The sequence below is a fragment of the Dryas octopetala genome, chromosome 6 (genome assembly GCF_963921425.1).
Source record: "Dryas octopetala chromosome 6, drDryOcto1.1, whole genome shotgun sequence".
Classification (NCBI taxonomy): Eukaryota; Viridiplantae; Streptophyta; class Magnoliopsida; order Rosales; family Rosaceae; genus Dryas; species Dryas octopetala.
The window spans coordinates 12,104,412-12,176,500 of NC_141371.1; the positions used below are offsets into that span (position 1 = coordinate 12,104,412).

Here is a 72,089-nt window from a genome sequence, read left to right on the forward strand (position 1 = left end):
TTTAAAGTTTAAACCATTCGCCGTGGCCCGTACTCGTGTGTTAGCTGGTCCCGCTCCTTTTTGGTCCATCCGGGATCTAACACACACACACACATCATCATCAATTTGCACACAAGTCAGCCAAATTTAATATTAAATATTTTCTCTATTTATGTGAGTCATGTGATAGTATTTCAATTATTTATATTTGAGTTTTTTGTTTTTTTATTTCTAATACTTTGGAAACTCTCCTATTATCTGCCACATAGTTGGTAACTAAAATTTGAAAAATAGTTTGTGGTTCTAATATTATTGTTTTTGTATAGAATCTAGTTGACAAAAATATGGATGCAACTATCATGTAAGTTTAGCTCTTTTTTTTTTTGTTATATTGGAAGTGATGTCTTTATTTTAAGCCTAACTTATTTTTTCACTTTTTTTCACCATTTGGACTAAGAATGGCAATTCTCTATCCCTGCGAGGACTTATGGGCCCCAGCTGCCCCGATAAAGCGAGTATGAGAATAACACTCCCGGTATATCCGATAGGGATCACATCACCTAACCCCGTTCCGCCCTATTGATCGACCATTGTCATCCCTAATTTGTTCTAATTCCAATGGCATCTTGGCCCAAATTTGGAGTAAAAGTTCATACCATTGTGTAAAGTATCAACCACTTCAAATTTTTGTAAATGTTAATCAATTATCCATGCATTCATGGACTTATGGATGGTATATGTATAATACCTAATTATAACTCGTGTTAAGAATCATTTTTTGTTTCACTCATTGTATTAAAAAAATGGTATGTATAAAGACAAAGTTTTCAGTGGAGCAGAGCGTATACTCCTTTCATAATGTGAGAAGGGCTTGTAGTGCTACCAACAAATGATTCATTCAAGATTTTTTGATGAGTAAATACGAGAGAATGAAAACGTATAGAACCATCTCACGTACCCTAGCATTTTCTCTATATAAAACCTCATGTAATTAAATCGATCTGTTTATCATCAATAAATATTAGATAATTTTCTCTCCTTTTAATTTCCTCCTTTTACTTGTTTGGGGTAAATGACACAAAGCAACCAATGTAGTCTATGACTATGAGTGCCCAAAGAAGAGAAAACATACATAAATAATGTAATGCATGGAGGAAATTAAAGACAGCTTCTATCCAAGGATTAAATCTTTCAAAGAACCACAGGAGTGCAGTTATAATTATAAATTATCCACCTTAAGGGAAAATGTGTTACATGGGAGTATTGAAAAAGCCAAAAAAGATAAGCTTTCGAAAATCTTCTAAGTCAATGTCATAAAAGAATGTACGTGGAGCCATTTGGCTTTTTGCAGTGTTCATACAAGATGCCATTTGATTAACATTTACAAAAATTTGGTATCAACCCCAATTCTTGTTCTCTCTATTCTCTAATATTGGTATTCAACACAGTCCACTCAAAGGCCTTGAGATCCCTATCTTCTAAGGCAATTTGTCATCCAAGCCTCTTTCAAGTTTCATATATGCACATAGCAAATGTAGGGTACGGTGGGCCTCTTTGATATATTCCAAATGAAATTGCCACAAATGGAAATCCTCATGGGTCCACCAGCAGCATCTCACCACAAAAATTAGAAAGGCTGGCTAATTGTCTCATGCATATTATTATGTGATGAGTGATATATGAGTGATGACACATTTTGCATATTTGTTGGTGTCGGTAGCTTCTTGGATTTTACCATGTATTGATGTATATATCAAGCCACTTAGTCGGTGAGCATCCAAAACGCAAAGGCAAAGGGAAAAAATTGGACAATGATATCACCCTCTTCACCAACAACATTACTTCCCCATATATACAAATCCATGGCCTACCAAAATTCCTCACAAATTTTTCTTTTTTTTTTCTTTATGATATGCATGCATACATCCCATCTCTAGATTGATACTTGTGCCATTTTTCGATTCTAAAGCAATTTAGGGAGCGTTTGGTATCATTTTATTAAATATATTTTGGAATGAGGTCAACTTTGTATGATTCTCAAGTTAATTTGCTTTAACTATACATATATAATCTGCTTAATTAATTGTTAATCTAATTAAACATATATCAGTAGTTGTCCCTCCATCATTATCCTGCTAATTAATTACTATATATGCGTCTTCTTAATTGGAGTCTTCTCATTGACGTGCATAATGGATGGTAATGATATTCAAAAATATATGATCAAGGTGTTTCCCTGCCTAGTAGCTTGTTTTATTCTCTGTTCTTTCTACAAAAAAAAAAAATAAATAATAATAATAATAATTGGACTCTAACATTATTGACTAATTTGTATGAGCTCCCACCATAAAATAAAATGTGTCGGGTGCACTATTGACACCCATTATATTACTGTTTATACTCTCTTCAATTGTAACTATCCATGTCATGTACCTTATTTAATCGATCTATTTTAAAAATTACAGAAAACATTATAAATGACTAATTACCATGCTCCACCATTCCGCCAATTGAATCAATTTAATTATATATCCTCAAAGAGAAACAAAAGCTCCTTAACCTAATGCTACTTTTGATCCCTAAACTCAAGGGCAAGACATATCTTAGAGCAATGTTAGATGCAGTTTTTCACTTATCCGGATGTTAATATTGAGATGAGGTTGTGGATGGATTAGCTAGTGATCGACCCATATATATTCATTATATTTTCTCTTACAAATCGATTAGCACGTACTCATTCATTGTTTATATTCTAAATTTTAATTCTCGATCCAAAACTCAAAACGACAATTCTACATTCTCAAGTAAGCAATATTGTCAAGAAATAAATTAAAAAAATGATAAAAACTGGTTGCATAAGAATAATAATAGGAATATTACACTGTCGATTGATCAACATACGTTTGCATCTAGATGTTCGATTAAGAGAATATTTCATACTAAATGGAATGTTTTTTTTTATTTTTTATATATTGGTATTATATCTCTAATAAAGGTGAGATTCGATTTGGAAAATGTTTACTTAAGACCAGATATATTCAGGCCAAAAAAAACAAAAGACCATGTTTTTCTCTATGGTGTATAATGTGTATTGATATGAAATGGTGAAAAGGTGAAAAGGTGAAAAGGTGAAACCTATTATATTAAAAATAGAATAACGCATGTCATTGATAATATTTATTCATGTAGTAATCGTAATGGACACCAGTCACACCACACTGATCATTTATGAGAAAGCTCTTCCTGACCAGTGACCAGTTAGGAAGTAAGAGTTAATGTTGCAGAATTTGCAATCTAAATCGAGAGAGAAGCTTCTCCGTAATGTAACAAAGATAAGACTAATTTGATATCACAATTCAATAATATGATGACACATATATTTTTATATTTAATTACATAATATTTTTTTTAATTTTAAGACATAATATATTTATTGAGATGTCAAATTAGCTCATATCTCTATTATAAGTAAATTTTTCTCCTAAATTAATAATTAATTGATAATTTGATATCTCTGATCCAGATGATAAGGTGATAACAAATTCACTTACTTTTAAAGATGGGTTTTTAATTTAAGTTCATAGATATGGTATTCCTAAATTAATTATGTTTAGAAATTAAGAAGGGTAGTACTTGGTAGAAGGTGTTAATGAAGGTTTGGACATGACCTACAGCACTAGATTTCAGCATCAATTACCAGCCAATCTCTTGTCTGGCATTTAGCAATGGGGTCTCTTTAAGTTGCCTTGAAAAATGTCACTCCCACCGGACTAGCATCAATGGAAAAAGAAAAAGTCAAACAAAGGAGTATTTAATATGTCAGCCTTTGAAATGTGTAAAAAAGATCAGCATGGGAGTAACATATATGATATATACGTATACCCAATTACCCATACACTTTTCTTACAATCTCATTAATTAATTCTTTAAAAAATTAAAAGGGTATATCTTTTTTTTTAATTACAAGGTAAATTAAATAGAACTTGAGATGTACCATTCACCTCACCCCACCTCACTCATGAGTCATGAGTCATGAGTCATGACGCTTGAGTTGAGGTTTAAAAAAGAAAAATCAACAATATAAGAGTCATCAAAATATTTTCTAACCAATGTGGCAACTGGCAAGTAACATGACATTTTGTTTTTTTTGAAATATGACTCTATTTTATTTGTAAAAATAAATGTAGGTCAAAATAGACCTAGATATAAAGAAATAAAATGTTATTATAACATTTGGAATAAAAGAAATTATGGGATTTGTTTTTTATATTTCTAACATTACTTATTTTTTATCAATCCTATATTATTTAAGTGGTATATCACTTCACAGTGTTGGCGAGGTTCCATTTTCAAATTCCTTCTCTAGTTCTCTCCAACATAAAAAATCTAAGACTTATTTTTATTAATTCCTTGCATGAGATGAGTCCTATTTTGGGTCTCTTTAAAACTGAAAAAAAAAAAAATTCAGAAAACCATGTAAATTCTACAAAATTTTACAATAAAAACACATGAAAATCCTAATTAAATTTCACCTAATACTGACATGAAATTACCAAACAAGAGAAAGAAAAAAAAAATTAACAAATTAAATAGTTGGATCTAAAACATTTTGTAAGAGTAAAAACATATGAGAAGCCTAAATGAATGTCAACTACTTTTGATACCTAACCCATACTGTGAACAAATGAACAATGTTGGCTATTAAGTTGATGGCGGAGAGGAAATAAATAAGGATCAATGGTCTGTTTGTTTAGGCTGGCAAAGTGAAAGTAACTCATTAAAGGCGCGCCGAGTACACGTTTTTTTTGGGGCTTTGGCGCAATGCATTGCTTCAAAAATCAAAAGCAGAGTAAAAGAAAATAAAAATAAAAAATAAAAAATTAAGAAAACGCGGAGAACAGAGATGACAAGCACATGGCCTCATGAATGCACTTCACAGCTCCCTATATACTCACGCGTAGTTACCTCACATTCCTCCCATGAACACAAAACACACACACACAAACCATTTCCATGCCTATTTTCTAGTACTCAATTTCCATGCACTCTCTCTCTCTCTCCCTAGACTTTCTCTCTCTAGAAATTCAAATCTTTTGGGTTTTGGCTTTTGCTTTCATTGCTTTCACCATTTTAGGGTCTCTCAGATCTGTTTGTTTGGGGTGATATAGTCATGTGCCCAGCTCGGCAAGGAATGAATTGTGGAGGCTTTGTTACACATTATAGTAATGGGGATCGTGGGCCCCACTTCTCCACTAATGTCCATTCTTAATTGGCCTTTCCTTACGTTAATCATTCCATCACTAAACAAAGGGTTGCTTATTGAGACGAGGAATTAGCTAGAGCTTAGCAGCGTAGGTAGGGGTGGGCATTTAAACCGTGAACCGGACACACCGAACCAAACCGGGGGTTAAAAAACCGTAAAAACCGTGTTGACCAAAACCGGTCAAAGATTGGACCGAATTGGACCGGACCGGTCCTATACGGTTCCGGTTCCGGTTCCGTTTTGCTTTCCTTGAAGCCGGGCGGGACCGGACCGGACCGTATGTGTATAAACATATATATATTTATACCATTTTATATTTTTATACACACATTTATATATATTTTAGATAATACAATTAATATTAACCTAGTTATATTTTAGACCCTAAAATATATTTTATATATATCCCTATATGGCCTATATAGTATATTATATATATATAGTACTATATAGTATATAGTTTATAATACTATAGTATATCCTAACTTATAATTTTTTTATATATATTATTGTTTACTATAAGACTATACCCTATACCCTAAATGGCCTATGGCCCCTATACTCTAAACCCCAATTGAAACCCTCAAACCCCAATTAGATTAGTTAATTACAAATTACCAATTTAAACCCCAATTGAAACCCTCAAACCCCAATTAGATTAGTCAATTACAAATTACCAATTTAAACCCCAATTGAAACCCTCAAACCCCAATTAGATTAGTCAATTACAAATTACCAATTTAAACCCCAATTGAAACCCTAAAACCCCAATTAGATTAGTCAATTACAAATTACCAATTTAAACCCCAATTGAAACCCTCAAACCCCAATTAGATTAGTCAATTTCAAATTACCAATTTAAACCCCAATTGAAACCCTCAAATCCTAATTAGATTAGTCAATTACAAATTACCAATTTAAACCCCATTTGAAACACTAATTATATATTTGATAGTATTATATAGTATATAATTTATAATACTATAGTATATCCTAATTATAATTTTTTTATGTATATGTTTACTACAAGACTATACCCTAAATACCCTATACTCTAAACCCCAATTGAAACCCTCAAACCCCAATTAGATTAGTCAATTACAAATTACCAATTTAAACCCTAATTGAAAATTTGAAACACTAATTATATATTTGATAGTACCCATATAATATATAGTTTATAATATTATAGTATATCCTAACTTATAATTTTTGTATGTATATGTTTATAAGTTTATTATAAGACTATATCATATACCCTAAATACCCTATACTCTAAACCCCAATTAAAACACTAAAATTAAATGAAACCCCAAAATCATATGAAACCCCAATTGAAAATTTGAAACCCTCAAAAAGTCAAACCCTAATTACTAATTAGATTAGTCAATTACCAATTTACCCATTTGGCCATTTTTGGCAATTACCCTACCCAATTACAAATTACCCCGATCCCCAACCCTAAAGCCCCAATTGATTTCTGTCTCACACTCTCACGCATCCAATCTCACTCACCCAGCCAAGTCTCTGCCTCTCTGACTCTCTCACGCAGCTAGCCAGCCAAGTCTCTGCTCTGTCTCTCACTCTCAGCTCTCACACTCATCTCAGGTAACCATCTCTCATCTCGCATCTCTCATGATCTCATCTAGTCATCTCTGTCTCTCATCTCTCACTCTCACTCGCGAATCACAGTCAGCTGACTCAACCACTCAAGTCTCTGATCTCGTCGGCGTCGGCGTCGTCGCAGCGAATCAAAAGCCGTTTCGGTACATCTCGTCGGCGTCGTCTCAGGTAACCATCTCTCTCACTCTCATCTCTCATCTCGCGTCTCTCTCTGTCAGTTTATCATCTCTGTCTCTCATCTCTCACTCTCTCATTTTGTCATCTTTTTGCAATTTGGGGTTTGATTTCGGGTTTGTGTTTCTATTAAGGTTATTCTGTAATTTTTGTGCAATTTTTGTGTTCTTCCTTGCAATTTCGATTTTAAATTAGGGTTTATAGTTAATGACTTAATGTGGGGTTTGATTTCAGGTTAGGGTTTACATTAGGGTTATTCTATAATTTTTGTGCAAATTTGTGGTTCTTCCTTGCAATTTTGATTTTAAATTAGGGTTTATAGTTAATTTGGGGTTTGATTTCGGGTTAGGGTTTACATTAGGGTTATTCTGTAATTTATGTGCAATTTTGTGGTTCTTCCTTGCAAGGGTCTTGTGGTGTATTTGATGGCTGCTGGCAGGGGTTTTATGAAGTATTTGATGGCTGCTAGCAAGGTTTATTTGAAGACAATGAGTGATTTATGGTGTTTGCTGGCTGGGGGATATGAAATTTTGTAATTATTGATTAATGGGTTGTTTTGATCCATATTGTGAATCCTCTTTACATATCTGTATACTGTATAAGCAAATTTGTGTTTTATTGTGTTGTGCTGTGTTTTATTGTGTCAAATTACAGGGTATGTTTGATTGTAGACCATAATATGTCTGGCAGGCCCTTAGCTGCTATTCATGGTCTAGTTTCTGGTTACCAATTTGATTTGCTAGCTTGTGGCTTTGTTTTCTCTTGGATTTTAATTTTCTGTCGTTTCTTGAACTGTGGTGCAGTGAAAAGCTTATGAGTGCATGTTAATTTGTTATGAAATGAGAAGTGAGAACATGACAGGATGGTATAGTAGTATGGTTGATTATTTTTTGGCCCAAATTTTTAATTGGGCTCAGACTAAAAAGCCCAAAACAGTAAGGCCCAAAACAGAAACAGTGCACTGGACCGGACCGGAACTGTTACAGTTTGGTTTGGTCCAGTTCTGCTGCAACAATTCTCCCACACCGGCACCGCACCGCACCGCACCGTATTGCCCTCTACAGTGCAGTGCCGGTGTAGGGGGAGAACTGGGCCGGACCGCACCGTGCCCACCCCTAAGCGTAGGTGCCAAAACCCCATGATTCTGACATTACACATTTACACAATTTAATAATACCGCACAATATTCTCCCTCTCAGTCTATTATTTAGCAATAGAATCTGCCTTTAATTAAGGATTGTTCTATCATATAAACATTTAATGAAATAAATTTAGAACACTGTTTAACAAAAAATTGAGTTTTACCATATAGAGCTTCTTTTTTTTTTTCTTTTTTTTTGACAAATTACCTTATAGAGCTTAATTGACTATGATAAACCCCAATTACTATTTCATTGTATTTGCTTGATTTGTCTAGTGTCTAGTACCTACCAAAATTGCTGCCACTACTCAGTCTGTGACCACAAACATCAAACCACATACAAAATATACACAAAAAAATAAAATTAATTTATTGCTGAAATTGATATTATAAACATGTAACAACAAAACTTGGGAGTCATGGAGGGAATAAACTAACAAAAGAAATAACAAAAATTTCTTTTTGACAATATCTATTAAACTTTTCTATTCTTTCCCTCATATTTTATTGCTTGCTAACAGCCTAACACAATCCCTATAAACAGAAGAATCTATTTCTAATGAACAAATTTGCATCATAATAATAGAATTAAAATCATGATTGCTATTACCACGTTGTATTACAGCGTGTTCTGATAACCCAGCTGCCGCGCCGAGTGAACTCGGGTCCGGGATTGACTCGGTGGACGTGGCCAAATTAATGTTCTTCGAAATGAACTGGTTGGCGACGAGTTGACTCAAAATCCCCGACTCGATTACCGAGTTCTTCTTCTTGCGCTGCATTGTGGCCCGAACGATTGCCGTTAACATGGCGTTCGATAGCCGCCGGATTCCCCGAGCCCCGCCTGTGATAACGGCGGAGTTAACTGGGGAATGGGACTGAGTTGAGTCCGAGTTTTTCTTGGCATGCTTACCAAGAGGGGTTGGGAACAAAAGGACTGACTCGGGACTCCGGTGTCTGACTTGGCCGAGTGGGTCACCGAGTACCACTGAGTTTTTTATGTCGACCAACATAATGTGCTTGAAGTTTCGTCGAACTCGTCCGAGAAGCATCGGGTACGAAGCCCACCTTCGTAGACTCATTGGAACCACGTGGTCTACGAACCCAGCGAGCGAGTTCTCCGGGTCAAGCTCGGCCACCTCGAACCCCACCACCGAGCCGTAACTCAGCTGAGTCAACTCGGACTCACCTTCTCCGCCATTAAAATTACTGGAATTGCTATTGCGAGGACTACTCCTCTTCCCCCACAATGGCTCCTCCATTTCCTTCTGGCTCACCTTCTTCACGAACTGAGTCGCATCGAAACCAAAACCGGGTCGAACTCGACTCGTCCGTTTCAATTCCCTGTAATTCTGAACGAGTTTCAAGAACGAGTCATTCTCTTCCCGAATTACCGACCCATATCTCGATGATGAAGAAGAGGCAAAGATGAAGACGATGTCAGCTCTGGCTGTGAGGCCAGACCTGTGCAAGAGCCTCAGAAATAAGCGAAGCTCGGATTCGGTGACATCCTCTTGGACATGACCCACTACGAGATCGGCCATGGCTTGTGTGCCTCGCCTGTACAGAGTGCCCATTTTTTGCAGAGCAAATGGGTGATGAGAATGAAGAAGATGATCACTAGTCTTTTGTGGGTTATGTTTCTGCTTCCACATTTTGGCGAACCAAGAAGAAGCAGAGAGAAGCAAGCTGTGGTTGTTGGGATTTGAGTTGGAATTGGAATTGGAAATGAGTGTGTAATTTGTGTTTGATTGTGGAGCTTTTTGGGTGAGGAATCTTCTAGAAGTGGTGGTGGTTGGGTGGGTTCTGGTGGTGGGTTCAAAGGTGGAGAGAGTGAAGAGGAGGAGGGTGATGAAGACCAAAAGGGCACAAATGGAGATGGTGGATTGGGCTTTGGACAGAAGGATATTATTGGAATTGCTTCTTCTAAAGCTGCTTCTGGTGGTGGAGAGAGTGCACGTTTTTGATGAAGATGGTGAAGAAGAAGAAGATGGGGATGATGATGGTGAAGAGAAGAGCTTGTTGCTTTTGTCAACAATGGCGGTGGTAGTGTTACTGTTATCATCTTCAGGGAAGAAGACTAGAAGAAACCCCATGCCCCAAGTCTCACTGCTGCTCTTGTTGGCCTTTGCTGTGAAGCCCCCCATATCATATCCCTTTTGGCTATGTGTTGTGTTCTGCCTCTCTCTCTCTCTCTCTCTCTCTCTCTCTCTCTCTCTCTCTCTCTCTCTCTCTCTATTTGTATCTCTCTGTGTTTTGCGCTTTCCTTTTCTTGCTTAGCAGGCTTAGGCTGTCTACGTGTGCTGAGAGTCCCTCTATGTGCTCAATTTGGTCACATTTACTGTCCTCACCACATGTGATCTAAACTTGGCCTCTCTAATTGCCATGGTGCATTGTACTTTCAAAGGAAAATTCATCTTCCTTGCGTACTGTAAAAATACCAGTATTATGGGTGTTTGTTTTTTCTTTACAAACATAGACTTAATTCATCTTAATTTAAGTGTTTTTTGCTAGGGCATCTTAATTCAAGTGTTGGGAACTTCTAGTTGTCTTTGTTATTTTTTAGTTGTAGTTTTTTTTGTTTGTTTTATCTGATTTATTTTTCTTTTAAAAATGGGGAAAGTTAGTTTTGTTTAAAACAAACCAAATGTTTTACTGCTAACGAAGGAGGTTATGCAACTATCTCTTTTTTTTTTTTTTTTGGCCACTGGTTATGCAACTATATCTCAAATCTGAAGGGATTACTAGCTTCTTAGCACGCTCTCCGTACATGTCAATTGAAATTTTTACTGTGTTTTTTTTTTTTGTTTTAATTTTATTCTCATTGTTTTATAACTTTTCATTAAGGTAGTGAGCTATCTTTTTTATTTTTTAATGTGAATATTTTGTTGAATAAATGATATTTTTGACAATTTTATATTTTATGAAGCTTGTAACATTAAACCCTTCTTTCTGACTTGATAATAGTAAAGATACAAAATTAACAACCTTGAGGTATTTAGACCTTTTTTTAATTACGTTTGCAAATCATAACTATTATAAAGTCTAAATATTTAGACTCCTCCTTTTTCCATGCTTAACTATTAAATATTTTGTTGGTAAATCATGTCCCTCAATATGTCATATTGGGGTTGGTCTAGTCATAAAAACTCCCCCCATACACACCCGGTTTCCTCCCCCTCTCCTGTAATTAATAATAAAAAAAAAAAAATCATGTACCTCAATTTCTTATCGTTTTCCCTTCAGGATTTTTCAATTATTTGGTAGAAAAAAGTTAGTAGCATTGCTACTTTTATTCATGTTCGTGTAAGAAAAAATGTTAGGGTTCTCTCCGAAGTCCGAACCATACTAATTATTAGTGAAAGGCTGCTACCGACATGGTAATTAGTTGGATTTCATACTCTACTGAATGGGCTAGAAATGCGTCCGGTGTTAAGAAGATGACACTTGTACGTGGGGTCCAATTTTGTTTTAAATTAAGAAATATTTTTTCTAGAGAAATAAAATAACAATACAATACATAGTACATATACACATCTTAAATTTAAATTAGAACGGACACTAAAATTTTAGGATTCACCAACTTTCATATACATTAACTTGATTTTTTTATTTTGTAATAAGAACTCACAAAACTCGTTATAAGGAAAAATTATTATGTATGATTGTAACATGACATAATAACGTAATATTACTAATTTACTTAAATTATAATACGTATATAATTATTAATTTATAAAACTTTAAACCCTTAAAATTGTACAGATATTATAATTTAAATATATTAGTAACACTATGTCATTATATCACGTAGTATTACAATTACATATAATAATTTTTCGATTGTAAGAACCCAAAAATCAAAATTGTAACATAACATATAGCAAACAAAATTTTATATCTACATCAAAGCCCGCATCACTTAAATATTAATCACCTCACAGTTTTAACTGCAAAAATTCTAACTAAACTTTTTACCATATTTTTTTGAATGAATATAGTTAAACCATTCAATTTTTCAGCGAATGTGTATTTGAGTTTTGAGCTTTTATTTTTTTTTATTTAGTTAAGTTAATTAGATATATGTGGATATAGATTATTCTTATTTTTAGATCGGAGTTTTGTAAAGATTTTCACATGCTCTAAGTCTAACATAATATATATAGGGCCATAAGGACCATAAAATTTGAGAATTCCGAACACTTTTGAGGCCTGAGGTGCTAGCCTCACTAGGCTATGCCCACGGTCGGCCTTGACTACAATGAGCAAAATTAGAAGCACAAAAAAGTCAACTCCATATTAAAGTTATGTATATCAAGTTTTTTTTTTTTATTGGACTTGTGTATATTACTTATTTGTAATTGAGTATTAACATTTCTACAAGTAACATGCAAACAAATCATGCAAATGATTATTTTTTATTTATGTAATTGTAAACATAATTGAGGATTGTAATATTTGACAAACGGACGATGATCTTCTACTCATTTATTTACTCATTTTCCTATCATATTTTAATCTTGGTCATCAAAAAAGGAATAGAGAAAGAAAGAAAAAAGAATAAGTGGGAGGGTTGATGGCCAAAATTAAAAACATAGTAAGAAAATGAGTAGGCAAATAGATAGAGGATCTTGGTCATTAACAAACAGTACAAGCTAAGTGTTCAAACCCTAGGGTCACGCTTTCGAACGCTTAAGAACAATGTTTGAATGCGTGACACAAAATGAACCGAATTTAATTATTTTTTTAGGGCTTTTGTTTATTTATTCACCTATTTTTTTATTTGTCCTTATTAATTAATAGATAAAAAAAAAGAAACAACAATATATAGTATTTTGGACAAAAAACTTCCCCGAATCAGTCCAATCAAAAAAGGGAGGGCCAGCTGTGTAGATTGCATTTCGGGAGTTTGAACACCATCCCCTTTCAACCACAAACTCAACTTCATATTATTGAAGTTATGTATTGATAAACCTTTTTTTTTTCTTTTGACTTGTGTATATAACTTTCTTGTAATCGTGTATTTTCAACTTTACAAGTAACATGCAAATCATGCAAATGCCTATTTTTATTTATGTAACAGTAGACATAATTGAGGATTGTAACTAATAAAGTACAAGCTAAGCATTCGAACTTTAACATCGAGGCTTTTTGAACACTTAAAGACAATGTTTGAATGCTTCACATATAGTAAACCGAACTTAGTTATTTATTAACATTTTTATTTATTTTTTTATTTTTTTATCCACGCTTATTAATTAATAGATTAAAAAAAGGAACCATATGTAAAAGAGATTCATATAATTGTAGTGAATCTCAAGAAAAGATTAATTCACTCTATTATTTATATGGTTGAAAAATAAAGAGTAGAAGAAGAGGCGTAGAAATAGAATAGAGAGATTTGCGCGGCAAGACATAAACATTAAACAAGAGCGTGCATGCATGATACATTGGTGTATGATTGAGGGACCAAAGAGGACAAGAAGATCGAACGGGTGGGATCGTAGGAGATCATGGTATTGAATGAAGGGTCCCACTGAGTGGTACTGTTTTGACGGTAGATCTATTAATAATCTCAAGTCTTAATTAATGGAAGTTTCCATGAAACCAAACACACGTGTTAATAATGAAGCCTTGGGAGTTGGGGCTTGGTCATGGTCACAGGCTCACAGCTGAGCTGCTACTTGTGTAACTCTGTTCCTCTTCGTACATCGAAACCTCAACCTGGAGGCTGGACTGTAGCTGCCTGCTCTGACCCTCTTTGTTATAAACCCTAGACCTACCCCAAAATTAAATTATGTGTACATATTTGTAGGTATATTAATAATTAATGTATTTACGTATAAGTTAATAATTTAGTAATGAATTTATTTATGCTCACCACCCTTAAAGGTGGTAAAGCATTACCTTTCAATAAAAACTTAACAAGTGATTTTTTTAAGGATAAAAGTGAAAGTTAATGACAAAGTTATTTTCTTTTTCTTCATTAAATTTTTAGAAAATGTCACTTATCAAATTTTTATTGAAAGGTAATACTTCACCACCTTTAAGGGTGGTGAGCAAAAATGGACTTATTGAGTAACCATGTACGTATATACGAATATTTAAAGCTAAAGGACCAAAATCACTATGCAATCTATATAAGGTCATATATATTGTGGAGCACTTGCACAATTAAGCCTTTGTTATAGCTCAAAACCTTCGGCGCATTATGGGCTGGTCTTTATGCTATAATGTTTGGACCTTTTTAGTCTAGGCTTTGCGGGCGTTCCATCGGTTTGGGCCTCTAATGGTCCAATACCAGAATTTTATAGTATTTGATGGCCCAAGAATTAACTTCTCAAACAACAATTGTGTCAATTGAGTAGAAACCAATAACTCAATAAAAATTCTTCTTCTGCCTAGATCTTACTAGGACTTGTACTGGCTAAAAACGAGTATAAATGCTATTATCGATCACATAAACCATGGCCATAAAAGCTTTTCATATTAATAAGCGTAAATCTTAACTTAGATAATCAATGAAGAATAGATCTCGAAACAACTTAAATAATAATTCATTTTCATAAACATTATGATTGAAACCAAACAAACTGAGATAAAAATCGATACCAAAAGTAAATTTTAACCTCTGGCAGAACTGAAAACAAGAAACAACACAAGGTATTTCACAAGGATAGGGTACAAAATTTGCAATGGCAGCTGCAAAAAGGATAGTGATTTGTGAATTCAGGGTATATTTTGTATGGGTGAAAAGTCTGGATCCCTTTCATGTACTATAAATTTGCTTTATATAGGCCAACAAATGAGATGCAACTTTACTATTTTGCCCCTGTTTGACGTTAGCCCTATTAGGTCATTCATGCCAATCCATTGCCGGCTGTTCTTTTTGATCTTATCGTGACAACTTGTATCATATTCCTTCGGCTAGTCATCAACCGAAGTCATCTGCTTTTGTTTCCTCATTTGCCTTTGTTTCTCAACCGAAGTCGTCTTTGGAGCGTGGGCTTACTTGGGCTTCTTTGACTCCTCTATGATCTCCTTTACCTGTGAACCCAAAAGATTCAGTCGTGGCCCAATTCAGGATTTTAGGCCCAAATAGCCTTTAGGGTAGTTGGGTTTGCAAATGTGCCTTTTCTTTTTCAGTTTTTCTTTCTTGAGTTCGTAGAAGTATGTGAGTGCTTAATTTGTTCACTATATGTTGTAAATCCTTGTGTCTAGGGTTTATGGAAAAGTACTAAAATTAATATTATTGGTCCAATTTGTTAGAGAACGTGTGCAGATCGAAATATGCAAATCATTTTTGGATTAGTGATTTTCCAGCATGCATCAGAAACCTTTTTTTTTTTTTCTGGTCAGTGCTCAGAAAGCCTTTAAGCGGTTGAAAGCAAGCGAGTGATTTTGTGGGATTTGTTGCAGAGGGAAAGTTGTGCATCATCATCATTGCATGTGAAATTGGCTTCAAATCTGAGCTACAGCTTATATATTATATATGGTCATTGACTTATGCCAAACATAACATAATGGTAGAGTGGACACCATTCATATATAATGGTTCTTGCTCTCTCTCTCTCTCTGGTCTTTTACTTGCTCTTTTTGATGATTTTGCGTTGAATTTTAGTTACTTTTAGGCATAGATCAAGGCAAACAGAATGGTGGACTCCATTAGGTCCATTTTTGAGGGCTTTTTATTGGTCATCTCCACTTGGTCTTTTTACTGTTTTAATTGCTCCATTAACTTTTCATTTGCATGTGGGAGAGATTGAGAGAAGGTTATCACTATTTCTTTTTAATTTTATGAAATCACCGTATATTTTGCTAGGTGAAGCTATCAAAGATCTATGCAGAGAGAGATGCCATATACTTTGTTAATTAGCAAAGCGATTATACAGTGTCAATTCTTATTCAACTTTTTATATAAACTAATAAAGTTAATTACACTTCTTACATCTGACCCAAAAAAAAAAAAAAATATACTTCTTATAACATACACTCTCCAAGTTCGGATCATTTTTCACATTAAATTGTAACATTAAATATTAATATTAGCTTCGTTTTTCAATTTTTGCCCTCCATTAATTTGATCGTGTTTGACAGCTTTTTTGAGGCATTATTTGTTTGTGTATAAATTATGAGACTTAAATTCTCTTATGTGGCTAGTGACGAGACATCCACCCTGGGAATGTTGGGACAACTGGACGCCTCGTGGATTATCTATCAAACACAAAAGGATTTTCTCTTCGCCCAGTGAAATATTTGGTATGTGGTGACTATTTTTGTTATGTTAGCTATTCAGTTTTGTTTTGTATGATGTAATTGCAATGGGCTAGATGGTATATATGGACATAGAATAGTATGCGAGGAAAACGAAAAGATATTACAAATAATAAGATACATTGCAAACAAATTGTTTTGTTATTGCATTAGTGGCTACTTGAATTGTTTAATTTGTTTCAACCATTTTCTGAGAATGTTTCTAATTTCATCTTCTTTCCCATCCCACGGGGATAGTAACATTATCTTCTATGTTACAACCTCCAATGTGCCATGTAATGAGACCTGGCTAGAAATACATTAATATTCCACCGTTTTAACTTCTTTTGAAGTTGAAGAATGTTGGATGTTATTCTGGAGTTCCTCTAAATCTTGTTCGTGGTGTATTTCTGGCAGTCAAAAAGACTTGGAGCGAGCCTTAAATACGTTCAGAGCTGGAGAGATTAATGTACTTATCTGCACTGATGTGGCAAGTAGAGGATTGGATTTTCCTCATGTAGATTTGGTTATTAATTATGACATCTCCACAAACTCTAAGTTAAAGATATGGATGAACTTAAAGATTTTTTCCCCCTTATTTTTGCAAGAGTGGAAAACGTTGTTGATTTAGATTTTTGTACAACAGTTTCAAAGTTTATTAAATTTTATAAATGCTTAATAACATTGTTGCAAGCTCCAATATATAAGAGCCATACTCATGTACCACGGCACATAATTTACTTCTTATAATTTACACTCTTTAAGTTTGAATCTTTTTCAAACCTTAATGTTAGGTTTGTTTTGCAATTTTTGTCCTCTGTTAGTTTGACCGTTCTTTTGAGGCATTATTTGTTTACGTAGAAATTATGAGACTCAAGTTATTTTATGTGGCTAGTGATGAGACATCCATCCTAGATTCTAGATTGTGTAAGATGGCATCCATGGGTATTTAAATGGGAAAATGGTATGTGATTTTACAAAAATACCCTTAACAAAAATCAGGATGCACACCTCATCACATGCCACATAAGAAAAAATGTGGGTCCTATAGTTTCCAAGTAAAAAACCAACCAAATTTGAAATGCAAAGTATTAACGTAAACCAATAAGCACATTATATGAAATGCAAAGCCCAAAATCCCCAACCCAATTAATTCATTTTCTCCATAAAATGACATGCAAAAGCCCGAACCATATATTTTGGTAAGCGGCGAACCTTATCAATAAGTCCAAAAGGCCAGTAGCCCGAACCCAATTTAATCCATTTTAAACCCAAACGGGTCGGGTTCAAGCCCACCTTCCCAACCCAAAACCCAACCCCTAAAACCCTCCTCCGTCATCTCCCAAACCCTCCCAAAACCCTACAAGCCAAACCACCATGGACGAAGACCACCACCACGACGTAGAGGTAGTAGAGCCATTCAACGATGGCGCAGACCTCTGCCAACAGCTCATGGACCGCTACGCCAAGTCCTCGGCGCCGCAGCACCGCCACCTCCTCGCCACCGCCGCCGCAATGCGCTCGATCCTCACCACCGAGTCCATGCCCCTCACTCCTCCCGCCTACTTCGCAGCCACCGTCTCCGCCATTGACGACATGTCGTCCTCTGCTTCCCAGACCTTGGACCCCACTGCCGTAGCCGCACTGATGTCGTTTTTGACCATGGTGCTCCCGCTGATGCCGCCACAGAGCATCTCGTCAGCCAAGGCAAGCGAGGCGGTTTCGATGCTGACGGGGCTTCTCGGGAGAGAGGACGGGCTTAGCATGTCCGGCGTGAGAGCTGTGGTTAAGTGCTTGGGGCTTTTGGTAGGGTTTTGTGATTTGGAGGATTGGGGTTCCATCAAATTGGGGTTCGAGACCTTGCTCAAGTTTTCCATTGATAAGCGACCCAAGGTGGGTTATAGCCTTTTTATTTAATATTGGAATTTTCATGAGAATTTGGACATAAAATGCAGTCAATTTGTCAAATTTTGTTATTGGGTTGTATTCGATATAGCTCATTTGCTCGTTGCAATGCTCAAATTTTGTTCTTGGGGTAAATTTGATATAGCTCATTTGCTCGTTGCAGGTTCGAAAATGTTCTCAAGATTGTCTGGTGAATGTTCTTAAGTCACTCCAGTCCCGCTCTGTTATCAAGGAGGTGAGCGAGTTGGTGCTGTCTATGCTCAAAGGTTACATGCCTTTGGCACTTGAATTAACTACTTTAGGGACGCCGAAGAATCTAGAGGTCCTTCACATGCTAAATGTAGTGAAGCTTGCCATTCCCTTTCTGTCAGCGAAAGTCAGTTCAAAACTTCTTTCGGAAATAAATAAGCTTATGCCTCCACGGTTCTCAGCACTCACAAGGCACGTTCTCCAAATCATTGAAGCATTTTTTGAGACCTCGAGAGTTGATGCCATTGTTTCTAAGGCAGAGGAGACTTTAGCTTCTCTTGCTTCATATGTGTCTTTGGGGGGTAAGAATCCCTTGGACACTGTCATGTCTGTGGCAACCTTGTTAAAATCTTCTCTGGGTATACTTCGTACTAATGGATCAGCATCATGGATTAATAATCTTCCTCTAGTTTGCAGCTCTCTGGCAGGTATGGTTCTTATTGTATTTCCTATATCTAGACACTTAGGTACTAGATTGTTAATGCCAATATCTGTGGCTCTGCCCAATCTTATTTTCATTTGTCATTGGCAAAATCATGTTACAGAAATATAACACTATGTTCTTCCTAAAAACTCAGAAATTGACACTACTCTACTTTTTAATATCATATTTCTTAAGACATCTGACATGGTTGCTGGTCATATCTGTCCATAAGATTTTGCCACAAATTTGCTGGCATTTTCAATGCTACGATATGAAGCTATTGCATTTTTCTAAAGCTTGTTGACATTCACCTGTTTGCTAGTTCTCAAGCATTCTTAATTGTTTAGTTGGTTGATGTCATTTTAGTGAAAAGTATTTTGATTATTTTTTGTGCTTCCCTATCCTGAAGGGTATAAGAAAGGCATACCTTAAACAGCAATTGACCACATATATATTATAATAGCGCTTGTTAGTTAAGGTATTGGATATATAACATATCTCCTATTTATTCTTCAGGTTTACTTCAATAGTTTCTATTGTTAAATTTTATTAGTGATGAGGTTATAGAAATGTCGATCTGCTTGGTTCTCTGATACATGTTGCCACCTTTACTAATCTAGGTCTTCTTACTTCCGACCCTAGCACTGAATCACATGCTGCAAGTATTTTGAAAGAGCTAATAAGCCAATTTGTGGATCAAAGAAGTTTGTTGGTTGATGAAAACCAACCTCTTGAAGATGAAGGACGAGAGACTATGAAAGCAAGTGCATTAAAATCAATATGTTCTATCTTTGAGGATGCCATTAGCACTTGTGGAGGAGTTCCAAATGAGCATATTTTGGACGTTATATCTGCTTTGTTCCTTAAACTCGGTATGAATATATTAATGAGTCGCATGATCTTAGTTTTGATAAGAGATTCACACAATTATAGCCAAATTATTATTATTACTTTTCCTTTTAAGTTGAATGCCAGTTTCATAGAATTTGCTCATATTACAGTTAGTTATAATAGTTCATTGTTAGAAACAGGTTGCATTTGTTGATTATTTTTTGTTTGTTTGCAATTTTGCTGCTTTGTCAGCTAAGTTCATGACCTTGCACACTATCTGGGTGTATAATATCAATTCTTTTTATCATCTATTGTGGTTTGTGTCATTTTCATTTCCAAAATTGATCAAATCCTAAAATTTTTCCCTCTCCAAGTGGTTAGAATTGTCTTCCACTATTTGTATCTTACATTGTTTCTTTCATTGGTATGCCAATTTTAATCATTACTTTGTATTTTTGGTTATAGGAGGAAACTCTTATATCTATATGGGAAGTATTCTTCTCAAACTTGCTGACTTAATGACACTTGCTAGTGGGGAAAAATCTAACACTGACCATGTAAGTGCGAATTATTTAGTTATTATTTTTTAAATATTAGCAAGATTGATAGGGGGCATGGGTGCAAAATGACAACTCATATATATAACTTATTATCTCATTGCTTGTTCATGTTTTCCTTATTTGTGCATCTTATTAAATAGTTTCTCTCTCTCTCTCTCTCTCTCTCTCTATATATATATATGTATATGCATATATCTCTATTTATAATGGTGACTTATTAAAAATGGTTGATGTCCACATGCAGCTTCAGAATTGTATTGGAACTGCAGTAATTGCTATGGGACCTGAGAGGCTACTTAAACTTGTGCCGATATCTCTTAATGCTGGTGACTTCACCTGTTTAAACATTTGGTTGGTACCTATTTTGAAAAATTATGTTGTTGGAGCATCACTGGAATACTATATGGAGCATATTATGCCTCTTGCGAAATCCTTTCGTCGGGCCAGTACTAAAGGTATTTTCTTCAAACTTTTTTTCTCTTTTCATATAGAAATTGGGGAAAAGTAAAAAAAAAAAAATGAAAAATGAAGAAGAAATTAACAGAATACAAATGTATAAATTAACATTTGGGTTATCTGTCTGAATATGTTGCTGTGATGCTGCAACAGAGTTTAGCAACTCTAGAAAGGTTTTTGTATTTTGTATTTTGTATTTTTATATTTCCATTTTTTATCAGAAAGGCCTAAAAAGACTCTTGAAAGACTTTTTACATAAGGTTTGTAGCAACTCTAGAATCTGAACTATACATTACATAATGTTTCTATTTAAATCTTAGTCATTCTAATAAGAAAAAATCTTAGCCATTTGAGCTCATTAGGTGACATGCTAGTCACAAGAAAATAAAGAGAGACATAGCATAATAAAATAAGGACTAGGGCAATAATAACTAGTAGGTTGATCTCATTGGTTTGCTTTGCTGTGTGTATTTTTTTGTCTGTGTTTTTTTGGGTGTTAGGAAACAGAACAATTTAATACATAGAAAAGTTTAACGTATAAACACAGTGAGAACCAGAAGTCTAGAGAGTTCACTCAAACAGTGCAAGAATGGCTAGCATTGTACGTCTCACTATCAGTCTTAAACTTTCTTAAAAATATATTTAATATTTGTTACTACCTCTCTATGAGATGAGCACTTTTCTTTTTCCTATTTGGGTATGATTTTTCATGTAAAGAACAAAGTTCCCTGTCTCAATTCTTCTTCTTGCCTCTGATTTTCTTGTCATTTTCTGGATTTTATATTTTCCTCTGCTCCTCCTTCTCCAGTTAAAAAGTCCATAACCAGTCAAGATCTACAGGCTCATGCACATGATCTGTTGGGACTGCTACCTTCTTTTTGTCGCCATCCAACTGATATGTACCAAAAATTCGGACGTTTGGCTGAAGTTTTAGTAACATTTCTTAAGGACTCTTCAATGCATAAAAATGTTGCAGTTGCCTTGCAGGTGGTGTCTCCATAATATTAGAACCCAGTTGATTCACTTGAATTGCTATTATTGCGCATTTCCCATTGTTTTTCTTTTGATATATTTCATTGTGTAGGTTCTTGTGAATCAGAACAAAAGTGTACTTGACCAAAAAGATGGTGCTGGTGAGACAGATTCTTATGCAGTAAACAAATCTGTACTAGAGTTTGGAAACGTACCCACTTATTCAAAGAAAACTGCAATGAAAAACATTAAAGCTTTGGCATCATGTTCTGCTGAGTTGCTTCAATCCCTGACAGACTTATTTATTGATTCACCCCCGGGGAAGCGTCCATATTTAAAGGTTTTCCTTTCATCCCTTGTTTAACTTTATCCGACAGTTATCGGCATGACCTGAAACCAACTAGTTTTAAGCTGGTTTGATTTGCATTATGAGGGATACTAATGCCCTCGACTCTAGGTGAAGCGACTATGCCTGTTATTCCCCAGGTTTGGGTTCACTTTCCTGATTTTTGTGGTATGTATGTTGAATCAGATCCAACTCTGGTACAGTTTTGGACAACTTGACAAACCTGGATTAAATTAGTTTTGTTACTATATTATTTTCCTTGAAGGAGGAGTTGAGTTCTTATTACTGTTAAGGGTATGGGTTGTGTAGCATGTCAATTTTGCGAACGGCTTTAGGTTATTGAACTGCTATTGGTTGCAGAGTTAAAGCTATAAGGATGTTGATGCAAGCTGTGGTTTTGTTTTAAATGCATCCATATACTGATAGCAGAAAAGAAAGCTTCCAATGTTATGACTTTCACTTTTTTTTTTTTAAAGAAAAACTTATATTTTGAAAATAAGATACAAGAAAAAATCAAGATAAGTTTCAGTTGTTCCTTTTTTTTTATATTTTATTTTTATTGTAATTTGTTTAAAGAATTTAAACCCTTGTTACAGTCAAAAGAAATTTTAATTCTCATTTGGCAGGCTACTTATTAGGAGAAACCCTGCCCATCTCCAAACATCTCCCTTTAAATGTCGAAAGACCTAGCCTTTTTAAAAGGGATGGGTGTCACTTTGCTAGTTTGCTATATATACCAGTAAATAGTGGTGTTCAAAAAACTGACTCAAGAGATTAAACAGACCAAGCCATTATTTTATTAAATGCGGTTAAAGTCAGTTTTAAAATATAAAGGCCTGATTATTTTGGCTTCGTTAATGGTTCCAAGGAAGAGTCGTGCAAATTGAATCAATCCTCCTATAATTAAGTAGAATTTTGTTTCTCCTGTTTTCATTCAAAGGTGAGTTCTATTTGCTTGCTCTGAAGGTTGAGGATGAGAAGGTAGAATTTTTTTTGTTTGACATAGGAAGATTGAATTTTGATTGGTTTCTTAAAGCCCATGGTTAAAGCTCATTGTGCTCTTGAAGCACTGACCCATGGTAGCTCATTGTGCTTTTGAAGCACTGACCCCTGGGCATTTGTTTGTTGATAGGTTTTTTTGGAATACTTTTTTTGTGTTAGTGTTGTGTAGCTGGACGGATAGGATGAAGTTGTATGTATTATAAAGAATGTAAGTTTCATTTACTTAGTTGGTTGACTTCTCGTCCACCACTGGATATTTACTTTGCATACCATTGACTTTTCTTAATAAAGTCTTTGTTTTTTTATATAAAAAAAGATGAATGGATTTGTTGTACTCGATTTTGAGGATTATAGGTTTGGAATGGTTGCTTTGCATTTAAAAACCAATTAAGGTTGGTTTGGTTGTAATTGTACTAAAAAACACTTGTTTTCAACTGATGCACACCTTTACAGGTGATGATAATGTCTTTCTTTAATGTTCTAATCAACTGTACGATTTTATTGGCAGTGTGATATGTGAGTTGGATTCAGATGTCAATATAAGAAAATCGGAATTATGTTCACTCAAATAATCTATTTCATTTTTCCAGGATGCCATAGGATGTTTGGCTTCAGTAACTGATTCTTCCATTGCCAAAAAAATTTTTATATCATTGCTTGAGAAGTTTCAGCTCAAAGATGATAAGGATGAATTTGAAAAGGTGGAGAGTCATACTGATGTTTTGGCTGATGAAGGACAACACAATCAAAGTACAAGAGAGAAAGATGCTCAGGGGTAAGCTAGATACTTCTTTTCCACATATAAAAGGGGAGAAAATCTATATAAGTGAGTTTAATCTGTTGAATCATGATTCTATAATTAGACATTGAGTGTTCATTGTTTCATTTTCAGGACATATGTATGAACCCTTGTACCTAAAATTTAAAATTGAACTTTACATTTGTAAAACAGCTCGATACCCTTGTTTTGCTTTCATTTTGTTTTTTGATTGGTCCCTTGTGTTTTGATAATTATTTATAATAATCTTTTCTTGTAAGATGTTTAAACTTGTAACATAATTGTTTTAGATAAAGGCCATGGTCTGAAATATCAAGCTATCTTTCTTCTGAAAGTCTGTACAAATGGCCCCCTCCAGTTCCAAATAGTAGTTCTCCTTAGAAAATCACTTCCACTAGATGCCACGTAATTGCCAAAGCAACTTCCAAGATGCTAGAGTTAGGAGTGTTATGACAGTGCTTATAGATAACTTGAATATATGAAAATGATAAGATGTCTAAATGAGCTACAATGACTGTTTCTTTCCTGGTAATTTATTTCTTTTATTTGTTAATATGTGGTCTAAATTCGTTTTAGTATTCATACAGATGTGTGATAATGGAACTAGCATCTTCTCTTGTTGAAGGAGCCGAGGAGGATCTTATTGACCTAATCTATACCTTTATTAAAGACACTTTTAAGGTATAAAGTTAACATCTAATGCTTCATGGAATGCTTTCTATTTATACATTTTTACGGTTGCTATTATTGTTGTATTTCTAAAATGATACATTAACTTTTGTGCTTAGACCAATGATGAGGTTTCAAATCGTGAAGCATACTTTGTTTTGAGCAGAATTCTGGAGGTTTGTATTGTCATCTGGACAGTTTTAATCATTTCATCAGTAATGCTTCTTTCTATGTTTATGGATTAAGTTCCTCTCCCTTCTATGTTATGAAATACTGCAGGAACATAATGAACATTCTTGGTTCTGTTCTGCCCAATCTGCCGAATTGATTGATCTGTTACTTGGTATGAAATCTCCTGTCGATATCTTCTCTCTACGGAGTCGCTTTGCAAGTTTCCAGACTTTAATGATTCATAATTTGAAGGTCAGAATCATCTTAAGAATTTGGTTCATATTTATCTTTTAGAAACATTCTAATTATGCAATTGTTCCTGATATGGTAGTAGACGGCCCTTTTCTCTGTTTTAGAGAAGTTCTTTATGTTATACACTAGCATATGTGGCTTCTGTGTGTATTTCACTTTCTTCACTCATTTTTCTCTCTAGTCCTTGTTATGGTTGTTAAATATATATATATATATATATGTATTTTGCATGTATAAATAGTCAATTCAATTTTTTCCTTTTCTCCAAAGTTTAAAAATGTCTATTCCTTGTCCCGATTATTATTCTGATAAGTCAATATGACTTTTTTTTTTTTTTTTTTTTACCACCAAGTCAATATGACATGTTAATCGTACTGTTTTGGCATTTTATAATTATTCTCTGTAAACATCTTTTCTTTTCTGCCATATACATTTGATTTTTTAGTTTGATCTTTGTAAATATTCTTTTGCAGCTAAACTCAGAGGTGGCGAATGCAAAGGCGTTTCTCATTCTCAATGAGATCATAATCACATTAAAAGATGTAAGAACTATTTGAGCATTGTGACTGTTTGCTCTTGTTTTAACATACCCCTGTGTTGTCATTCTTGTTATGTTGTTGAGCGTCTTTGGGTAGGCCTAGCTTGCTCTTTCATCAACTTTTTGAGTCTGGCTTTATATATGAGCCTTTTAATAATTATGTTTGCATAATTCATTACTATTGGCTTTGACATGTCCAAGTTGTCATCCTTGATTTGTATCAGAGACTAATCATCAGGTGTCAGTTTCATGATACAAGACATGGATATGTTACTAACTTGTATGTTTCTTGATGGGTAGGCCAAGGAAGAAAAAGCTAGGAAAGCAGCTTATGATATGCTCCTCAAGATAAGTTCTAGCCTGAGAGACTCAACATGCACCAGTTCAGATGGACCTTACCAGAAACTAATTAACATGGTAAGTGCTGCACTCCACTTGAAGATTTTGATGAGTAATCTAGCTTACGTTGCCTCATTTGTGAAGGCAACCTGTAGCTCCACATTACTCATGTGAGTGATGATGCTGGTTTTGTACTCTAGCAATCTGTTGGTTATGCATAAATGTGGGATGGTGGAATGCTAAATGTTGGAAAGAAAAATTGGGAAGATTATGAACAACTTTGAAGTCTTAACATTTTGTCTTTGTTTTGTTTTGTTTTTTTCTGATAATAAACTAGAACATTTACTTAAAAATGAAAGAAAGAAAGGATGGAGAAAAGTTTAAGCAAAATAGGCTACTGGAGAGATGCAAGAAAAAATACAATCATCTCAAAATTCCTACCAATCAAGATGAATAATACTAAAGAGAATATCCTTAAAATGCTTAGACAATGAAGGACACAAAAAAAAAAAAGCTGAAAATCAGAATCTGTCCCAAATAAAGTCCATCACAACTTGGTATTGAAAACTCTTCTATCCTTTCCAACCAACCAGTCTAGATAGAAGACTTTAGTAAGGAAAGGATCATAATTTGAGGAACTTTCAAATGACATTAGAAGCTTTTGGGGCTGTGTAGAGCTTGAAGATTAATAGAGCTAAGTGTTTGATTGCCGGGATAAACACCCAAGAAGGAAGTGGAGGAATTGGCCTCAGTTTTTGGATGCAAGGTGGGAATAGCCTAGAAAGTATTTGGGTTTGCCACTCTGGAGTAATATGAAGGCAATTACCTTTTGGGATCCGGTGGTGGGAAAGGTGGAGGGGAGGTGATGGAGAATCAATTAAGACTTATGAGAGGAAGCATCGGAATAAATGAGAGTCTTCTAGATGAGTCTAATTATTATTGGTTGTTCTGGAGTCTTCTACTTTTCTAGAGTCTTTTAAAGAAGGTTCTTTGTTTTGGTCATGTCTTTTGATTTTCTAAGACTTTATTCTCTGTTTTTAATAATGAGACTTTTAGGATTCCTAAAGGTCATTAATAAGAGTCATTTAATATAGATTGTTCTAGGTCTTTTGTACCACCAGCCCTATAAAAGGGCCTCTTTGTACTACTGCAAGTCAGCAGAAAAAGAAAGTGAATTTGAGTTTGTTTTAATCAATATCTCTCGAGTGATTCGTGAGAACTTCTTGGTGTGATTCCAAGAACTTGTACTGGAGTGATTCCAGATTCTTCTACCTTCTTATTCTCTACCCCAACATTATTCACCCAAGCCTTCAACTACAAATTACAAACCCACTGCTGCGTTCTTTTAAAGCTTAACCAAATTTCCAGCAAGAATTATAGTCTCTGTTCTAAAGGCTACTTAAGAACCTTATTCAAGGTCTGCAGACTTCCCTAAGGAACTAAGGAGTCTTACGGGTGAATTTTAATTTTGGCCTTGGACTTTTTTTTTTTTTTTTTCTGGTGCTGCATGTTATATCTGTTATTTCTTTAATTTCCATTGCTGATTTGTTATTTACTTTTAACCTCAGCTCTCATACTTGCGTCCTACATCATTCATTATATGTTTCATTCAATTTTCCTTCATGATTTGCTAATCTGGTTTTGTGAGTGTTTATGCATATAGAAATCCCTAGGTTGTCCTGCATTAGGAGGTTAGAAGGCTGGAAGAAAGAATTTTGTCAGGGGGTGGTTGGCTGACATTAATCCATTCAGTATTATGTAGTTTACCCACATGTTATTTGTTGCGGTTCAAGAGTTCCAACAATGTGGCTGGCTAGAGAGACTGATGAGAAACTTTGTGGCTTAGGCAGAGGGGTAGAAGGATCATTTGGTTAGATGGGAAATAGTGGCTTAGGCAAAGGACAAAGGTGGCTTAGTGGTGGAGAAGTTGGTAAATAAAAATGAGGCTTTGCTTGGGAAATGGTTGTGGAGGTTTCCATTACAGAGGGATTTGCTTTGGTATGCTGTCATTAAGTGCAAACACGGGTCCCATGAAAATGGTTGGGATTTCAATTTTGTGATTAGAACCTTGAGTTGATGCCCATGGAAAGATATTTCTCAAAGCCTCCTTTCTTTTGTTCTTATTGTCAGTATGAAGGAAAATATGAAGTTTTGGGAAGAGCGTTGGGTTGGGGTAATTGGTACTTGTTAGGGTAGAACTTTCTGTACTCTTTTCCTCAGCTCTACAAGTTGTCTCAAACCCTCAATTTTTCTATTGTGAGAATGTGTGTAAATTCCTCCTCTCTTCCTTTGATTTGGATTTTGGGTTGCAAAGAAATCTAAATGACAAGGAGATTGGGGAGTTAGATTCCAACTTATACTTCCATGAAAAGACCCTTGAGCCATAAATAGTCCAACATTTTTTTTTTCCGGATTAGATTGGATTCAAAAAGATATTATTACATGGAGTCAAAAAATCTGAAATTTTATGTGAGTTCCCATCAGTTCCCATTATTTAGATTCCTTCTAAAAGTTAAGTTCAAAAATTAGGTTGAGAATGTGATAAGGAAACTAGGGAGGAAGAACCCCTCACTATTCAAAAATAACGTATATAGACAGAGAAACAATGATAAAGATGAGTTATCGTTCCAAATGTGTTCCCAAAATCAGATTTAGGTCTTGTTCCCAACTACAAATTTACACGGTCAAGAGAATGAAGGCTAACACTGAAGTTGATGAGAGGCTTTCTCTGGATGGGAGTGATGAAGGGGGAAGAAATCATTTGATTGGCTGGTGTCTAGTGGAAAAAAAAATAATAAACAAATGGGGGATGGTAATTTGGAACTTACTGATTACAAATAGCCTCTCCGGTAAATGGCTATTAATTTTTCCCCATGAGCCAGAATCATTGTGGTGGTTTGTTATTTGAAGTTTGGAGTGTTGTCTACTTGGTGGTACTCTAGGATTTTTGAGTTCTGTTATGATTAATCATTCTCTTTCTATTTTCTCAACAGACAAGCATGAACTGTTCTATCAATACTATTGACTAACTGTACTTCAGCCTGGAAAAATATATAATATAAGTAATATGTGCATGGAAATTGGTCTGGTACATGTTGTCTTTCTTATGAGCATATACTTTGATGACATTAGGCTCTGGTTGCATGACTTGGGTCTGTTCTGCTTTATGTTTATCAACTGACTACTTTACAATATTCAGATAATGGGCTATCTTTCCGGCGCATCACCTCACATAAAGAGTGGAGCAGTGTCTGTGCTATCAGTGCTGGTGTATGAGGATACAGATATTTGTCTTTCAATGCCTGATCTTGTTCCCTCTCTTTTAACTTTGCTGCAAGGCAAAGCTCTGGAAGTTATAAAAGTGAGTGTTATTACTTCTCATAGCGATGATTGTTTCTATTTCTGTTTATGCTAAATGAGTTTTTTTTTTTCGGCCTGAAATTCTAATGAGCTAGTTGTTACACAATTAACAGGCTGTTTTGGGCTTTGTGAAAGTACTAGTATCTCGCATACACGCTACATGTCTGCGAAATCTTCTTCCGGATATTGTCAATGCAGTTCTTCCATGGTCACCTGTCTCAAGACATCATTTCAGAGAAAAGGCACGTACAGATTTAGCATACTGCTTTTAGTGGCTATACAAATGCATGTTCATATTTATGTTTGTAACATGTTTAATATACAAGTCCATTTCCTTATTTTTATTTGCAAGTCTTTTTAGTTCATGGCTTGATCATGTTCGTGTTATCTACAGGTCACGGTCATAATGGAGATTATGTTAAGAAAGTGTGGGACTGCTGCAGTTCAGTTAGTTACGCCAGATAAATACAAGGGTTTTGTCAAGGGTATTGTGGAGGTAATCTTATCTGTTTGACCTATTAAGTTTCCTTATGTTGAATCTTTCGGAAAGGTGAATTGATGGTTGAATTTGGTGTACCCTTGCTGGAACATGTCCTGGCTTTATATTACATAATCCATATTTGTCTTTATTGTTGCCTGTCCTATTCTTCCCTTAAATTTCACATGGTAATGTTAAAATGTAAACAAAAAATTATCATTTAGTTGAGTCATATATGGTTGACTCATATATCAGATTGATTTCAGTTAAGGTGATGAATCAAATTTCCATGTGTGACATAAGAAATTGATTTTACCATGGAATCTTACTGCAGAGCCGCCAAAGCAACAAGAGAAGTTCCAAGGAAGTCACCACCACCGATATAAATACGACGAATGCAGATTCTTCAACCAACAGGTCTGTTCTCATTGCACAACTGACCAGTTTTATTTGCCAATTTATTGCCTCTCTTTAGCTTACATCTGCTCATTACTGTTGGACCCTTTTTAAAGGATGGAGGATAGAAAGCGCAAGGAATTGGGTATTGAACCTGAAAAAAGTGGATCAATGGAGCATAGAAAGAGAAAAAGAGTGAAGATCCACAATTCCAATGAGCTCCGTATGTCTTCTGGTAGTGGAGATGGACCAAAGAGGGCAATGAGAGGCAGACAATCTGATGGTGTAAGATCAGTTAAAGACCGGCCAGAAAGAAGTGGAAAGACGAGCAAAGATAATTACAATAAAGGGCCTACAAGTGGTCACAAGAGAAAGATGGAGAAGACAAATATGAGCAAGAAGGATGTAGCGGCGGGCCAGCAGAGACCTGGAAGTACATCTAGATTGCACAAACACAAGAAGGTTGGGAGGAAACAGTAGATAATGAGTTGAGTTTTCTTGGACATGGGATAGCAACTGCATGTGTGGAGGGACAATAATTGCACCATTCTGTCCCTGCATGCGTGCCGATGAGCTTCTTTCTCATGCAGGGGCGGAACATAGAACTGACTATATGCATCAATGTGTTGTCGAGCATATATGTCATTTGTACAAATATTTTGTCATCTCTTCTATTCCTCTCATAAACATTATAGAGATTCTCCACATTTGAAATTCTCACTACCTCAAACTTAAAACAGTTAAGCCTCACTATATCGTTGAATAGGTTTTTTTTTTTTTTTTTTTTTAAATTCTTTGTATTTAATTTAAGGTTGCTTGTGTTTTTTATTAGGTGTGGGCTTTTGGATCCATTTATTTTGTATCTTGATTCTTCACCCAAGTTTTTTATTTTATAATATCTTTATTTTATATAATTTATTTCATTTACCCTTACAAAAAACTGTAACCGGACAATCCTTTCTCTATCTATTCATCTGGATATGGATCATTGTGTTAATGTTACGGATAAAGAGATGAAGGTTTTGTTTAGTTGCAGTCTTGCAGATTGAATAAGGGCAATTGTGGGGAAAATAAATTGCATAAAAGAAGTTGAGCTAAGAATCATGATAAATTTAGGAGGTAAAGTGAGATAAATTTAACAGTTATTGGGTAGTTCAGATGAAAGAGCTGTAGAATTATCTATAAGGGAAAATTTTTCATTCAGGACACGTACTTTGGGGTCAATCTTAGTTTAGGACACCAGTTTGGGTTTGTGCTAGTTTAGGACACATATTTAGGATTTGTATTAATGTGGGATAATCCGTCACCTCCGTCAAGAATTCCGTTAAAAATAGACATGTGCCATGCACATGACCTATTTTCAAGGGACAAAATGGACAATTCACCATAATATATTAAAATAATTAAAAATAAAACTAAAACAAAAAAGAAAGAAGAACAAGATGGCAGCGCACCCCTTCTCCACCCAGCCCCAACTCACCTCCGGTGGCCATACTTGCCGGCAGTGACCCCACCATCCCCCCTCTCTATCTCACTCTCTCTCTCCCTCCATTTCTCTATTCCTCTCTTTGTCTCTTTTTCTCTGCAGATCGCACCCTCCTTTTTCTCTCTCTATTTCTCTGCACATCGCCCCAACCACCTCTAGCGGTGGCCTTACCCACCGGCGACGACCCACCCTCCCCCCTCTCTCTCTTTCTCTCTTCATCTCCGCACCTCTCTTCATTATGTTCTTCTCAAACCTCTCCACCTTCCTATCAGCCAAACGCCTCGATGTTGTCTGCAAAAACCCAATACACATATACATCCCAATTTCAGATCTACCAAAACCCTTTCCATCAATTTAAACTAAATAGTTCACCATCTTCATATTATTACAGATCTGAATCAAAGCATACGCCTTTAGACAAAACCCAAATTACTTGATCTAAAATTACAGATCTGATTAATGAGATTGAGAAACAATCAAACACGAGTTGGGGCTGGGTGGAGAAGGGGTGCGCAGATGGAACAGAGGGAGAGGAGAGAGAGAGAGAGAGAGAGAGAGAGAGAGAGAGAGAGAGAGAGAGAGAGAGAGAGAGAGAGAAGTGAGGAGACGGCCGGGAAGGTGGTCGGCGTCAGGTGGCTGGGCCATGTGCGCTTGCAGGGGGCGCGAAGGAGAGAGAGAACAGAGGAGAGAGAGAGCGGCGGGCTGGCAAAGGGGGACTGGTCTGGGGGGGTTGGCGCCGGCGAGAACAGCTCGCCGATGATCTTGGGTTGTCGGGGAAAGTGGCCGGAGGGGCTGGACTTGGGTGGAGCTGGGTGTGTGCAGGGAGTGCTGCCCGAGAGAGAGAGAAGTGAGAATAAGAGAGAGAGAGAGAGAGAGAGAGAGAGAGAGAAGAGAGAGAGAGAGAGAGAGAGAGAGAGAGAGAGAGAGAGAGAGAGAAGAGAGGGTGGGTCGTCGCCGGCAGTAAAGCCACCGCCGGAGGTGGTTGGGGCTGAGTGAAAACGGGGGGGGGGGGGTGAGATCTGCATCTCCCTCTTTAATCCTTTTTTTTTTTTTCTGTATTTTTTGTGTTTATAGTTTTAAACTTTTTTAATATATTTTTAGTTTTAATCTTGTTTATTTTTAATTATTTTAATATATTATGGTGAATTGTCCATTTTGTCCCTTGAAAATAGGTCATGTGCATGGCACATGTCTATTTTTAACGGAATTCTTGACGGAAGTGACGGATTGTCCTACATTAATACAAATCCTAAATATGTGTCCTAAACTAGCACAAACCCAAACTGGTATCCTAAACTAAGATTGACCCCAAACTAGGTGTCCTGTTTGAAAATTTTTCCCTATCTATAATGATCTAAGTTCGATTCTCTCCCTAGCTGAAAAAAAAAATAAAAAAAGGCGGGAAATTTGAATGTAAAGGGTTAAAGTGAGACACAAGTGATGGTTTAAGAGCATCTACACCCGAACAATTACAAGGAAATATTTGCCAGGATGAATTTTTGGTAGGTGCAAGCCTGATGGTGAGTCCTCAGGTGCTCTTATCAATGCACATGGTCAAGCAGGTCAATGGCGCTGGGCCTTGAATATTATGGACGACATTTGGGTGTACTGCAGAACTTCATATGGATGACGTTTCAATTGGATGTGCATCCCCTTCTCAACTATTTCTCTGCTAAAGTTCCTAAATCGAACAGCTGGTGGTTCTTTAATTTTCTTTTCATCTCCACACAACCTCTATTTATACCGCAGGTTCATAACAAATGCTGGCATTACCAAAAACCCAGTATCTAATATCAGTGTTTCAAATCCTTAAGAGGTTGCCTCTCTCACAGTTACAATTAGTGCATGATTCTTAAGATATCTGCAACTACAATTCATGGATACAGAGAATGTGCCTACTGCCTACAACTCTAATCGTTGTCACATTTTGCACCTAATATATATGTTTATAATTCATCATGGTTGACTCATTTACAAACCAAAACTTTTAGAAAGAAATCCAACTAACATTGCTAAGTAAAATATCCTAAACTAACCGGTGATTCTTCAGAAACTTCTCCAGCAATTTTTTCAGCAAATCCAACAACTTGTTCAGAAACTTCTACTTCTTCTAATGGAAGGATAACATTAATCGATATTGAAGTTGGAGGACCACGTTATAATCGGGCTAAGACTATTTTGTGATAAAAAGCATAAAGACCTTAGTTATAGGGTTGATTATAATAATGCCCTCAAATTATCAGGCATCTCACTTTATACTTGAAATTTTATAATCTCTACATTTTAATTTGCGTGTTGTCACTTTGCTTCAATCTGTCAATTTTATTAACTTTTTCATCTCCCTTGCTAATTTGACTTATGAACACCAAATTTTGGAAAGGTATTTTACTTAAAAAAAAGTTAGATATACAAATTTATCCCACTAAACTTTTTCATTTATAAGTCACGTTAGCATGAGAGATGAAAAAGTTATATGGAATAGAGTGACATACAAATTAAGTTTAGGTAGAAAAACGAGACAAATTTAAATTGAGAGGATTAAAGTGAGACACAAGTGATAGTTTAGGAGCATTGCTGTAAATCACGCTTAAATGTAACATCCGCTCCCTCCAAAAAATATCCTTTATCCAAACCACGCGCCCTCTCTCTCTCTCTCCCTCCAATGGCCACCGTATCCCAGGCACCTCTCCAGTACCTGACCCGACCCAAGACCCAAATTCTCTGCAAAAACCCGAACAACGAGTTCTCCTCCTCAGCCTTCCAAGAGAAGAAGAAGCAGGTCTCCGTCGACTACGACCAGGGCACTCACCACGTCTCCACCCGAGTCCGCGGCCTCGGCAAGCAAGACATCCCCAAACGCCACCGTTTAAGGGTCCAAACCGAGCGTTTCCAGAAGGACTGGGCCGTCTCCGACGTTGTGAGCCGGGTCTACGACCTCCGCCACTGGGACGACATCGAGGGCTTGCTCAACCGATGGGTCGGACGCTTCGCCAGGAACAACTTCCCCATTCTCATCAAAGTAGGGTTTCATTTTCGTTTTTGTCAACTGTTAATGTTAATTTGGGTTTGGGTTTGGGTTTGTGTTTGTAAAATGGTTTTTTTTTTGGTAGGAAATGACAGAGAGAGGTTCGGTGGAGCACTGTGTGCAAGTGTTCCGGTGGATGAAGAACCAGAAGAACTACTGCGCTCGCACTGATATCTATAACATGATGATCAGATTGCACGCCAGGCATTGTCTTGTCGATCAAGCTCGCGGCTTGTTTTTCGAAATGCAAGAGTGGAGGTACTTTCTTTTTTCTAATTTGTAATTTGTGTTTCAATTTTTTACCCTTGAACTTGAACTTGTTAATTTTATTGTCTTTGTTGTTTCTATTAACAATTACAAGTAAATATTTGCCACAATGAATTTTTGGTAGGTGCAAGCCTGATGCTGAGTCCTACAATGCTCTTATCAATGCACATGGTCGAGCAGGTCAATGGCGCTGGGCCTTGAATATTATGGACGACATGCTACGTGCAGCTGTGTGTATTTTTTGTATTCTTCTTCCCTAAACAGTCTTAGTGGGTCTGATTTGATGTGAGCAACTTTCTTTTGTCTTTGATTTCTCAAATGATCCATGGAGAGAAAATGTTTGCAATATCACACTTTCTGTTTCTTTTGTTTTTTTTTTGGGAGGGGGGTGTTATTTCTGTAACTTACGGTTTGCATGATACCCATTGTAGGCAGTGCGGATTGTATTGTATTCAATTTAAAATCTTAATGTTGTTTGGGGTTACATATGCTTTCAACTGCCTTATAGTTTTGATGGAATTTTGAGTGTTGATTGAGTTATGTCTCCACTTGTTGACATTTATAAGCTTCCTGAATGGCACTTTTTTAACTGTTTTGTCCTTCAACCTTCATTCTATCTTTTTAGGTAACAACCATGTTTCTTTTGGAACACCTTAACTTTACATGTCAAACCATAGTCATTGACATTCATAATCAGTATTATTCCTCTGATCCAATGCATAGTACTTTAGCTCTTTGTTAATTGACATCACATCTTCATGATATCTGCATGACGTTATCTTATGGGTGCAGATACCTCCTAGTCGGTCTACATATAACAACTTGATCAATGCTTGTGGATCTTGTGGAAATTGGAGGGAAGCTTTGAAAGTTTGCAAGAAAATGACAGATAATGGAGTTGGGCCTGATCTTGTGACTCACAATATTGTTTTATCTGCATACAAAACTGGGGCTCAATATTCAAAAGCTTTATCTTATTTTGAACTTATGAAGGGAACAAATATCCGTCCAGACACAACCACCCTTAATATTGTGGTATACTGCCTAGTAAAGCTTGGACAATATGGAAAGGCCATTGATATTTTCAATTCCATGAGAGAAAAGAAAGCAGAATGTCGCCCTGACATTGTAACATTCACCAGCATCATTCATTTGTATTCTATGTGCGGGCAGATAGAAAGTTGTCAGGCTGTATTTAATACAATTCTTGCAGAAGGCCTAAAACCTAACATTGTTTCATATAATGCACTATTAGGTGCATACGCTTCTCATGGGATGAGCGAAGAGGCGCTGTCAGTTTTTAATGAGATAAAGAAAAGTAGTTTCCGGCCAGATGTTGTGTCTTATACATCCCTACTAAATGCTTATGGAAGATCACAGAATCCTGAAAAAGCCAGAGCAGTGTTTGACATGCTGAAGAGAAGCAAGTTGAAGCCAAATCTTGTGAGCTATAATGTGCTGATTAATGCCTATGGATCTAATGGTTTATTAGCTGAAGCTGTTGAAGTCTTGCGTGAGATGGAGCAAGATGGAATTCATCCAAACATTGTCTCAATATGCACCCTTTTGAGTGCTTGTGGACAATGTGGCCAGAAGGTGAAAGTTGATGCTGTACTTTCAGCAGCCAAGCTGCGAGGCATTGAATTGAACACCATTGCATATAATTCAGCTATTGGAAGCTATATGAATTTGGGAGAACATGAGAAAGCTATAAACTTGTATCAATCTATGAGAAAGAAGAAAGTTAGACCAGATTCTGTTACTTACACTGTGTTGATAAGTGGTTGTTGTAAGATGTCAAAATATAGTGAAGCACTAACTTTTTATGATGAGGTGGTGGATTTGAAAATTCCTTTGTCCAAAGAAGTATACTCATCTGTGATCAGCGCCTACAGCAAGAAGGCAAGTTTTTTTGGCAAGAGTTGCCCCTTATTAGATTATTGTTTACTTGTGCAAAGCACCATTTATTAATTTGTATGTCTTTCTTCATTACAGTAACTAAAGGCCAACTTACGTTTTGCAGGAGTTGCCCCTTAAAAGATTATTGGCTACTTATGCAAAACATCATTTATTGTTTTAATCTTTTCTTCATTGCAATAACTCAGGGCCAACCTACGGAAGCAGAATCTATATTCACCTTGATGAAGATGGCTGGTTGTCCTCCTGATGTTATTACATATACTGCAATGTTACATGCATATAGTGCTGCAGGTAAGATTGTATGTTAAATTACTGATAATCTTAGACACTGGTATGATGAAGTACCTTTGGAACTAAGTCATTTCTGGATCTTTCCATATCAGAGAATTGGGAAAAGGCTTGTGCGCTCTTTCAAGAAATGGAAACAAATGGCATCCAACCAGATTTTATTGCATGTTCGGCTGTGATGAGAGCTTTTAACAAAGGAGGCCACCCATCCAGGGTTCTTATTCTGGCAGAATTTATGAGAGAAAAAGAAATTCCTTTCAATGATGCCATTTTCTTTGAAATGGTATCGGCCTGTAGCTTGTAAGTTGCACTCCTTTTTCATTTCTTTTGTTTTGTTTCAACAAGGAGTCATCTACACGTTTCATTGTTCTTTCCCTTTTCTTTCTTCTTATTGATGGATTTATCTGTTCTTAACTTGAAGACTTTGTCTATATTTTTCTGCTGGACTGATTTGTTTGTTGTAGGCAGACTCCTGCATTACAATGATTACTTGCTCTTATCTGATATAGATATCACTTTTCCGTTTTTTCTAAAGCAAGTTTAATTGTATATTGTGTAACTGGAAGGATAATCCTATTAATATCCTAAGGCATGTGTGTTTCCCCAAGCCCGCCAAATTATGAAAACATAACAAATTCAGAAGAAATCTCGTTCTGGTGCCTGATACAACATTACCTTACATAGCATGGAATTGTACATTACAAAAGGTTCCCCATCATAACATCTGAAGTTTTATAGGCTTATGTATCTATTAATTCATTTCTATGATACTTCTTGGGGAAAAAAAATGACTTTTTTATATAATAGGCAGCCCTATTATCTGTTAAGATGGCTATTTTAGTTGATGTTTATCAAAACATTTGGTGGAGACTATATTTTACGACTTTCCCTGAGCACATTTTCTATATTGCTGAAATGCTCTTTTGCCAAGGTTGCACCATTCAGTGCATATCTGATAGGATTTAAAGGTGATAATAACAAAGTCATGTTTTATTTTTGTGGATTTATGACTTTGTGAGTGAGTTAGCATCAGATGTTCATGGATTTCAAGATGGTTTTGTTAGAGTAGGTTGTCAGTAGTGGCATATGTTTTATAGTGTCTGTATAATGGAAATGTAGACATTAACCTCTTATCCGTATTGTGCTTCTTCTTTTACAATCAATTTACATATATTATGATATTTTGTATAAAATTTTCTTTTGTTTCTTTCTTTATTTCTTATATATGGCTTGGTTGCTTCTATTACTACAGTGCATTGAATGAGCTGGGGTTTGATTGATAATTTTGAATCACTATTGCTCAACAAACATTATGGTCTTTCTGGGCTCTGATGATCTGCTATTTACTGCTTCAGTTTTATGCTCTGTAGTTCCTTGTTATCCTTGCAAGATTTTTGCTTAGTTTCTGTTTCCAATTAGTTAACTTTGCTTCGATGATGCATTATACTTTCTATGCTTTTGTCATAAGTTTTTTTTTTTTTTTTTTTTTGTGTGTGTGTTAATTAAGTAACTGATTATTGAACTTTGAATGAAGATTACAAGATTGGAGAACAACAATTGAATTGGTTAAGTTGATCGAGCCCTCATTCCCTAGAGTTTCAATCGGACTTATTAATCAGCTTCTGCATATTCTCGGAAGAAGTGGAAAGATTGAGACTATGATGAAGGTACCTAGAAATTTCTCCAATATTTGATGGTTAAATGTTAAAAAGCACACTACATTGCAAACCTATGTAAGCAGTGGTTTGCTTTCATTTTTTCATTTTTTAACAGAAGTCATGGCAACCTAAATAATATGCAACTCCTAATATGAAATTTTTGATTATAATGGGTTGATTTTCTTTTATTGCAGTCATTTTTAACTCTCTCTCTCTCTCTCTCTCTCTCTCTCTCTCTCTCTCTCCCACATACACCATACAGTTGTTCTACAAGATAGTGGCATCCAGTGGTGATATCAATTTCGATACTTATTCAATTTTGTTGAAGAATCTTTTGTCTGTTGGAAATTGGAGAAAATACGTTGAGGTAATCTATAAGTCAAACATCCATTTCTGCATTTGTTTTTGTTAAGTAAATGCAGTATAACTTTGCATCCTGCTATTTCTTGGTTGCACATATGGCATGGTGGTAAAAAATCCAAGTATATTTGAATCATGCTGAGGCAGTACCATGTTCTTAATTGATGGTTCTGTCACATAATTTGTGCTTGTTGTACTTTGAGGCTCGTTTTCAATATGAGCTCATGTTGGCATCAGCCAAGTATTGAAAATTTTGCTTATGGAGACCAATACGCAAGTAATGAATACAGGAGTTTACCAATTGAATCTATACATGTTGAACAGTTGACCAAAGGTTTGAGCTTCTTACCAAAATCACCAATGCATTTTGATTGCATGCATGATTTAATCTTTGTTTGCTTCTATTGGGAGTCAAGACATTTATGGCTATTCAACATTGTGTTGCAAGTTTTCATGTTACAATATCTCATGCTATGTGTATAGATTCCCTAATCTCAGAATTGAAAAAATAATTTCTGTGCAGGTATTGCAATGGATGGTGGATGCTGGAGTACGACCATCAAGCCAAATGTATCTTGATATATCATCATTTGCACAAAAAAGTGGTGGAACTGAATATGCTACTCTAATAAGAGAAAGAATCGGTATGCAGATGGACATTTCCTTTAATTGAATTCTATTGTTTTAAAACCTATGTTTTGTTTGTACCAATCAAAATATTTGGAGAAATTGGTGTCTCGTTTGGGTTGTGGTGGGTAGTTAGCCTATGAAATGTTTTGGTCTTCCACTAGGTTAATTTCTATTATTTTAAAACCTATGCTTTGTTTACAAACCAATCAAAATATTTGGAGGAATTGGTGTCTCATTTGGGTTGTGGTGGGTAGTTAGCCTATGAAATGTTTTGGTCTTCCACTTGGTTAATTTCTAGGATCTAGTTGCACAGAAAGAGAACAAAATTTCTATCTAGAGGAGGCAGGCTTACTTTTATTCAATCAGTCCAAAGTAATAAATAAGTCATACTTTTCTCAGTGTTACAGTAGGAAACTTGTTTTCTAGACCCAATAAAGTTGGAAATGCACGTACTAAATCAATCCAAAGTTTTCTCATGTGTTTGCTGAAATGTGCACACAAAATTAGGGCGACCTGAAATAAACTCAATTATGGATGGATGGTTGGGCCCAAGAAGTAACCCTATAGCCGTGGGAACTGTGGGCCAACCCCTTTCAGTATTGCTACAAGAACTTTTCTCTACATCTGTTTTTCATAGTAGTAATTTTTTTTTTCATTTTGTGCTATGTAACAAAAAATTATATGGAGTGGCTGTTCAGTAACTTCAGTTCGGTGAGCATTCTCTTGATAAATAAGTAGATCTATTCTCAGAATACCTACGTCATAGCTGCTCCTTTTTTGAGAGTCACTAATTTTTATATTCAGCTGCAAAATATATTCATGTGCTCTTGAAACTACAGTCTTAAGTGGCCTGCAATTTTTGTTTTACTTAATATCTTCATGTCACTTATTAGACAATTGAAATCCTCTGATCATGAAATTCTACAGAAAATTTGAAAAGATCTGGGAACCAAGATTCTACAAGCAAGCTGTGTGATAATCATTCCACCTCTTCATTGATAAGTAGAACAAAAGTAGAACACCACAGGCTGCTGGAGTCAACAATGGCTGCTGCATATCCAGTTCCTGACTGCTAACGATTATCATCTGTGATATATTTGAGAGACCCAAATGCATGTAGGAGATGATATGCAATTTTTGTACAGCTCGAGCGAGATGCGAATGGTAGTGATGATAAGTTTGTTCGTTAAAAGTGCTGATAGGATAGGATCTATACTAACTGGCTGAAGTAGCCTGTAAATGAAATCTTTGCTGGTGTTTGTGATCTGTACATTCTTGTGTTTCTGTTTAGATAGTGGAATCAAATATAAACTACAAATGTTCCTGGAGAATCAGTTTCAAAAGCTTTTGTTTAGACTGGGTTTAGCTTTTATGGAGCTATAATGAAATTTAGCAGGCAAACATTATTCTTTTTTCTTCTTCTAGAAATTAAAGGAAACAAGCCCCTTTTGTGCGAACAAAGATCATTGTACTGTTTCTTTTGCATGGACAAAGATCATTGTACTGTTTCTTTTGCATGGGTGGAGATGAGGATAATGGTTTCTTAATACAAAAGGGTTCGACTTCTCTAATTTTGTAGAGAGAAAAGACAAAGCCCTTTTTTCGATAATGGTTTTATTTTGGGTTATTTGACCCATGAACCTTTTAGAGGAATTTCCTTAATGAGAAAATCAGATAATAATTGATGAACTATTGTCATAAATTCATAATTAAACCAAAATATAAAAAACAAGCAACATGGTCCAGTGTTTGTTATGACAAATAATCTTGAGATCAGCTAATTTACAGTCACCATAAACATGTATAACTGAAAAAAGGTGCGCAATAAACTTTGACATCCATCGTTTTAGTTAATTAGTAACACAATCTCTAGATAATTTAAGCACTGCTCTTTACACAAATTCTATTGTTAAATCTACAAGCTGCTGCGTAGCATGATGTCTTGCTTTTTCTTTTTTCCTCACCATTTCTCCAAATACCAACACAAGTTCTAGATAATTTCATCCCCGCATTTGCTAAACAAGCAAGTACTTGTTTTAGAATCTTGGCTCAACAATTCTTAAAGATAAAATCTTGGCTAAACAAGCAGGAGTTTACGCCGTATGGTGTGCACCACCACATCGCCTAAGGGATCAAAACAACTAAAGATAAAATAAGCACCCATTATAAGGTACAATCGAAATATAATGTCAAATTATGATTTTGGTAAATATAGTTTTCGTCAAGTTTCACTAAAATACTTGTAATTTTAATTATTTTAATTTTACATGATTATAGGATAAATTAAAAACCTTTTAAGTCCAATAACTTGACGAATTAAGTAATTAAAACGAGTCGTAAAGTACGGTAAGAAACTAATACCAAAATCATAATCTAGCCGAAAGTTAAAAGTAAAACTTATATGAATGATTAAAGTAAAAGTTAAAATGTTTTCCTTAACACGGTAGCACTCCTTTGAGGCTTGGCTTTGGCAAGAAGAGCAGCAGACACGTGGCTCTCGCATCCTACTACACCGCACACATTTCAAAGCATCCTAATTACGAAAATACCCTGCTTCCCATCCTAGCCGTTATAACCTTTTAAACCTTAAAAACTCAATTATAACGCCGCCATAATAAAACCAAAGCAAGGACAAGTCCGTAATTACACAAGCCTCTCCATCCTCCGTCACTGTAGTTTTTCCCCTCCACAGTGATTCAGTGAACAAACATAAACAAAACCCAAAAACTCCAAAACAACTCCGTCACTGATCACTCTCTGATCTCTCTCTCCTAGGGTTTGGGTTTGGGTTCAATTCAAGTATTCAGCCATGGCTTCGACGTCCTCGGATCCTGGTCCGAAGACCGAAAGCGGCAGCGGGAGCGGCGGTGCAGGAGCAGAGGCCTCGGTGGTGGTGCCGGCGAGCGATCAGCTATTGCTTTACAGAGGGCTGAAGAAAGCTAAGAAAGAGAGAGGTTGTACGGCCAAAGAGCGCATCAGCAAAATGCCTCCCTGTGCTGCTGGAAAACGCAGCTCCATTTACCGCGGAGTCACTCGGTAAGTTCCTGTTTGGTTGCTGAGAAAATGTCGAATCCGATTACTTCGTTTTTGAGCTGAGAATAGAATAGCCCTGCTTTAGTTGCTTACTAGTGGAAAAATGTTTTAAATAATTACTACATTTAAAAATAAAAAAGGAACCAATTTGATTATTGATTTATTGTTATGGAAATTTAGGCATAGGTGGACGGGTCGTTATGAAGCTCATCTCTGGGATAAAAGTACCTGGAACCAGAACCAGAATAAGAAGGGAAAGCAAGGTCTCTTTTTCTTTCCAAATTGTGCTTATATGCATGCTCTTTTTGTGGGGTGATTCTCGCATACACACCTGGTCCTGACAGGATCCTATACAGTAATCCTTTATGCCAATCCTATACAATTGTATAGCTTTTCATGCTTAAAGATTCATGTATAGGATTCTGGATTCTCGTATAGGATCCCATCTGGACAAGCTTCCAGTATAGGATTGGCATTAAGGATTCTCGGATAGGATCCTGTCCGGACCAGGTGTGGATTCAAGAATCCCTGCTTTTTGTGTCTGTCTGTGTGTGTATAGTGTATACATATGTGCAATTGCTGACAATATTTGAATTCTTGGACTGTGCATGAAACTGTTGACGCACGATTCAATATGCCAGTTTACTTGGGTAAGTCGGTGGCTTTCAATTTTCTAAAATTCCTTAACAAACTTGCTATTGTTGTTGTGTGGTATATTGAGTTAGTTGTTAATCCTTGAGTAGCATATGTAATTTTCAGGGGCGTATGACGATGAAGAGGCTGCTGCTAGAGCTTATGATCTTGCTGCGTTGAAATATTGGGGCCCTGGCACTCTCATTAACTTTCCTGTGAGATTATAATTATCATTGATTCGCTTATTTTAATTTCACTCAGAACTGTTTCTGTGACATCAATTTGAATTTGCTTTCCTTTTCACTAATTGAGTATCATTTGTTTTACTATTTAATTTACCATCCGTAAGAAAATTACGCACTTATGTTTCTTAAATCCACGTCTCAGCTTTCTTCATGCCAGGGATTGGAAATGCATGACATGTGTAAATATTTATGAGATGTAACATGTAAACAATGGTATTTACCAATATATTTTTGTTGTTAAATGAAGTATTCCCTTTATTCAATATAACTTCTCCAATTACTGTAGGTTACTGATTACACAAGAGATCTCGAAGAGATGCAGAATGTATCAAGGGAGGAATACCTTGCATCTCTTCGAAGGTGGGTATATAGTTTTAGGTACATATTTGAATCTGCAAACTGTCACGTTGCTTAGAGTAACTCTTTCCTTTTCCTGCAGGAAGAGCAGTGGTTTCTCAAGAGGAATGTCTAAATATCGTGGGCTGTCCAGGTATGCTGCACAATATATGCAGTTTGTTTCCTATAGGATTTCTTTGCACATTATTTTTTCCCAAAGGGGTGCTCGTTTATATGTTTTTCAGCTTGAAATTTTGTTGATCAACTCCTTTTTATCTAGTTAGAGTTCTTTCTTTTTCTTTTTAGGAGTTAACAATCCCAAACAGGTTTTTGCACAAGTAAAAAGCCTTTTGTAGATAATAACCTATCTCCAGTAGTGACAAATTATTTATCATTCATCAATCAAACTCATGGAGTAATACTTGGCCAATCTCAACTCCACCAGATTTTTATATAATATTCATTGGAATATCTTATTTATGCTTATGTGGTGATGTTTTTAGTTGTTAATGTAATATAAACCCCTTTCCAGCCAAAACAAACAGGTAAAGATTTAGCCATGCTGTGCAGTGCATAACTACAATACCATTTTTTTGTGTTTCTCATTGTAGTATAGTTGTCTTTCAGCTCGTAGATGCATGAAATATTTGCAAATTCCATGCACTGCCAGTTATTCACGCTCTGTTCTTATTTGGTGCCATCACATTACAGTCGGTGGGAGCCTTCATTCAGTCGTATGGGTGGATCTGAGTACTTCAATAGCATTCATTATGGTAAGTTCTAACAGATGCTAAACCCAAGCAAATTTTTGAATATGAGAGCTCTGCAAAATCAGTCTCGTGGCCAATGCAGACGTTTGAATTTTTGAATTTTTGAATTCACTTGGATTTCTACCTGAATGAGTGCCAACTTTCCATCTGTTTTCTGTCACTTAAAGGTACAGGTGATGATCCAGCAACAGAAAGTGAATTTTTAGGAACTTTTTGCATTGAAAGAAAGTTTGATTTAACAAGTTACATCAAGTGGTGGGGGCCCAACAAATCTCGTCAAGCTGACACTAGCATAAAATCATCAGAAGAAGCAAAACATGGTTGTGCTGGAGATATCGGAGGTGAGCTTAAAACATTGGAATGGGAAATCCAGCCTACTGAACCATACCAGATGCCCCGTTTGGGTATCTCCCAGGAAGGTAAAAAACATAAAGGTGCCAGAGTCTCTGCCATGAGCATCTTGTCACGGTCAGCTGCCTATAAGAACTTGCAAGAGAAAGCATCAATAAAGCAAGAAAACAATGCAGATAATGATGAGAATGAAAACAAGAATACCATTCACAAGATGGACTATGGAAAGGCAGTCGAGAAATCCACAAGTCATGATGGTGGGAATGAGAGACTTAGTTCTGTACATGGAATGAGTGGTGGATTGCCCCTCCAGAGAAATGCATTCCCATTGACTCCCTTCTTGTCTGCGCCACTTCTGACCAACTACAATGCCATCGATCAATTAGTAGACCCCATTCTTTGGACATCTCTTGCTCCTGTTCTTCCTACTGGAATTTCTCATACAGATGAGGTTCGTATATTCACTTAGAGAATCTCTCTCTTGTTTTGTTTTCTTTTTTCCTCCCTCGAGAGAAATGAAAACTGTTTCTTAGAAAATGGCACAAATAAAATTATAAATAACATGCATATGATCAGTGGTTTGCTAATAAGTAATACCAATAAAACGAGTTTTCATTATAATTTAAAACCAATAAAACAAGAACATTATAATTTAAAACCAGTTTCTTTATGCCCTTTGTTGAAAATGACAACATTGTTTTGGATATCTGATGAAATGGGTGCAGATATTGTTCCAAATATACTATAAAATACTGTTTTTTAGCATTAGGGAGTATAAGGGTTGACAAAAACAACACATTCACCTTATACAAGTCTTACATATTGCAATGCAGGTTACAAAGACTGAGACCAGTTCAACTTTCACTTTATTTCGGCCCGAGGAATGATGTTACATTTCCTGCTGCTCTACAAGTTGGTGAAGTGCTAAGAGCTGCTTCACAACAAATGCAGGAAAAGTGCATCAACAGTTAATGTAGTCTTGACAACAAAGCTTTCACTTATTTTTGCAAGTTTGTATGTTACATGGGATGTAGAGAAAATAGAAAGAGAGGATAAAAATCATAAAATTGTATCTTTTATAATGTAAATTTTTAATGTATGCGATGTTTTAGCTAATTTCATAAACCATGTACGTAAGTTGGAGTGGTGGACCTTTTTGCTGAACAATGTGTTACTGTGTTGAATATTTTGTACAGAAAATGGGGGATGATCTCTCTGCTGAATATGGATATTTATAAAACATGCACAAATTGTTATCATTGTGGTTGCTAATGGCTTCTTTTTTGCTAATATTTCAAATGCTTCTCTTCTATTTTGTTACTAAATCACTGTTGTTTCGCTTAAATATTACTATATTCACCAGAGAAAAATTTAGCAATGGCCCATGAACTTTTGACCTTTGTTCCCTTAATCGATCCTTAACTTTACTTGGTGTCAAAGTAGCCCTTGCTGAGAGCTCAAGAATTTCACCAAAGAATGGTTATGTGGCATGCACGTGATCACTTTTATAGGGTTAATTAACTTAATTTTGTCCTATTCACACCCTACTCAAGGAACCAATTTAAAATTCCTAATTGTTCGCAACTTGAAAGTTCCAAACTACTCTTGGACCTTGGGCTATCTCACTCTAATTGATAACAACTTAAAAGGATTAAACAAGCGCATACAAAATTTAAATGTGAGGATTTCAATTTAAGAATTTCTTTTTTATAATTTTAAAATTTACACATATGATTAAGAATAAAAAATATGAAATATGATTTTAGTTTTCATATATATATATATATGTATATTTAGCAATATAAGATATAACAATAGAATTTCAAATGCATAGATTTGAAATCCAAACAATCCTAAGATATAGCCGAAGAGACATGACAATTGTGGTGTCTCAAGTCTAGGGACTAATTGTATTACTAAGACTTAATGAATTCTTTTCGACAGGTGTGTAATACTTCATATACATGTATTCATTCTACAGTCATGTTCAGTGAACCATGTTATGGCACCTATGATCTTCTCGTAGTATCTCTACACTGATAATCTGAGATTGATTATCGTAGACGTTAAGCAGAGATAAATTATGTTGGTCTTACCGAATTTGCTATTGTTTGGATATCAATTCTACGACCAGGAACGTTTTCGGGTTTAAGTATGAACTAAGGGATATAAGTCTCAAGTTCCTAACTACTTTAGAACATTATTCTCTTAACTTAAAACCATAAATCTCTTTTACGCATACATACACATAGATATATATATATAGAGGGCTGCTATTTGCACACCCTCTTTTTTCTTTTTGCACACCCTTTCTGAAAAAAAAAAAAAAACTAAACTAAAAAAAAAAGACCACTTTGGCCATCCCCTCACCCACACACCCCATTCCCATCTCCCCCCCCCCCCCCGGTACACACCCCATTCCCATCCTTTTTTTTTTTTTTTTCTTCTTCACTGTCAACCTTGCCCGCCGCCAACCTTGGCCACGCCTGCCATCGCTGGCCACCTCCCCGCAAGCAGAGACCACAAGCGGCTCTCTCTCTCTCTCTCTCTCTCTCTCTCTCTCCTTCCATCTCTCCTCTCTCCCTTTCTCTGTCTGCCTTCAAGATCGGCGACCACCTCTTCGCAACTGCCTGCGCGCAGCACCCAGCCCGCTGTCCTCCCACACGCTGCTACACCTCCGCCCGCAGCACCTCGTCTTCCACCTCGAAGCCCAGAACTAGCCACCATTAAAAAAAAATGCAGTTCGGTAGGTTCGGTGGACCAGTGCCGAACCGGGCTGTTTCGTTCGGCAGTCATCCGCCGAATATAACAGGATTGTTCGGCGGATGAGTGCCGAACGAAACAGCCCAGTTCGGCACTGGTCCGCCGAACCTGCCGAATTGAATTTTTTTTTTAATGGTATTCGGAGGGGAGGAGAGAGAGAGAGGGAGGGTGGTGCTGCGGAAGAAGAGAGAGAGATAGGAGGGTGGTGCTGCGGGGAGGAGAGAGAGAGAGGTCGGTGCTGCGGGGAGGAGAGAGAAAGGGAAGTGGTCGGTGAGGGAAGGAGAGAGGGAGGGAGGGAGGGGGAGGGGCTGTTTTTTTTTTTTTTTTGTATGAGTTGATGGGGTGTGGTGGGTGAAGGGGTGTGTAGGAGAAATTTTAAATTTTGGGAGAGAGATAGGGATGTGTGAAATGTATAAAATAGGAGTATTAGGGTAATTAGAGAGGTGTGTTAAAGAGAAATTTTAAATTTTGGAAGAAGATAGGGGGTGTGTAGGAGAAAAGTGTGTGCAAAAAGAAAAAAAAAAGGTGTGCAAATAGCAGCCCTCTATATATATTATGCATATGGAGAATGTGAGATAAAAGACAAATTTGCCCTTAATTGATAAAAAATATATACAACATACATTATGTATTTACAACGATTAGCGTATGCACTACAAGAAAAACATATTTGGGCGACCACACTTTGGACGACGAACATATATTTGTCGCCCAAAGCAATTTAGGGCGACGAAAAAGAAAATTTGTCGCTCAATGTCATAAAGGTTTGGGCGACGAACACATTTCGTCGCCTAAACATTAACAACAAACAATTAATTGAGAAATACATTGGGCAAGGAATATACATGTTCGTCGCCCAAAGTGCCTTTGGGCGAAGAAAACGAAAATTTGTCGCCCAAACTTACTTTGGGTGACAAAATATTTCGTCGCCCAAACTCATTTTGGGCGAGGAATATACATATCCCTCGCCCAAACTCATTTTCGAAATTTTGGGTGACGAAATTATGTTCGTCACCCAAACATAGTTTGGGCGAGGAACATGTTCGTCGCCCAAATCGGTCATCCTGTTTTGTAATAATGGTTTGGGCGAGGAACCTAACATTTCGTCGCCCAAAGTAACTTTGGGCGACGAATTGTGAGGTTCCTCGCCCAAGATAACTTTGGGCGACTAAATTTGTAGTTCCTCGCCCAAAGTAAGAATACTTTTTTGTTTACAATTTTATATATGTAATAACATACTATACGATTGTATTTCCAAAGATCATAACCATTCATTTTTTAATTCCCCACTTAAGGATCATCCATGCAAAAAATTAGCTCAATCGGAGATGTAGAAGTTAGGTAACGGTGGTTGAACTTATGAACGATTGTAAATTTCCTAATACGAATCGAAGTATGAGATGAATTCCGATTTAGCCGATTTTTTGCAGGGATGATCTTCCAGTATAAACGAATAGAATGAACGGTTCCGATCGTTGAAATCACATTGTAGTCTTCACAAATTGTTGAATCACCAAAATTTCTACCCAAAAGTTAATATAATTATACTTTTCAAGTGTATTTGTATGTAGAAGATCACTTTTGTATTGTGTTTTTAACGATCCGAACCGATCATTCCTTAGTGCCTCACTCAAAGATCATCCATGCAAAAAATTAACTCAACTGGAGATGTAGAAGTTAGGTTTAGCATTTAGGATGTATGAACGATCTTGATTCTTATAATAATAATCGAACGGGTAGATGAACTCCGATTGAGCCGATTTTTTCCAGGGTTGATCTTTGAGTATGAACATATATGAAGAATGGCTCTGATTGTGATAATCATGTTGTGGTCTTCACAATTATTGAAGCTACAAGGTTTTAACGAAAGAGTTGATATAATTTTATTCTTCAAATGCAAAAACCACTGATTTTTTTTTTTTTTGGAATTTATGGTATGTTATGGTATTTTCTGTTTTTTTTTTTTGTATTTTCTGTTTTTTATGGTATTTATGGTATTGAACAAATTGAAAGCATCGTGGAGATTAGGGGGTTTGGGTTGAGGGTTTGTAGATTTTGTTGGGTTTGAGGATTGAGAATGAAACAAGGCAAAGGAATACCTCTGTGTCTCTTGCAATAAGAAGAAGCACTTCTCGACATCGTCGTCTTCAGCATCTCGGAGCCCACGGTCAGAGAGAGCTGGGAACAAAGCTCCCGATCAAGTGTCTGTTAAGTAATAGTCTAATGCGATTTTCTGTTAACGAATAAAGGCTGTGCACTAGCCAATAGCGTTTAAACCCCACGGCGTTGGAGTGGGTAAATATTATGGTGGTGGGCTAAACCGCTAAAGTGTATTAAAAATTTAAAACCCACCGGAATCCTCTAGTGGCGTATATGTAAGGTGGCATTAGCCTCATTTTCTTGTAGTGTCTAAATTTAAAATGCTCTACAATAAAACTAATCTTCATTTCCTTTTATTCGATGTCTCGTACTCTTATATATATATTGTTATCAACCAAAATCTTGGAGTTAAAATCTAACATAAAGTCGTCAAAGAAGAAAAATAAAAAGACTTCATTAAAAACTATAAATCACTACCGGTCTTAGGGCCAGTTTGGTATTGCTGTGAGGAAAAACAACTGTGAAGTAAAACAGCTGTGAAGTAAAGTCAGCTGTAAAGTAAAGCAGTTGAGTGTTTGGTAAACTATGTTTTCAATAGTGTTGTAAGTGCAAAAAACAGTATCAAAGTGTTTGGTAAATGTTAATGTAAAAGTGTTGTAACTGTGTATAAGTACTAAAATAGACATGATACTGTAAGTGTCTTTCACTTATTTGTTTGGTAAAACTAAAATGTTTTTTTACTTATTTTTTAAATTTGTGGTTACAAATTTTTATTAGCATTAATTTTTTTAAGAACAACATTATTAAATAAGTATGCCTATTATTTTTTTAAGTATATTATAATTTTAATCGTACAAATAAAATATCATAACTAATTATCACAATATAAAATATAATTAACAATAGACATATTTTTTAATTTAAAATAAACAAATAAAAATTATAGAAATCAATAAGGGTATTATGGGTAAAATAAAATATTCATTGTTGTTGTGATTTACTACAGCTTTCAAAAGCACCTAGAAACCTGTTTTCTGTTTTTGCTGTGGGAGTTGAGAATTGTGGGAGAAAACAGTTTTTTATTTTTTTACCAAACACTAAAACTGTTGTAGGTGATTGAGAATTGTCATCCACAGCAGCTTTTGAGTCCTCCACCACAATCCCAAACGGAGCCTTAATCTAAATAAGACTTATAAAATGGACTAGACTCTAAGTCTCCCTAAGAAAAATTACAGTTTAGTCTTTCTAACATTTCTTATTTAGAAAAAAACTTTATGACTTTTTTTTTCCAAATAATGTTTTTATTTTTTCTAAATAAAGTCTTTTGACCATTGCCTTGTGGCTCTTGTCAAAAAAATATATAATAATTTTTTTTATTTTTTGAGGGTATAGGGTACATGTTAACCTCGTATCTTCCTAGGATATATAATGAGGTTTGTGGAGACTGCATGTTAGGTTTCAACTCTGAGATTTTGGGCGGTTAGAGTTAAAACCTAATATAAAGCCAACAAAGGGCTTGACGAAAAAGTAAAAATGCACTGCCGAACACTCGAAAATGGCCACTGATAGCTCAACACCCGGTATGTGTGGAAAAATAGAAAATAATGGATCAATATTATGTAACATAGAATAGTTACAATATTATTTGATTTTAGTTATAATTTTAAAAGTCATAATGCTTTATTCAGTAAATTATAAAATTAAAAAACCTAAATAGAAGTCTCCCTAAAATATATAAGAAAAACTACCAAATCAAGTTTGGCAGTGCTTTTAAAATGAGAGCGCTTTCAAATAATAAAAAACACTTTTGTTTGCATTTGACAAAATAAATTAAAAGCGCTTTTGAGTTATATAAACACTTAAGCGCTTCATGGAAAAACACTTTGATTTATAGATGCTTTCTCAAAAAATGCTTCCAAGTATATTTGCAAACACTATGATATTTTTTTTAATATTTATATGCTTCTAACAAAAGCGCTTCCAATAAAAACGCTACTAGGCAAAAGCGCTTCCTACATAAGCCCTAAGTCATCACTAACCAATAAAAAAATCTTTAAGGTTTTTTATTTTTATTTTTATTTTATTTTGTTTTTAATCAAAGATTAATAAGGAAAGAGATTTTAGTAAAGTAGAAAAACAATGTACATAGGGAAAATTCGAGCAAAATGACGTGACATTACACCAATAGGCAGTTGAGGATGTGACATTCAAAGTGTTCCAATTAAGGACTCCACTTTCATTTACGGTTCAATCAAGGACTTTTCGTTAACTCTGTTATAACATCCGTTAAAAATTGATCATGTGCCACACACATGACCAATTTTTAGGGGTAAACGTGTAAAAGTGTTTATTCTTCTAAAAAATAATTAAAAAAATAAAACTAAATAATTACAAAAAATAAAACTAAACTAATTAAAAAAATAGAAAAAAATTAAACTAAAATAAACTTAAAAAACTAAACTCATCACCTAGCCCCTCCCCCCTACCCCCACCCAGCCTCAGCCTATGCAAAGACTTTTTTTTTTTTTTTTTTTCAAATGAGGTGTACGCCTCTGACACCCATTCTCATCTTATTTTATAACAGAATTGACGGAAAGTCTTTAATTGAACCGTAAGTGAAAGTTGAATCCTTAATTTGAACACTTTGAATGTCTCATTTTTAACTACGAATGAGTGTTAATGTCACGTCATTTTGCTCGAATTTTCCCTATATATATATATATTTTAACATAAAATATGTTGTTATAAAATGAAAAGTAAAAACTAAAATGGGCCTTCGCGTGAGTGGGTTTTTGAGGGTGGGGTGGGTATTAAATAATTTACAAGAAACTGTGCCCACCCGCATTAAATAATTTAGTATGGATGTTTGAGAAGTTTGTACCTTGTTGTTGACGTTTTATAATTTGCGTGCTGTTTATGATTTTTATAGATCCTTGGAAGTGTTGTTTCTAGGTCTGTTAAATGTTGTATTTCTTTGTTGCTTTCGTAATCCTCTGTCGTAAAGTCGGTTACCATTCCTTAGTACTGGTGTATTCTACTGTTCTTACATCATATTTATTATAGCATTCCAAAAATGCTATAAAAAATAATTTCTTATTTATTACAGCATTTTCAAAATATTGTGAAACACTAGTTCTAACATTATTGGTGGCATCCATCTGTGTCTCCTAACATTTAAAATTTTGTTCATACCTTCTAAAATGATCAGGAATGTCATCAAATTGATAACAAAGATATTAATGAAAATGACAACAAAACAAGCTGGTGGCGGTGGGAGCATACATCAGGAATGTCATCAAATTCATTACCCTTTGCAGACCATACTATGCATTACCCTTTGCTCATTTTCTTGATTGGAGAAAGTTCACAATACAAATTTCACCAAAGATAATACCGAAAATTAAGACAATATTGAAAATACTTGAGATTGCAGGTGAAAAGGCATTTTGAACTAAATCGACCAACTGAACCATTTGATGTATTTCATATGGTACTCCACTCAATATGGCTAAGAAGCTTTTAAATAACATTTTAATCGTCATTTAAATGAGCATGTCATTTACTTCACTTGTACTTCATTTGAAAATCTCTAATCCTTTTAATCTTTTTGGTCCCTGCATCATTTTCTATGTAAAAGAAGTGACATATTATCACAGAATTTTTTTTCATTTCACAGTGGAAAGTGTAAACTAAACTTACATATTAACTTTTCAGGGATATCTTTGTTCCATTCGAAGGAAGAACCATACGAGGTCAAGCCTTGTACCAGGTCCTAGCATACCCATAAGCACTGTGAACCACTTGGATCATAAAACCTCTACCAACACAACAAACTATCATTGCACCACCACCACCACCACCACCACCACCACCACCACAATCAACCAACCTGCAACAACTACCACACCAACAAACTTTCACACCTAGCTCTAAAGATCAGAAGAATCTACATGATAAGAGACATAAATTTCACATATCATATAGACCGACATCTATCGTTGTTAAAAGTGCAGTATTTTCAAAGTTTATTGTGATAATGAGGAGGATCTGAACAAATTTTGAATTTTCAAAGATGCAAATCAACTCATGTTATCAATGCCAACAAAGCAGGATCTACATTATCCTTAGACAATAAATCAACTATCAATTCCAACGTTGATGCATCTGCAGAGAAACCCCTTTCCACCATTTCTTGAATAAGTCCCGTCGCCCTTAATTCCTCATTGTTATTTACAACCCCTCGGATAATTGTGTTATACGTGCAACCATCTGGAGAACAGCCTTTCCCTTTCATTTGTGCAAGCAACTTCTCTGCTTCATTTATTAGGCCCCTCTTACAAAATCCACTAATCATTATATTATATGTCCACACATCAGGTTCAAATCCCTTTGATGATAAACTGCAAAAGAGATCCCTTGCAGATTCAATTTTTCCAGCTATGCACAAACCTTCAATTAGAATATTGTAAATCACAATATTCATATCCAACTTCTTGCCTTCTATCTCTCTAAACAATTCTATTGCCATAGAAAGTCGTTGGTTTTTACAAAGGCCATCCAGTAAAACAGCATAAGTTCGGACATTTGGAAGTTGGCCACAAGCTTGCATCTTAGAGAGCAAGTTTTGAGCATCTTGTGTTCTCCCCACTTTGCAAAAACCATCCATAAGAGTGGTATAAGTAATAGTATTTGGAACCACTCCCTTATGAGACATTTCTTCAAAAAGCATCAAGGCCTCTTCCATGTTTTTATGCTTGCAATATCCGTTTATCAATATGTTATAACTATGAGCATCAAAAATGTCACCCTTGCTAAGCATTACATCAAAAACTCTTTTTGCTTCCTTTAATTCTCCTCGCAAGCAGTAACCATCCATAAGCGAACAGTACGTAACTGTATCAGGTTCAATACCTCTTTGAATCATAATTTCAACCACACTTTTTGCTTCCACAGCTTTCCCCTCCTTACAAAGTGTATCTACTAAGACACTGAAGGTGTGAACATCTGGAAAGATTTTTTTACTCACCATTTCCTTCAACAATCTCGTAGCTTCTTCCCACTTGCCTAATTTGCAAACTCCATCAATCAAAGAGGTATACGTAATGACGTCTGGAACAATACCGGTACTAATCATTTCTGAGAAGACGTTCAATGCATCAGCAACTAGCGTGTCTTTACAAAGACTGTCAATGATGGTGCTATAGACAACTACGTCAGGTTTACAGCCTTCTTGTTCCATCTTCCTAAGCAATTGAATAGCTGCACCATTATTCCCCATTTTGCAAAAGGCGTTTATTAAAGTACTAAATGTGACCACATCGGGCTTACAACCTCCCTCCACCATATTTCTGTACAGTCCTGCAGCCTCAGCAACTCTACCCGCAAGAAGAAAGCCCTTGATTAGAGTGTTGAAGGTCGTGACATCTGGTTCAAAGCCAAATTTGAAGAATTTTCCCAAGACAGATAAACTACAACCCATTTGGTTCAGATGACTAAAACAATTAATGATAATGTTTAGAGTATAAACATCAGGTGCAATTCCCAACAGGCACATTTGTTTATTCAAAGAGATGACTGCCGAATAATGTTTCAATTTGGCAAGTTGACCCAAGATTTGAGTGAAACGGACAACCGAAGGCAGAGGACGCATTTGAAGCATGGTATTGAACAAATTGAAAGCATCGTGGAGATTAGGGGGTTTGGGTTGGGGGTTTGTAGATTTTGTTGGGTTTGTTGGGTTTGAGGATTGAGAATGAAACAAGGCAAAGTAATTGTTGAAGAAAAGAAGATGAGTAGAGTAGTGAAGACAAGGCAAAGGAATACCTCTGTGTCTGTTGCAAGAAGAAGAAGCACTTCTCCACATCGTCGTCTTCAGCATCTTAGAGCCCCTACGGTCAGAGAAAGCTGGGAACAAAGCTGAAGTGGTTTTGGAATGCGTGTTGGAAGAAGCAAGTTAAGCAACCGTTTGAGGAGTGCATGAACTAATGGATCTCGGTTTGGACTAGTCGGTGGGCTTGAAGGTGGACTAGTGGGTGGGCCTGCAAGCCCAATTTCCAGCCCACCCACTAGTGGCTGGGTTTGGAGGCTGCTGGGCGGACGTCCAAAATCCTCTCAATTTAAGGCTTTATCTTGAAAGAAATCACAAATTTCCAAAAAAGCCTGTGCCCATTGGTCAGGTTCTGGTTCAGTAAACTGCAAATGCAGATTTACACAAAACTAGGAATGGCATTGGGGATGGGTGGGGATGGATATGCAACATTCATATCCATTGTTCAATTCGAGGATTCCCCGTACTCATATTCGCGGGAAATGGGATCCCTATTCCCGAATTCGCTACGTTAGTTAAAAAATTTTATTTTTTATTTTTTATTTTTTATTTTTAACAAATAAATTTTACTTTAAATGCACATAATATAGCTAAAGAAAAAAACAATCATACTTGACCAAAAGGAAATTATAGTCCAAAACTAGTTATATATATTTTTATATTGGTAATATAAAATATGAGCAGCGCTCTAGAACTAACCAGTTAGTAAGATAATACAATGATAACCATCATTTTGAGTCTACTACACAATATAATCACATGATTTGAACTGTTTATTTTTTAGGTTCACATTCAAAGATCATTCTCGCAAAAAATTAACAAAATCGAAAATTGTTTAGTCAACTATTAATAAGCTAATTGTGCTCATGTAAATGGACAAACACAAGTTTTTCTATAAAACATGAAATGATTGTAATGATAATCAAATGACTAAATAATTTCTGATTTGATTGATTTTTTGCAAAGTTGATCTTTAATTGGAGACCTAAAATATAAACGGTTTGGATTATGAGATTACTTTGTGTAATGAGCCCAAAAATGTGATTAGCACAATATCATCTTACTAACTAGTTAGCTCTAAAACATTTTTATATAAAATATTATACAAAATGAATATATTATAATTTTTTTATATTAATAATATTATAAAAAATAAATAAAAATATATATTTTTTAATTCGGGGCGGGTTTGGGGATGGGGGTTGCAATACCATACTCGCCCGTATCCAATCGGGTATTTTCAAAAGATTTCCAAATCCGTACCCATACGTACATAAATTTTTTCTATATCCGCCCCGTTCGGTTCGGGTAACCAGTAGTGCCCAAACCCACGGTTTGTTTTTTTTTTTTTTTTTCCATCCCTACAGAAAACTCACATAATTAAAGAGACAAAACCAACTTATATAGGAACAAGAGGCTCGACAGATTCTCGTTCAATAGAAATGCCAAATGTTTTGAATGGATTGAAACTGCTTGGCTTAAGGTTGAAGAGACAGACAGTTTCTCGATCTGGTTGAGCCCTCTCGAGGAGAAAAGACAATCCTTGTAAACTACTTCTTCAGCTTTATCAGATAACCTATCTATTTCTTAGCTCTTTGGTTACTTACACCAGTTTTGGAGCCAAGGAAGTGTGGGTCAGACTTTATCTCTAAAGAACTCAAATTAGGCATTCCTCCCAAAAACAGACCAATTCCGAGACTAGGATATTAAGCCAGCTCCCAAGATTAATAGACAAATAACAAACATTCTCTAATGGTATTGGCATGGAACCTCCCTTGAATAAAGCCTGCAAGACTTGCAAGTTATAAACACAATTAAATAAAGGAACCCAAAAGCACTGCATGAAAAGTAATAAAAAAATACATATATGCAATATTTTACCAAAATCAAGTTGATTCAATGAATCATCAATTTAGTCAAAAGTTGAAACCCATCATGTTTTTAAAGTAACTCTGTAGATGTAATATTACTAAGTATCTCACACAGACATTTCATACCAAACTAGAGGCATAATGAGTTTTCATTCTAGCAAGTGTGACCAGTATTAATGTAAAAGCAGTGTTATCATTCATCTGAAAATAACATAAATTAATAAAGTAACTAATTAATCTTATTGCCATGACGTAAGAGATTATATATAATCTAACAAAATAATCCTGATAAAGAGTAGTGTATCTTTACCATTGTGGTCTCTTTGTTTAGAACAAGAACTTTTGCCCTGCGTATACTGTAAATAACCTCAAACACAATGTTAAATTCATCAGCCTTGGGCTCCAGAAGAAGCTCAGCTTTTTCTAAATTAACACATGAAGCTCCCCAGATTTAGGTGAATTGACAAATTCCCTTCCAATTTTAGATATTTAAGACTTGGAGCAAGTATATTCAAAGATTTGTTGCCAGGTGAATCGAATTTCCAGTCTACATGTATCTCTTCGATTTTCTCACCTGAGATGTTAAGATGACAGATATGAAAATCGCGATAAGCAGCATGCTTAAATCTCAATGATATCAGAGAGGAACTTTCAATGGTGACATTGTGTATCCCACCAACATGTTCAAGATGTAATTCCTTGATGCATTTGCAGCAACATGAGATCCATTTGAAAATCCCCTCATCCGATACATGAACAAATCTGAACCTTAAGTATTCAAGATTAGAGAAAGAAGTGAGTGAGGGTGCTTTAGGCATCTTGCAGTGCATTCCCACAAATAGTGACCTCAAAGATTCACAAAGAAAAACACAAGACGGAAAGGATGGTGTCTCCTTAGATGCATAGTACTCTTTGTCCAAATAACAATAAGATGTAAAGTTCTCAAGATGAATGACTTCAACGTTACACTTTACAGCATAGTGGATCCAGGTCATCATTCGAAATTTCACATCTTTGCAGAAGCTTCTTATTTCATTCAAATGGATCCAAAAAACACAAGAGCCTATGCGAAAGCACTGTATCTTATTATTCCCACGATGCATTAAGAACCTATCCAAAGAACTCAACAAATTTAAACTATTATTTGTGGAAATTTCATCAAAATTCAACGAGGGAGTTGACAGATAAAGTTGTCTGCATCTTTTTTGGTATTTTCTGTTTTTTATGTTTTCTAATATTGTGGATTTTATACTTGTTGTGGATTTTGCATAAATTGATTGTGAAATTTCTGATTTTAGTGGTAATTAGTTAATGTTGTGGGTTTTTTTTTAATTTAGTGGTTTGGTTGTGAAATCTGAATTTAGATTGATGTTGGGCTCATATTTGACAATGATTTATTTTTTTGGTGAAGGAAGGATAGTGTTGCATTTGTTGTGAAGGATAATTGCATTTTTGGTGAGGTATGTGTTTAATCTATCTTTTAGTTAAGTTTTTGTATGATTTAGTATTTAATGTTTCATATATAATTGTATTAAATTTTTGAGTGAATTAGTTTGTATGTTAAAATTAATTATAAAATTGATTAATTAATTTGTATGTTTTTATATGCTAAAATTTAATAGTTTGTTTGTATGCTTATATGTATATTGTTAGATTAATTATAATTTAGTTTGTATGTTACATTTAGTTTAGTTGCAATTGCAAAATATCCGATGACGTAGTCCAGCACTCCTCGAGTACTGGGTGAAGTCATGTGGCACGAAGCGCTTGTGCGAAGTTATCAATCGATAACTTTGTACATTTAACTAGTCGTGCGAAGTTATCAGTGGATAACTTTGTACACTAAATTTAAATTCACCTTAGACCCGTTCGAGAGTCTATTGGACGCGCGCATGGGCGCTTGGCGTGACTGCGCTCCAATATGATTCTTGAATTGTCCAAATTACCCATGGACAGTTTGGGAGTGCACTGAAGTGCAGTTGTTGAAGGGTCAGCTAGAAGAATCGAGAGCGGCATATGCGGAGCAGACGAGTAAAGTGCAGCAGATGCAGCAGATGTTTGGCCAGTTGGCCAGGATTGTACCTGGGTTTGTGCTGCCGCCCAACATTGACCAGTGCATGCCAGACTCCTCCACCGGTGTCGATGATGCTACTGACCTAGGGGGCCATTAGTTATTTGTATGTATGTATTAATTAAATTGTTTCTACTTTGTATGGATATTTTGGATATATAAATTTATTAATTTTGTTTTATATAGTTTTTGAATAAAGATTTTTTTTTTTTAAATATTAAATTCATATATATAATTTAAATAAAATTTTTTTTTTTTAAATAAAATACGTTTGGGCGACGGACAAATTTCGTCGCCCAAACAGGGTTTGGGCGACGAAATTTGTCCGTCGCCCAAAGCACGTTCCAGCGAGAAAATTAGTTATTCCTCTCCCAAATCATGTTTAGGCGACGGATAGTTTCGTCGCCCAAACATACTTTGCGCGACGAATAAGGGTGTTCGTCGCCCAAACCCTCTTTGAGCGACGAAATTTGTCCGTCGCCTAAATATGCTTTGGGCGACGAATTTTATGTTTTAGGAGACAAAAAAAATTCGTCGCCCCAGGTGTCTTTGGGCGACGAAATTTATGGGTTCGTCGCCCAAACTCTTGGGCGTCACATTTTGGGCGTCCAAATGCTCGACGAACCAATTTCGTCGCCCAAACTTTTGGGCGACGAAACTCTACTTTGGGCGACGAATTCCGTTCCTCTCCCAAACCCTTTTTTCTTGTAGTGATGACACATATCTAACATAAAGATGTTTTAATCCCACGGTAAGATTAATTAGAACCTAAGAGACACATGTCAATAGCTTCAAACTTCTAAGTGGTTAGAAACCGAGAATGGATAGAATTAATTAATACTTAATTAATTGGACTATTGTATAAATATTAAAATGTAGGATGAGGACCATAGTTTAATTAGTGAAAAGCTAATTAATTAATTTAACTTGATTGGAGCTATTTAATTAATAGTCACTTAAAAGGATAAATGAAGCCCAAGCCTCACTAACTTCACCCTTGGACAGCCACCCTAAGCCCATGGTGGGTTAGGTTTTTTTGTTTTGTGTTTTTTTCCTTTCAATTCAGAGGAATGTGAATCAAACTTATCAGTAATGCTACACTTATCACATTTTTATACTATCTTACATGACATTCATACATTAGATACTAACAATTAAAAAATAAAACCTAAAAAAGAAAAAGGGAATATCCTTCCAGTAAAGTAACGACACATTAGATAAAATATAAATCTGAAAAAAAATGTGGGACAATTAGCGTTATTGCAAACTTATTTTACTTGTTTCTACTTTATAACGGTGGCTTATTGGGAGGTTGCTCATTTCAATTAGTCACCTCAAGTACTTAATTTTATTTTATTTAACTTGTAAAAGTCTACTTGACTGTAAAGTTAACACCACCACGATGTCTCTGTTCAAAATAGCTCTTTGAACACAAGAATACATGCATATATAGTGCGTGGCCTTAGCCAAAAGCCAAGATGAATTGCTTGACTATTAATTATATCAATTTCATTGAACACCAGTTACTCTCAAACTAATTTAATTAATGCTTTGACCGAGTAATGATAATACATGTAAAAACTTTTTTTTTTTTGGTATAAATCACCGAAAGTTCTCTAGAATTAAAAACTCCTCCTAATTAATTAAATTTTTTTAATAAATAAAGAGTTTTCTTAATTTCCTTATAAATGGTTTTTTCATTTATTTGAAAATAATGAATTAAGAGTGGAGACATCAGCCATGAAAGGATTGCTAGGGCGGACAATGGTGATGGTAGTGACTACCATTAATGTGCTTGTTCTATTAGTACCATCAGTGGTTGTGGAAGCTGATCATCATGATGACCATGTTCAATATTTCACTCCACATTTCGTCCACTCTCAGATTCTCTCTTCATTTTCTTATAATTCTAGTGAAGATATCTTCAAGTTTAGATATATTATTCCTACAAAAATCATAAAAGGTGGCCGTAATTTTTTGCGCAATGTTGGGGAAAATATTGGATTACATTCCAAACAAAATAAAGTTGGATCAAGTAGTACAAGTTCATCATCATTAGAAATTCCAACCGCAAAAAGAGGTCCTAAACTTGACGATGGAGAAGAGAAGAGTAAAATGTCAAATGACTCAGACCATGTAAATGTAACATTTGGCTCCCACTCGGTAAAGGGTCGAACTAAACATCTTATGGAACATTATGTTATTGCAGAGACTAGGAATTTCGCTCATCAACATCATAGAATGTATTGCTATTCCCCTCTAAGTCTCTAACCCATTTGGATGCTTAGTTGAATATATTTTTTATTAGAGTGATGCTATTTGCACACCCTTTTTTTTTTTTTTGCACACCCTTTTTCCCTTTTTTTCTCCTACACACCCTCTATCCTCTTCTAAAATTTAAAAACTCTCTTAACACACCCATCTAATTACCCTAAAGCCCCCATTTTATTCATTTCACAAAATTTAACACAACACACCCCATCAAAAAAAAAAAAAAAACCACATACACAGCCCATCCTTCTCCCTCACCCCTCCCCCTTCCCTCACCGACCACCTTACTCCCTCCCTCCCCTTCCCTCACCGACCACCTCCCTACCTCTCTTCCTTTCTGTCTTTGTCCGGCGACAACAACCCCCACCCACCCTTTCCCAGCCTCAGCCTCCTTTTCCTTCATCGACCAGTAGACCACCTCCTTCCCTCCCTCCCTCTGTTTCTGTCCAGCTCGGGCCACAACAATCCCGGCCCACCCCTTCCCAGCCCTTCCTTCTCCTTCACCAGCCACCTCCCTCCCTCCTTCTGTTTCTGTCCAACTCCAACGACAACAACCCCGACCCACCCCTTCACAGCCCCTCCTTCTCCCTCACCCCCCGATCACCTCCCTCCCTCACCGACCACCTCCTCCCTCATTTTCTGTCCTTGTCCAACTCCAACAACAACCCCAGCCCACCCTCTCCCTGCCTTTCTGATTGCGACCACCTTCTCCATTTCCCCCTCTCTATCTCTCTCTCCACCTTAAAAAAAAAAAAAGCGCAGATAGTGGCTGGTTCGAATGGCCAGTGCCGAAACCTATGGTTTTGTTCGGCGGGTACCCGCCAAACAAAACCATAGGTTTCGGCACTAGCCCGCCGAACCAGCCACCACCTTGAAATTTTTTTATTACGGAACTAGCCACCATATTCTCCGGTGAGTTCATTGTTTCCGGCGGCGTCAAGGAAGAAAAGTGAGGCTCGAGAGAGAGAAAGAGAGTGAGGGAGATGGTGGGTTCGGCAGAGAGAGTGGGTTTAGGAGAGAGAATGAGATAGATTGGGCTGGGGGAGGGAGATGGTCGGGGTGACCGGTGAGGGAAGGGGAGGGGCTGCTGGATTTGTGTTTTTTTTTTTTGTCTGAATTGATAGGGGGGTGTGTTGGGTGTGGGAATGAGAGAGTGGTAAAGAGAAGGAGGGTGTGTTTGGTCTTTTCTCTTTGATTGGTTTTTTTTTTTAAGTGGGGTGTGCAAAAAGAAAAAAAATGGTGTGCAAATAGCAGTACTCTTTTATTATAAGGGAAAAAGTGCACAAACAAATTGTGAAAAGTCAACGATGCCCTTATAGTTTGTTTTGAAATCAAACAAAACAGTCAGAGGTACCAATTAATGTACTACCATATCTATTCTTCAAATTTGCGGAGTGGTCCAACTTTGAAATCAATTTTGAAATTTTGAAATTTTCCTAATGGTCTAGATTCTTTTATGGTCCAGGACAATATTTGGTGTTATTCAACTTATATTGTTGTTTCTTCTTTCAGTTTTGTACCTTTCATCTCTTTTTTTTTTTGTGTGTCTAAAATTCCTTTAATCCTGGAGCACTGAAACAATGTCATAAACTTTGCTAACTGGTCATACGTTTTGTTTAGTATATATATGTACGCTTTTTAGTTTGTAGTTTGTGAGATACATATATTCTATTTACATAGTATGTGATTTTTAAATAAGATGTTCAGTTTGATTTTTAAAAAATTCATATTTTAGTATATGTGATTCACGTAGTATTACTTTTTATAAAATTATTAATTCTTCAAACCAGCATCGTCTTGCATGCTACAAATAACTTTATGTATGTATATATATATATATGTACACAGTACATTATAACGACAAGGCAACAACTAGTGGCATACTTAATTAAGCCTCATCGATCACTGAATCCCATATTCTTTGCCTAATTGCCTTCTATTGATTGTTTGGAACTGCGCATATATAGGAGGTTCAATAATCGAATCCTCCTAGCTTCCACTATGTTCTCGAGTGAAGGCCCACTATCCTCCTATCTCTCACTATCATTTCAAAACGTACTTTTTAGCCTATAAAAAATAAACCAGTGCGTACCATATTTTAAGTTGACTTCAGATCATTAGATGCTGTTTTTTAGTGAACTCTGAATTATAAACATAAGTACTCCAATTAAATAGCATTTGTACATATATATAGTTAAGGAGTAAATTTTCGGTTTCGAGGAAATTTTCGATGAAAATTTTGACGGAAAGTTCGTGAAAATTTCGATTTTGACAAAATTAGACAAAAACGACGAGAATTATTATCAAAATACGAAAATTTTGAATGAAACTTGATCATATGTTTATGTAACATATTATCTACTTTTTGATAAAAAATATTGAAGAAACCAAATTATATAGTAGGTTTCATATAATATAAGTTGAATATAATGCGCGCTGGAGGTAAATACTGTTAAAATAAAAATGGTTCACTAATTAACAATTACATAAAAATAACCTTTTTTTAAGGGATATTTAATCATTTTGAATCCAATTGTCCTTAAAATATATGTGGACAAATAAGAAAATAACCTGTATTATTATTTTCTAAACCACTTAACCCAATAACCAAACACAATTCAAATAGATTGTATCCCGGAAAGTTGGTTTATAATTTATTTTCAAGTAAATAATAATTTATTGATAATTATATTGTTAATTTGAAGATATTAGAATTTTTCTGAGGAATTTTGGAAGGAAATAAATGAATTTGAAGTCGTAGAAAAAAGATATTTATCGAGATGAGCTCACGGAACTTTACAGAACATTTTTCGGACCTCGAAATTAATTTTGGTGAATTATTTGGATTTTAAGTGATTTCAGCGAGCCATCGAGAAACAATAAAAATTAAGAAAAGTTCAGTCTTGATTTTAGTCTTGTTGGAAAGATCTCGGGTTAACGAGCGCAAAGACGCAAATGAAACGTGATTTTTTTTTCTTTCCTTTTTCTTTTTTTTTTCCTTTTTTTTTCTTTTTTTTTTCTTTTTTTTCTTTCCTTTTCTTTTCTCTTCCTTTTTTTTTTCTTTCCTTCTTCAGTTCTTCCTCCCTGCCCCATGACTAACCAGTTTGACGTCTTCCTTTTTTTTTTTTTTCCTTTTCTTTTCTTTTTTTTCCTTTTCTTTTTTTTCTTCTTTCCTTTTCTATTCTCTTCCTTTTTTTTTTCTTTCCATCTTCAGTTCTCATCTTCTCTTTCTCTCTCCTAATTCCTCACTCTCTCCTCCTCCATGTTCTCTTCTTTCTGCTCCCTCTCTCTCCTCCTCCCCGATCTCCCTCTCTTCCTCCTCTCCCTCCCCGAATCTCTTCTCTCCCTCCTTAGACGGCGCGCGCGGCTCTGCCTCTTCCTCCATAATCTCTTCTCTCCCTCCGGCGACAGTGACCGCGGCGGCTCTGTCTCTCTCCCTCCGGTCTCTGCCTCCGAAAATTTCGGCAAACTTTCGAAATTTTCGGGAAATTTCGACGAAATTTTCCAAAATCTAAACGAAAATTATTGGGTATATTGATAAAATTTTCACCTCCCAAAAAAACGAAATTTTCTTCCTTGTATATAGTGTACTGGAAAGTCCAAGTAAACACAAGTCTTTAAGTACCATTTAAAGACTGACTCAAGAAAAAACAAAAACATGTAAACATTTTTGCATCTTGATTCTTTTCATACTCATGTAGGAAAGATTAATAATGGCTGTGATTGATTAATTATAAAAATTAAATAAAAAAAGTTGAATTATACAAAACACTCCCTATACTTTGCACTTCTAAGACTTTGACGCCTATCATCCATTCAAAGGTAAAATTACTAGGAAATTGGCTACAATCCACGTGACATGACCCATGTAATGGCCTTAAAATATAATGTGAACTTTCGAAAGATGCATGATATTTTGTCCTCGAGGGAAAGTGGAAGCATAAAATACGATGTGAACAAAACAAACTGACCAATGAGCATGGTGCTTCTCGAGTGACCAAATTACATGTCATTTAAATAGAGAGGGAAAGTTTTCAAATGTGTAAGCAACGAGGGAGTTTTGTATTGGCTTTTATGTGTAATTAAGGAGGCTTTTTTGTTAGCATGCTCTGGCTTTTGGGCATTACGTGTAAGGATTTTATTTATTGAAATAGAAGTGGAACTTTAAAATCGTGTCTATAGAGTCCATCACAGCATACCCATGTGTTCCAAAACAATTAAAAAATTACATAAACACATAAAAAACCATTAAAAAAAATTCACAAGTCTTTTTAGTGGCAGACCATTGTGAATAAACAAAAAAAAAAAGCATTCGGGACCACATAAAGAATATAAAACCGAGACCAAAAGGACAAAACTTTTGAGAAGAAGAGTTTTTCATCAGACAAACAATTATCCAAACAATAAAAAATTACATAAACCCATCAATATTTAACACCCGAAAATTAAAAAAACAAAACACACATGACTCAATGTCCGAATTTCAAGAGCCATTGCAGAAAATGCCAAAAAATTAATTACCCAAGCTGATTAATCAGATCAACCCCGGCGATCCCAACAGAAAATGCCAGAGAGAAAACCCAAGCGTCAAACTTTGAACTTCGCACGAACAAGAGTCACCACAGTCTTTAACTCCTTTTGACCCGTCAACACATGCTAATATAATAAGTGGACCAAAGTAATTTCTTCTTTAATAAAATTATTTTTAATCATCATTGAATCCAGCTGGAATCACGTGGAGTACGTTTGGATTGGCTGAATTGATCGAGACAGAACGAGCAGACAAACTATTAACCCAACAATGCACATGCATGCAAGTATTTATAGTGCTGTGTTGGACAATTACAATTAAAATATAATTTATGTTATGCAATTATTGTTTTGCTAGTATACTATATATTTCTTTAATGTTACTGCAAGTTGATTGGCGCCTAAAATGAAATATAATATTTATCGTGAAAACAGTAAATAAATATAAGCAAAATATTTCATTAAGGAAAAAATTAATTTAATTTAAAAAATAATAATAATCGTCCAATTCTTGAATTTTCTTTTTCTAAATTTCATTTCCACATAACTAAGCTCTAGAAGCCAACCAAAGGTCTAAGTTAGTTAAAATAAACTTAAGAAAATTTCTAATTCCTTTAAACAAATCTTAAAACAAGTTTGAAAAATTTAAGTAACAAAATTATCATAAGATAAAATTTGGGTTGTTATACTTAGTGAAGACAAAGCTTGGTTGGGTGAGAGACACGGAAAAAAAGGAAGGAAAGAAAAAAAAAAAAAAGACTGAAGAGAGAGGCACGGGAAAAAAAGTAAGGAAAAAAAAAAAGGAAAAAAGGGAGGGGGGTTTTGGGGCCTTTGGGCATTGGAAAAAAAAAAAGTCTATTGATTTTAACTACTAAATTTCAATAACTTTTTAGTTTATATATCAAAATTAAATAACATTTTAGATTAGGTATTAGTTGAAAAGTCAAACAAAATAATAAAGTAAAATGTATTAGAATTTACAAATATTACATCACATGCCACTACAATAAAAATAAAAAAATTAATATTACATCACAAATATACATTACTTTATACTATATTGTATTTTAAAAAAAAATCAATCCAGTCACAACTTAACTGTGACTGTCTTGGTAAATTAAAAGAGACAATTCACATTACTATACTATGTATTATTTTGAGTTAAAGTATTGTTTTAACCTCTATTTATACTATATTGTAGTATAATTTCTCTAAAAAAAATTCAATGAAGTCACAACTTAACTGTAACTATCTCACAACTTAGATATGACTGTCATTCAGTCACAACTAAATCTGCAGTTGTGAGTATCTTACAGTCACAACTAAATGTGAAGTTGAGATTACATTAGCAAATTTTCAAGATAATATAAAATCTTCAATGGCAATTTTGTCAAAACCTTATAAATTTTAACTAACACCTATCATATGTGGGCCAAAGGACAAAAATGTCAAATGAAAATGGCTCAAATCAAAGGGGCCAACATATATATGACCTAATCTAAAAAACTACATTTAAATTTGGTAGTTCAATTGAAATATTATATAGTCTTCATGATATACCAAAAAATTATTGAAATTTGGTATTTAATTATAATTTTTTTAAGAAAAAAAGGTTGGGGATTTTGTTTAGTTATTTTAAACCCTAAACATACATTTTTATATAAAATAATAATTAAAAATATCCTAAAAGGTCTAAAACTTAATATCTTAAAGAATATAAAGTATATAGGGTTTAATGTATAGATTATAGAATATAAAGAGTATTAGAGTATATAGAGTATTAGAGTTTAGATATCGATTTTAGTGTATAATTAAATTATAGAGTATAAAGAATATACTAATTTTATTTATTCATTATACTAATTTTATTTAATAGTATTTGCTCTAGCGCGCATTATATTCTCCTTATATCACATAAAACCTAGTATATAATTTAGTTTCTTTAATGTTTTTTATCAATTTAGTAGATAATATGTTAAATAAACATATGATAAAGTTTCATTAAAAAATTTCGTATTTTGATAGCTTTTCGTCGTTTTCGTCTAATTTTTGTCAAAATTTAAAAATCTTCAAAATTTCCATCGAAATTTCTTCGAAATCTGAAATTTAATTCCTTAGTTGGACCACTGCAATTAAAATATAGTTTATGTTATGTAATTTTTTTTATAAAAAATTAGGATTAAATACGAAATATCAAGACACTAAGTTTTTTTAGTTTAGGTTCTAACCTAAAGCAAAACATTTAGGATTAGGTCACAAATTGGTTTACTATATAGTTGTGATTGTTTGACAGTGACAGTTGTGACTGTTCAAATTCATAAAAATTTAAACTTTTTAAGAGTTTTAATGTTTTTAATTTATGTTTGGGGGATGAAATCTTATAACCCATAGACTAAACATTAAAGTTTAAGTCTTGTAAATATTGAAAAAACAACAAATCAATAAAAAAGTTATGATTGTTAGACAGTCACAGTTCAGTATAACCATGTTTTTTAAAGTTGGTACCTAAACTGAAATTTAGTATATAAAGTGAGATGACATAAACGTTTTGATAGTTAAAATAAAAAAAAACATTGCAATTTGGTATCTAAAGTCAACGTACTTATTTTTATTTTTAAGGTCCGTTAACTTTATGTACCAAATTTCAATATTATTTTATTTTAACTACTAAAATATTTATGTCATTTTATTTTAAATACTAAATTTCAGTTTAGGTACCAACTTTCAAAAACATTGTTTTATTGAGTTATAATTGTTTAACGGTCATAACTTTTTATTGTTGTTGTTTTTTTAGTGTTTGCAAGGCTTAAACTTTAATGTTTAGTTTATAGGTTATAAGACTTCATCTCCTAAGTCTAAATCAAAATCAAGCACTAAACTCTTATAAACTTTGAATTTTTATGAATTTCAAACAGTCAAACTGTATAAAAAACTGATTTATCACATAATCCAAAATATATTACTCTAGGTTAGTACCTAAACTAAAAAAAATTAGTATTTTGCTAAAAAACTATTTATATTTAGTATTTATGTCAAAACTAATATTTTGGGGTAATTTCTTGTTATTATTCTTCTCCTCATGGGAGGTTTATATAGGAGAAACTTAAAAGCTCTTACACAAAGTCAACTAATCTGTCTTAATTACAAATTTAACTTAATTGCAAATGCATGATTTTAAGCATCCAATTATGCAGCACATTAGGCAATTAACCTCAATTAATGACAAACGTTGACTCTACGCCATTAATGGCAGACACTCATTTCAACACCCCCCCTCAAGCTGGACATAGATATCTCAAATGTCTAGCTTGAAGAGTATCTTTTCATCTAGACCCAGCAACATTGATCTTGTCTCGATCAATCAGTCACGATCTACTCTCTTACTTCTCCTTGTCTTGGAAAAGACTTCTCCTTCTTCTTGCTTCTCCTTGTCTCAGAAAAGACTTTTCCTTCTTACCTTTTTTTCATTACAACCTGTCTCACATACAGACTGTCAAAATAATGGAAATTTTGTGGAAAATTCCGAAACCCAAGTATGGAAATTTTATGGAAAAAATTCCTAAACCCAATTGAAATTTTATGGAAAAATTCCGAAACCTAAAACTTGAAATTTTATGGAAAAATTTCGAAACCCAATAACAAGTATGGGAAACCCAAATCATGGAATTTTATGAAAAACTCCAAACCCAATAACTCTTTTCATCTCTCTTTTTTTTTTCCTTTTTTTTTTTGTTTTTTTTTCCTTATCCTTCTTCTTTCCCAACATAACATAATCACCATCATTTTTTTTTTCTTCTACCAAGACCAATCTTCATTCCCATAACAGGTTGTATTGGCGAATGAAGTTGAGCCTTGGGCTTGAACTGGTGATGTACTAGAACCAGAGGAATTGGGAGGAACTAAATCTGACATTTTTTTCTTTATTTTTTGAACCCAGAAACCCCAAAACAACCAAGCCCCAATTCCTTAAGAAATTTCAGAAGGAAATTAAGGTTGGCTCTGATACCATGTCAAAACTAATATTTTGGGGTAATTTTTTGTTATTATTCTTCTCCTCATGGGAGGTTTATATAGGAGAAACTTAAAAGCTCTTACACAAAGTCAACTAATCTGTCTTAATTACAAATTTAACTTAATTGCAAATGCATGATTTTAAGCATCCAATTATGCAGCACATTAGGCAATTAACCTCAATTAATGACAAACGTTGACTCTACGCCATTAATGGCAGACACTCATTTCAACAATTTAATCCTAATTTTTTATTTTTTTTTTTTTGTGAAAGTATGTGTTATATTTTTTTAATCTTACTGGAAGTTGATTGGCGCCTATAATGAAATATAATATTTCTAGTGAAAATAATAAATAAATATTATTATTAATAATGGTAATATTGATTCATTATTGAATTGAACATTTATCAATAAACGAATTATTATTTTTGGCTCAAATAATCATTATATTGAATTGAATTCAGCTGGAATGAGTGGAATCACGTGGAGTTTGTATTCTTTTGATTTTCCAGCCTTTAAAAAGCTGAAGTTAATTAGTCAAGTATGAAAAAAAAAATATATATATATATATGAAATCCGGGGGTGACACGTGTATATGATGATTGATAAGATATCACCGTGATTTTTTTGTATGATGTCACTGTGATGAGGTAGTAGAACATTAGATTGGAGACTTTCTTGTATCAAAACGGGAAATTTTTGATAAATATAATTATATAAGTATCCAGGCTCCTTCTATTAAGGTATATCTCAACTTATTTATGTTGAGGTATACCCTATTGAGATCCACACGAGTCATTTTGTGTCGATCCGAACCATTCAATTTTTACATTTCCATTGATAGATCATCCTTGCAAAAAATTAGCCAAATCGAAAATTATTTTTCTATCTAACTTTGATCAAACAAATGGATGAACCAAATATTTTCGATGAAACCGTCCATTTGTTTGATCAAAATTAGATAGGCAAATGATTTTTGATTTGGCTAATTTTTTTCAAGGATGATCTATCAATGAAGATGTAAAAAATGAACGGTTCGGATCGACACAAAACGACTCGTGTGGGTCCCAACAAGGTTATACCTCAACATAACTAAGTTGAGGTATACCTCAATAGAAGGAGCCTGTATAAGCATATATATATATATATATATATATATATATATATATATAGGAGTGCTCTAGAGCTAATCAGTTAGTAAGATAATATAACGCTAACTATCATTTTGAGCCCATTATTTTTAATGATCTGAACCGTTTATTTTTTAGGCTCCCATTTAAATATCATCCTTAAAAAAAAGTAACAAAATCGGAAATCGTTCAGCCAACTATTAGTAAGCTAATTGTGCTCATGTAAATAAATGAACACAAGTTTTTCTATAAAACATGAAATGATTGTAATGATAATCGAATGGCTAAATGATTTCTGATTTGGTTGATTTTTTGTAAGGTTAATCTTTGAATGGAGACTTAAAATATGAAC

At 35.1% G+C, this 72,089-nt stretch overlaps 5 protein-coding genes across 5 annotated transcripts; 3 read left to right on the forward strand and 2 right to left on the reverse strand.

The window, feature by feature from the left end:
• Positions 1-8,527: 8,527 nt before the first annotated feature.
• Positions 8,528-10,377, reverse strand: LOC147282437 (uncharacterized). Its single transcript, XM_086247848.1, has one exon. The coding sequence runs from the start codon at positions 10,325-10,327 to the stop codon at positions 8,678-8,680; it is 1,650 nt and encodes a 549-aa protein (XP_086103974.1). The 5' UTR covers positions 10,328-10,377; the 3' UTR covers positions 8,528-8,677.
• Positions 10,378-17,804: 7,427 nt separating this feature from the next.
• LOC147282438 (ARM repeat superfamily protein) lies at positions 17,805-31,014 on the forward strand. The gene is made up of 18 exons (XM_086247464.1): positions 17,805-18,326; positions 18,502-19,015; positions 19,632-19,883; positions 20,308-20,399; positions 20,647-20,857; positions 21,667-21,845; positions 21,943-22,170; positions 23,769-23,953; positions 24,544-24,637; positions 24,745-24,801; positions 24,905-25,048; positions 25,522-25,590; positions 25,887-26,003; positions 29,125-29,286; positions 29,399-29,527; positions 29,680-29,781; positions 30,098-30,180; positions 30,276-31,014. The coding sequence occupies exons 1-18, from the start codon at positions 17,811-17,813 to the stop codon at positions 30,637-30,639; spliced, it is 3,498 nt and encodes a 1,165-aa protein (XP_086103590.1). The 5' UTR covers positions 17,805-17,810; the 3' UTR covers positions 30,640-31,014.
• Positions 31,015-34,280: 3,266 nt separating this feature from the next.
• EMB2654 (Tetratricopeptide repeat (TPR)-like superfamily protein) lies at positions 34,281-41,205 on the forward strand. The gene is made up of 10 exons (XM_086249073.1): positions 34,281-34,664; positions 34,756-34,928; positions 35,062-35,167; positions 35,730-36,839; positions 37,043-37,148; positions 37,241-37,445; positions 38,680-38,812; positions 39,066-39,170; positions 39,687-39,807; positions 40,721-41,205. Exons 1-10 carry the CDS (start codon positions 34,308-34,310, stop codon positions 40,867-40,869), a joined length of 2,565 nt encoding a protein of 854 aa, XP_086105199.1. The 5' UTR covers positions 34,281-34,307; the 3' UTR covers positions 40,870-41,205.
• Positions 41,206-42,560: 1,355 nt separating this feature from the next.
• LOC147282440 (Integrase-type DNA-binding superfamily protein) lies at positions 42,561-46,394 on the forward strand. The gene is made up of 9 exons (XM_086247597.1): positions 42,561-42,829; positions 43,007-43,089; positions 43,468-43,476; positions 43,586-43,674; positions 43,991-44,064; positions 44,144-44,194; positions 44,752-44,813; positions 44,978-45,612; positions 45,995-46,394. The coding sequence occupies exons 1-9, from the start codon at positions 42,603-42,605 to the stop codon at positions 46,046-46,048; spliced, it is 1,284 nt and encodes a 427-aa protein (XP_086103723.1). The 5' UTR covers positions 42,561-42,602; the 3' UTR covers positions 46,049-46,394.
• Positions 46,395-54,108: 7,714 nt separating this feature from the next.
• Positions 54,109-55,902, reverse strand: LOC147282441 (uncharacterized). The gene has a single exon (XM_086248216.1). It carries the CDS (start codon positions 55,900-55,902, stop codon positions 54,109-54,111), a length of 1,794 nt encoding a protein of 597 aa, XP_086104342.1.
• Between the last annotated feature and the right edge of the window lie 16,187 nt (positions 55,903-72,089).

Coding starts and splice junctions, on each gene's coding strand:
- LOC147282437 (XM_086247848.1), bottom strand. CDS start 10,327: ATGGGGGGCTTCACAGCAAAGGCCAACAAGAGCAGCAGTGAGACTTGG.
- LOC147282438 (XM_086247464.1), top strand. CDS start 17,811: ATGGACGAAGACCACCACCACGACGTAGAGGTAGTAGAGCCATTCAAC. Junction 26,004..29,124: donor ACCAGAAACTAATTAACATG/GTAAGTGCTGCA, acceptor TACAATATTCAG/ATAATGGGCTATCTTTCCGG. Junction 29,782..30,097: donor TTGTCAAGGGTATTGTGGAG/GTAATCTTATCT, acceptor ATCTTACTGCAG/AGCCGCCAAAGCAACAAGAG.
- EMB2654 (XM_086249073.1), top strand. CDS start 34,308: ATGGCCACCGTATCCCAGGCACCTCTCCAGTACCTGACCCGACCCAAG. Junction 34,929..35,061: donor TTCGAAATGCAAGAGTGGAG/GTACTTTCTTTT, acceptor AATTTTTGGTAG/GTGCAAGCCTGATGCTGAGT. Junction 39,171..39,686: donor ATTGGAGAAAATACGTTGAG/GTAATCTATAAG, acceptor ATTTCTGTGCAG/GTATTGCAATGGATGGTGGA.
- LOC147282440 (XM_086247597.1), top strand. CDS start 42,603: ATGGCTTCGACGTCCTCGGATCCTGGTCCGAAGACCGAAAGCGGCAGC. Junction 42,830..43,006: donor ATTTACCGCGGAGTCACTCG/GTAAGTTCCTGT, acceptor ATGGAAATTTAG/GCATAGGTGGACGGGTCGTT. Junction 45,613..45,994: donor GAATTTCTCATACAGATGAG/GTTCGTATATTC, acceptor ATTGCAATGCAG/GTTACAAAGACTGAGACCAG.
- LOC147282441 (XM_086248216.1), bottom strand. CDS start 55,902: ATGCTGAAGACGACGATGTGGAGAAGTGCTTCTTCTTCTTGCAACAGA.